General features: G+C 33.6%; 2 protein-coding genes across 2 annotated transcripts; both read right to left on the reverse strand.

The window, feature by feature from the left end:
- Positions 1–38,079: 38,079 nt before the first annotated feature.
- Positions 38,080–42,715, reverse strand: LOC133204894 (potassium voltage-gated channel protein Shaw-like). Its single transcript, XM_061340637.1, has 2 exons — positions 42,147–42,715; positions 38,080–39,855 (listed from the first exon to the last, which is right to left on the reverse strand). Exons 1-2 carry the CDS (start codon positions 42,711–42,713, stop codon positions 38,080–38,082), a joined length of 2,343 nt encoding a protein of 780 aa, XP_061196621.1. The 5' UTR covers positions 42,714–42,715.
- A 5,448-nt stretch (positions 42,716–48,163) lies between these two features.
- Positions 48,164–55,916, reverse strand: LOC133204895 (potassium voltage-gated channel protein Shaw-like). The gene is made up of 3 exons (XM_061340638.1): positions 55,350–55,916; positions 48,487–49,936; positions 48,164–48,399 (listed from the first exon to the last, which is right to left on the reverse strand). Exons 1-3 carry the CDS (start codon positions 55,914–55,916, stop codon positions 48,164–48,166), a joined length of 2,253 nt encoding a protein of 750 aa, XP_061196622.1.
- Between the last annotated feature and the right edge of the window lie 5,032 nt (positions 55,917–60,948).

Consider the following 60,948-nt stretch of genomic DNA (forward strand, 5'->3'; position numbering starts at 1 on the left):
CATTGCCAAAAAAAGAAGAAAATCCAGGTTGACTCAAATGTTTAAAGCAAGGGCCACAAAGATTCAATTTCAGAGACTAGAAATTTTTTGTTATTTGAAGGTGAAAATCAGACAAATCATAATAACTTAGCTTTATATCATAACAGAATTATGACTAATGCCTGTAGTCATTTAGTATTTTTTTAATATTGATATTTTGGTTAACATAAATGCAGGGAGTATTTTATTTAACAAAATACTCTCTTAGCTTTTTGTCGAGAAGCAAAATCTGCATTGATTTTAAAATGTGGGAGTAAATATGCTCTTTATGCTAAAAAATCTGGAGATCTAACAGTTCAAGTAGTAGTGAATGGTCTAGGACATAAAGTTATTTGTCAGGACATGTGACATTGTGCTCATATCAAGAGAGGTTCTTTTATGAATAGATTGAGTTAAAGAGTTTTCAGGCTGGAAGCCTGATGGAGAGGGAGCACTTTGACTTTCTCGGGCCGTTACCCTGCACTGAGGGCAGGAATGAGTACAATAATTTTACAGCAATGGCCGAGTAGAAAGGTACAACAGCACTTTAATTGATGCAGTCCATTGTTACATTGACTGCCAGCCCAAGACTTGAGACAAATACTTAGGTCCATTGGCTGGAGCATCCTGTTGGCAGTAAATCGTCATACAGGGTACATACCAGCTCATGCTGGGTAGAGAGATTCCATACCAGCAACCTCAATGTTTGCCCCACAGCCTTCAGAGTCTTTTTTAAATGGGAAGGAGGGTGAGGTGGACAGATACATGTGAGATCTAGAGCAGCAAGTTCAGAATGTGCATAACATATCTTGTCAGAAGTTAAGAACTGCTCATCAGATGAGGAAAAGAGCTCATGATCTTAAGATCTGCACCTGTAAGTTTGAGGTAAAGGATTTGGTTTATTGGTGCCATAGTGTGGGAAAGAAAGGGGAATGGTCTGGAAAGGTCCAGGTATTGTAATAGAGGCCAAATCTGATATAGTGTTTGCAGTTAAGTCTCAGAGAGAGGTCAAGGTGATGCACCATGACAAACTCAAAATCTCAAGTCCAGATAGCGTCCAAAATGGTTGGTGTGATATATGTGCAAGTTGTTTGGAGAAAATGCAGACCCAGATACAACATCAGTTCTCCTTTGCATGATGTAGCTATTTCCAGAACACCACTAGATGGCACAGGTTCCAGTTTAAGTTCTAGGGACCTGGGGATAAAATTGCAAACAAATGCAGACCAAAGCCAGCAAAGCAAGTAGGTTCCTACATGGGTACCCATAAATGGGTGAGGGAAAGGTTAAGTATGTCTGATTTACCAATTACACCTAAGAGATTTACTAGGAAACTAAGTCAAAACAATGCTTTGTTTGTTTGAAAACTAATTATATGCACAAGAGATTAATGGTGCATTGTGATAGTTGCCAGGACTGGTTTCTCCCATGGTGTGTATGTATGAGCAAGTCTTATGTAAAGTCCATACCCCAGTATACATGCCCCAAGTGTAGCCCAGTAAGTGTCAATGATCACTAGAGTAGGGGTTTAAGGTCCTGCAAGGATGCAGAGCCATGTGCAACTGTTGGCTAGATAGATTGTATGTACGTATTAGTTCTTGCTGCTTAGGAAGACAGCATGTCCTAACTTGTGATGTCCATGTTCTGAGGTACAAGTGTTGGATGTCGTCGTGGGACCACTTAGTGAGACAGAGACAACAGCGGACATTATAGTGCACCTGCTGTGATATGTACTGCTCCTTCCTCTCTTTTTCTGTAAGCTACCAAGTAGGACAGACGTTTCTTTAGGTTTCTTTAGATTTGCCTTGTGGCAGATGCAAATACCGTTGATGAGTGCACGACAGCTGGCATGACTATCATACCGAGCCAAACAATGTGATTCCTTTAACTCAGTTGTTTTAGGAAACTAAGGAAAGGCTTAAACAACAGTTCAACTTGTGGAGAATGGTAAAGGACATAAAGTTATATGTCAGGATATTTGCTCACTCTGATGAATCGATAGGAGTTGACGTGTGCTTGATGGAGAGGGTGCACTTGGACTTTCTAAGGACATACCCTGCACTGCAGGAATGAGAACATACTCATGATGGTCAATAACTTTACGGCAATGGTCAAGTAGAACTGTACAATCACACCTTAATAGATGCAGTCTGTTGTTACATTTACTGCCAGCCCAATACTTAGGACAAATACTTAGGTCTATTGGCTGGAGCATTGTGGTTGGTGATAAATCATCATACACGATTCATACAAAATTGGCTTATGCTGGTAAGAGATCAACATACCAGCAACTTTGATGTTTGCTCCTCCCCTTCAGAGTCTTTTTCAAAATGGTGAGGAGAGTATGATGGACAGATATGAGCAAGATCTTGAGCAGCAAGTTCAGAGCATGCATGACATTGCTTGTCAGAAGTTAAGGACTGCTCAGAAGGCGTGAAAGGGGCTCATGATTTTAAGATCTGCACCTTCAAGTTCAAGGTAGAAGATTTGGTTTATTGGTGCCATAGTACAGGAAAGAAAGTCTGGAAAGGTCCAAGTATTATAATGAAGGCCAAATCCCACACAGTGTTTGCTGTTAAGTCTAAGAGTGAGGTAACGGTGATACACCATGACAAACTCAAAAAGTGCAAGTCCAGAAAGCTCCTGAAATGGTTGGTGTCATATATGTGCAAGTTGTCTGGGTAAACACAGACCCAGACAGTTGTAGTTCTCCTTTGCATGATGTAGCTATTCCCAGAACACCACTGGAGGCATGGGTTCTGAATTAAGTTCTGGGGACAAGGGGAGGAAATTACAAAGTAGAGTAGACTGGAAGCTAGAAGAACAAGTAGGTCCTACAAGGGTACCTAAGATTCATTGGTACATAAGACTTATTGAAACTAATTTGGGGCCCTTCAGGGGTACCAAAAATGGGTGAGGGAAAGGTGAAGTCCAATGTACCCAGTATGCCCAACTGACCTAGAGCTACTAGGGAAACTAAATCAAAACAATGTTGTGTTTGTTTGAAAAGTAACCAAGAGATTTCTGGTGCAATGTGATAGTTGCCAGGTCTGGTTTCTCCCATGGTGTGTATGTATTAGCAAGTCTTATAAAAAGTCCATACCTACATGCACTGGGTGTAGCCCAGTCAGTGTCAGTGATCACTAGAGTAGGGGATTAGGGTCTGGAAAGAATGTGGAACCATGTGTAACTGTTGGCTAGATAAATTGTACATATTAGTTCCTACTGCTGGGGAAGCATGTCTTTTTACCTTTACAAGGGTTTTGCCCAGCTTATGAGATAACTGTGATATTGTGAATTTCCTGTTTGATTTACTTATTCATGATGTTTGCACTAAGATATTCTCAGGAAGAGAAAAAGCAGAGATACCCGTTCCAGGATGGAGCATTCATGACAGAGTGGTGGCCATGATGTCAAAGGTAGACATGTTTGTCCTGGGTTGTGATGTAAGATTATGTGTTTTAAGTGCATTCATATGTATGTACATTATAATTTGCCCTATATATGGTATAATGAGCTGGAACGTCCTTAAACAAAATGGGGAGGAGTTTACTGGTCCTTGATGTGCTATTCACAATTTACCTTAATTGCCACCTGTAGAAGCATACAGTATACTTATTACACACCTGCTGTGAAGTATACAGCTCCTCGCTCTCTTTTTTTGGTAGCTGCTGACTAGGAAAACATGTTTCAGTCAGCTCTGTAAATGTCTAGCACTATACGGTAAGGGCAAGCAGTGTAATAAATTCTGGATTATTTTACCGTAGTGTTTCTCTATTTCTGCCACCCCGCACATCCGTTTTAGTTAATAGAGAGAAATGCTTTGTTTCTCTTTATCATATTCTCCGTTTCTGTAAAATTTGTATTCATCACATGCTGTTGTATTGATTAATACGTGGATTTTATTCTGTCATTTTTGCATTTGCTTTGGAATTGTACTAATGTTGTGCCAGTTTCTATATTTGACAGGGATACAGTGGAGGGGCAGACAAACAGTGGCCAATAACTCAACCCAGGGGAAACCATTTCCAGGATACCATAATGCAGAAAACAGGGTACTACAATACCAATTTACAGGCATTAGCCTAATTAGTAAGATCGAGACTGAACTTTTGGATTTTTGTTTTAAATTTTTTGTTTAAACCAAGTAGAACACTTGTTTGAACTCTTTTTTTCCATGTTAATAGAAGAAAGGTTACAAAGACTTCAAACCCTTTGGAGAATGACTCAGTCACTCATCAAATAGAGTCCAAATACAGGGATAAACTGTGAACAACCATGGAATAAATGGTAAGATACAAAATTTCATGCACTTATCCTGATTTTTTTTATTTATCTTCACACTTGATGTAGATTGTGACCTATTTTGATCTTAATGCTCCAAGGGTCTGTCTTACAGGAGCATGGACAGCCATTCCCCATTACTAGGATTATGAAGAGTACAAGGTTTTGCAGGCATCAATCCCTCTGTAGATAACTGTGAGCTCCATCATTTGTCAGAAAGAGTGTAGAACATAGATCATCTGTCCACAACCATGTAAGGAAGAATAAGGTACAAACTTTCTTCCTTGACAGCATTACTATTGCAAGCAGTACTATAAAAAAAAAAATTGAAACAAGCATGCTCAATTAAAAAACCTGAGCAGAAAATGAGGGGACCAGTTTATACCCTCCATTTTCTAGATGCCTGTTTGGACCATAATTTGTGTATGTGTGAATTGTCCTGTGTTATACTTTCCTTGATTTCGAGACAGTAGCTGCTTTTTTATCCCCCTGGATCACAAGATCCCGGGGGTATATTGTTTTTGTCCTGTCTCTCTGTCTGTCTTTTGTCAACTTTAACCTAGCCCATAACTATTGGGTTGTCAAGGGTAAGGCTTTAATATTTGACATGTGTTCATTATGACAAGACCTTTCCATTGGTACAGAATTTTTTTTTTCATGTGATCTCAACTGTGACCTTTAATTGACCTACATTTGAAAAACTTTAACATTGACCATAAGGCCAAAGTTTTTATTTTTTTTGGTTTACGATTTTCTGTCTCCAAAAAATGCATTGGGTGGTCGAAAAATAAAAATAAAAATAATTTAGGATTCAACAATTTCATTTTAAAATACCAGCAATGTTTATTTTAATGAAAATAATACACGTCAATAGTACTTTTAAGTTTTATTGTCTAGATCACATAACTCTTTTTATTTAATTTTAATTCATTTCTAACTTTAGACTGAATGTCATTTTCATTTAGTTCTGATTTTTGTTTATCAATCAGTGCTTGGTTCATGATGCTCAACTTCTTTTTGTGCTCTTCAGTGATATGTGATGTGTTATAAACCTCAGTATCCCCACAAACTAAAAATAAGGATCCAAATTTAAGTTAAATTTAGATTGAAGAAAAATACAATTTAATTGTTTAACAATATTGAAAGTAATTAACGTTGAAATAAAAGTTATAATAATTTGATCATGCAGCTATCAAATTTAATGTTCCAATAATTTCTCAATCAAGTCCTTCTTTAAATTTTGTTATGTACCTGCACAGTAGGCAATGCTCATTATTTACTTTATAGTAATTCAGAGGGCTCTGATCTCAATTGAGTATCAAATTTGCAAAGATTTGTATATTAAAATTACTTCTATAAATTAACAAAATGTTTTATACACATTTGAATTTATCCAGTGAAATACCAGTCAGCTTTACTTCAACTAAAATGTATCTCTCAACACTAAATTGGCTTCACTATTATCCATGGATTTATCAGCCTATGATTTTGGGAAACACCATTTTTGGGGAATTGTGAAAAAATTATCGGCTATTTGATGAAATTGGAAAAAAATTTTAAAATGTTGCTTAAATCACGTATTCAGGGGTAATTCATTTAACATTTCAGCATGAACTCTAATTTGGGCAACCAAACGACAATTAAATATGATCCATCTTCATCATACAATGATACAAGATCAATTATGAATAATAGACTAATAAAGGTAAAATGGACTTCAATGAGTATAAAGTATTTTTACAACTTAGGGTAGTACATGTACATGTGTGTATGAGATTTCAATTTAGGTCATTATATAGTATCTGTTTCTGGAGATTATAAACCTCCTGAAAAATTATACTAAGTACACATTTTCTAAAAGTCCTATTCACTTGCAGATCAATAGAGTAGGTGGAAATAACTTAATAAATCTATATAATTACACAATATCATCATTTTTAGAAAAACGGAGGAAATTCGGATTAAAAGTTGGCGATGTTTTTTCAGTGTTTTTAAACATGTGTTATGACTGTAGCTTTGCTAAATGAGTTAAATAGATGAAAATTACAGACAATCTGACAATTTTACTTTTTTCCAAAGATAATTAAAAATAAAAGCATTGTTCACCAATTGGGAAAAAATACTGCCAAATTGGAAAAACTGAACTCATTTTCAATTGGGAATGAGGCCGAATTTCGGCCCATGAGAAGGCACTGATAAATCCCTGTTATCTATAGGTGTATCCGTGTCTGCTAGGTTGATCAGGGTTGGGCATACACTCTCCAATATTACGGTATGAATTTAGCCAATTGAGACATCGCAATTAGAGAAAGGGATCATGCATCCAAGATTTTATTCACTTTTCCATGCAGAAAAAGTTCTTTTAAGTGTGTGTCATTGCTTTCAGTGAGGAATTACCTTGTTACATGACAGAACCGCCATTTTTGGTTTGCACGTGTTTATTTACGGTCACCTAAATGTTTGTAAAGGGCTCATATATTTACATACATCTATTTGACTAAGATGTATTCTAAAATTTAAAACCCACCAGTTCAGCTGAGAAAAATCCGGAAAAATATTTCGGAAAAAGATATTATTTTTATTTTCATGACTGGTGAAAATTAGGGTCGGCGGAATCGTAAACCAATTGAAAAAAAAACTTTGGCCTAACTATTGCACTGTAGTCTATGTGCCACTCCAGAATTGTGTTACCATCAGGGGCATAGTGTTTCACATACAAATCTTGTTTTTATTTTACTATTTTCAGAGTTTTAAAGTTACATTAAAACTTCGTCACCAAAATGGGGGGTGTACATGTTAATTCACAAGACTTTTATACAGAATCTATGTGATCAACCATTTTAAAACATGCATTTCTGTTAATCTTTAAGATATTTGCATGTAAACAATTTAAATTTTCATAAATATTCCAAATTATGTGAAATTTTTGGAAGGATGTGAGCAAATTTAACATGAATATATTTATATGTTCCATTGAAAATCTTCAATCTCTTAATAGCAAGTTTATTTTCAGATAGCATAACTTGATAAACATGAGACCATATATGAGAGTTGTCCCAAAATTCTGTAGACGGAGTCTGTATCTTTTACAAAAATGAATGTATCTCTGTAAAAGGACTATATTCTGTAGTGGCCAGTATCTGCCCCCAAAATAAAACTTTGATGGAGAAATCTTTAATTATGTTCTAAACCAGGTGGATATTTGCAGACTTCATAGCATTAAATATTTTTATCAACTATGACATCATTAGTTAGATATGACGTCAATAAAATGACGTAAATTCCAACCTGCAATGATTTTGAGAGAAAATAGCGTATTTTACGTCGGTATTTTGATTGGAAATTATCGAGCGCAGGTCTGCTCAGACTAGATCTTTTGATATAATGTGTAGAATGATAATATCAATGAAATATGTGAATATGGTACCTGAGCAAGCTTGCGCTCTATAAATACTATAGTCAAAATTGAACAAACTCTGTGCATTTTGGCCTCTTTTTTAGAAATAACGGAAATCCAAATAGTTTGTGACGTCACAGAGACAAGAAATGCCAACTAAATATTCCAATTTCATAATATATTGTCTTAATTTGGATTATTTTATACAATATATGCACTTTTTCTCATTTCAAGATATTTTCAAAATTTGACTATTATGGGGGCAGGAATACGCCCTTACCGTATATAGCTCTTTTCTTGGTGGATGAAGTATGTTATTAGTTGGTAAATTATGGAGATTTAACATAATTGCTTGAAAACAATTTGAGTAATTACAACTTTAGTATTACCATTGCTTAACACCTGGAGCAATCTCCCACGTCAGAAAAGATACACTTAACATCAATTTTGATTGGGGTATAGATACACTTATTACAAGAATCAAAATTCTTTAATTCATTATAAAGATTATAGAAATAAATGAAAAATATCTTAATTGCTATGATACGATTTAACATTAGAAAATACGAACAAAGTGTGCACATGTATATGTATCCAGTAATAATGATTTTAATAGCACTATGTCTCTAAGGGTTTTTTCCTCTGTCTTTGCAAATGAAGTTGCAAAAATGTCTCTTTGACAATGAATTATTTCCCCTCTCTGTGGCTTGTCTCTTATTTAGTTTCATTTTTTCACATACTTAAAAATTTAGATATGATAAGGAATGGAATACATTTCCATGCCTACCAGACATTTATAACTTCTATATTTCTGTAGGAGTGAATCCAGTTTAGAACATTTGACCACAGTCAAGTGCGCAGCCTTTGTCAATGCAACCACCATTTTTAGACAAGTCAGATTTCAAACCGGTGCATATAAAACATTATAATAAAATTTCATATTAATCAAGACATATGCCACAAAATTTGAGGAATGGTAGTTAACAATTTTTATTTTATTTCTATTTTCAAAATACTGAGTGTTAAATACCTTTTCTTAAATTTTTAAATATCAAATTGATTTTAATTGCAAATTATGGGTACTGCACTGCCTTCTTACACCAGACACAGAACCAAGCTTTTCTGCGGAATTTTGGGACAACCCATATACTTTTCTACGTGTTAAAATTTGGCTGTTTAATTTCGAAGGGTATATTCTACTAAACACCTTGTATAAAATTAAAGGCCCTTTCACAATTGGCGCACGAGCAGTCGTGACAAAATATTCATGCAACCGAAAAAATTTGATTTGGATCATAAACTGTTGCCCAAATAATCGCATATGAAAAAGTGTTCATACTACATGTAAATTCACAAGATCTAAAGCGACCGTCATATGATGCAAAAGCATTAAATCTTGCGATATATCTTGCGTCTATATGGGACTGATATACAATGAAAGCAAGTGTTGTAAGATAATGTGATAGGATCGCGCAAGTGATCAGATGATAGAACATGCGCCAATGCAATTGGACGTGCAGCGCTTGTGCGATCATGCGTTCCAGGGTACGAATACTCGTTCAAGTACATTTAGGCAACACCCATCAGCCACGCAATTCTAAATTTAGAGAACCCGACACAGTGCTTATTTCTTCTAATATTGTTATCCTTTAGAATGTGTGTAATTAATTATTGACTGTATTGTTATGAAAGCAAAGTGTTTTGGCAGTTTGATATCGTATTGGTGTATATATTTTAATATATATGGTGTATATATATATATATATATATATATATATATATATATATATATATATATATATATATGTATATATATGTATATATATAAAATATATGCATGGCAAATTGAAGCTGATAAATCGTGCAATGATAGTAAAATGTTGCAAGATTACTTGAGACATGTTGGGCAACAGTCTCATGGTCGCAAAACACACGCATAGACAGTTGCAATTCATCTTACGACCTTTAAAAATCATGCATCACTCTTACGAGTACACAAAACGTAAGATGTTCGTACTAATGTTTGTGGTTTGCATTGCAATAATTTAGATTGCATTTGGTCGCCTCTGAATAGTGTGCATGTCCACTATTTTGAGGAGACTGGATGCGACCACTAAATCGCATGCAACGAATGCAAGACATCGTGCAACATATGCGAGAGCTCGTGCGAAGCTAAAATTTTCCATCACAAAATGTTGTAAAGTGCTCGTGCGCCAATTGTGAAAGGACCTTAAGCATGGTAAGGTATATCTTAAATGGACTAATTGTTAGCTTTTAAAGTTATTTTAGTTACTTAAATAGAAAATTATTTCATTAACAGGAAATTTTGAAAGCCTGGACCTACCTTAATCGAAAGAATGCAGAGAAAAGAAACAGAGTCTTCTGGATTAGTTTATATAAACCTCTGAAGATGAGGTAAGAGTCGATTCTTTTCACATGCTTCATTTTTAAATTTTTTTTATTTAAATCTAGACTAATCCCACCTTGACCTCTTACCTTTCAATCCACAGGCTGTAGAGCTGTAGGGGCTATCAGCAGCAGCAAAATATAAAGCTCTTGGAGAGTTTGTAACAGTTAAGTTTTTGTCTTAAAACGTTACATGAGGTAAGCTGTTTTGTTTATTATGCTGATATTTCTGTCCTCTATACTCTACCTTCAGTATCTTCATTACAAATCTCTTTGCACTTCCCCTTTATAATTTGATTCCTATTGTGTTATTGTCTCATACTTAATTTAATTGTTATTAGTTTTCTCCTTCTGTCATTTTCTTTTAATTGTTTTGAAACTATACTAATTTTGTGTCAGCTTCCATCTTTTCAGAGAAAGGATGAAAAGAAGATGGCCAACAAAACAAGGAAGAAGAGATTACCTGGATACAGTATCCATGGATACAGAATATCCACTTTGTCAATATACCACCATTGGCTAAATTGGTGAGAACCAAGCTACATTTGTTATGCAAGTTGATAATTGTAAATTTTTGACTGAATCAAGAATGGCAATTGTTTGACCTCTTGACCCTTTATATTGACAGAATAAAGACTAGGCAAGCCTCAATTCAGCTGTGGAAAAGAACTCAATCACTCATGAAGAGGAGTCCAGAGAGCAGGGATCAACTGTAGCCAGCCATGGAAGTCAGAGTAAGTATAAATTCTCTATTTTTACTGGCCCAAGTCATAGTGCTCTTCCACTCTTGATTTAGTTTGGGACCTCTTTTCATCTCTTATCTTTATCTTTCTGAATTAAAACAGGCATTTCTCTATACTTGGGATAAGTGCAGCACCTGCCAGCAAGAGTACCAAGACCAGGAACTGATTGTGGCCAAACTCTGTAAGTAAAAGTAAGATAATAGATCCACTCCTTGCACTCTATCAATTTATGCCACTTTTTCATTGATTGAAGTCTTTGTGCCTTTAAGAAATAACATCTTTACATTCTCTGTTAACAGGCAGAGGGTTCTGCAAACTGCCACCCTGTGTCCAAGAACAGATTCTCATGTTAGAAGAAGAGTTTAAAGGCTGCTGATCAACCCAGGCCCAAACTGAAAGGAAGGGTAAGATCCAAGGTCTACAATTTTCACTTTAAAAGATGACTATATTTGTTTTTGCTTGATGAAGTCTTTGTTATTGTTTTTTTTTTAATTAATATATTCAAATTCCTCATTACTGGCAGATGATTTTGTAAGCCTCCATCCAATGTTTAGGAGCAGATTGTCATGAAAGTGGAAGTTTTAGGACTACTGTTTGCCTGCAACTTAATCTAAACTGAGGGTAAGACACAAATTGTACTCTTTCACTCTAAGAATTTTCTTATCTCTTATTTCATTATCAGATGAGTCCTTTTTTAACATCTCAACATGCTTTGTTAAAAGGCAGAAAATCAAACTGGCCTTGTTAAAAAGGAGATGGTAATTCTTCAACCAGGGTTCCAATAGTAAGAACTGACTATGGACTAAGTTAGAAGTAAGGATGAGACACAAGCTCCCCAGTTTAAGAGGAACCTGTTAGACAGCTGGAATCTTTACTGCAGCCACCCCCTACACATGAAGGTAAGATGCAGTGGTTAATGCTTGCTCACACTCTCTCTCTCTCTCTCTCTCAATTTATATTAAACCCTTTCCATTGGATTTTTTTTTTACCTTTAGTTATTTCTGTCTTTACAAAAGGTGAAAGTGGAGCTGCGTACCTCAATCCAGCAATGAAGAGGAGTTTTCCTAATCATTTGAATTTAATCTCGCATGGTAATGGTAATATTAATTCAAGTCTGAGTATTAGATTAGCAGTTTTTCCCTTTGAACTGGCCACCAGCCAAATTGACTGCTTCAATTGATAAAAATGCTGCTTTTAAAAAAAGAACTAAAAAATTTAATTGTTGTAAGGTCCACAGAGATTTGTCATATTTAACTTCAACCCAAGCCTGTCGCAATTGATCTTTAATTTCCCTTTACTTTGAAATAAAGGGAAAACACTACACTAGATAAATAAAACATGAACTCAATAGTTTCTGTTGTTTTGGGGGGTTAAATAAAGTATTACTCAGTATTTTTAATTTTGCACTTTTCTTCCTGTACACAAAATTCTTACATTTATTTTTTTTTGTCCTGTAAAATAAAGTGGGTTCAATGTTAGCCTTCTTTTGCCTTTAATTGAAAGTGAAGGAGAGACATATTGTAGTTTCCTAAATATATATAAGTGAGGAATTTCATGTTATTTTGTGCGGTAAAAATGTATAAAAAGTCTATGCTATGACTCTATAAAATGTCATTTAATGTAATGAAAGCATAGTTTGATGTTCATTTCACATAGCATAAATAAATATTATGACCATATACAATTTTTGGTTTATTTAGTTTCAAAAATATTCTCAACATAAATGCAGAGTATCGTTTTCTTATTAAAATCATTTGTAAGATTAACGCTTGAAATAAATAAAAATCAATACATCCGGTAAGACAAATTTTGAAACCTGTCAGCCAACCCAGAAAATTCAGGACTCTTGAAAACTTGAACACTTGATCTCTCTGCGGACTTCGAGGTATCAAAAATTAATGTAGTAAAAATGCATCAATTAATTGAAAATCTCTGCTAATTAAGGGTTGAATTATACGCGGGTGGCCATTAAGGACTTTTAGCCTCTTGTTCTTGATAAGAACTATGATTATATGCATAACATTCCTTGTAAATAACTGGTAATAGTCATTAGCGCTTGCATGCAGTAAACATTTTATAAATTCTTTCAGATGTGGCACCAGTATGTGTTAGCAGATATAGTCAACACTTAAATTATGAACATGAAAGATTCACTCCAACTCAGGTAAAAGACTGCCATTGGCTAAAACATAAATTAATTATTACTGCAAATTAAATTTAAACCATGTTCACACAGAGAATTTAATGCAAATTAGCTTAATTAGAATTCATTTACTGTGCATCTAATTACTTTGCGTTAACTCTTTATGAAGGCTTAACAAAGTAAATTCAAATTGAGAGGGCTGGGTGGTCGTGGCCATTTTTAGACTATATTGATCTCCTTTAGAAGAAGAGCTCCATATAAAGATATACAAAAATGATCAAATTTTAAAACTAAAATGTATGAATTTTTTCTTTGCCAAATGATAGCTTACAGCTTAAGATATCATATCTAAAAGAATAAGTTATATCTAAGGGTTAATTTTTTGACCCCCCCCCCCCCCCCCCCCAGCCTCCTTAAATTTTGAGCCATGTGTAATAGTAAATTAAAACCACATGCCTTATGCTGGTGGTCAGATATAAGTACTAATGCTATTTTGGGGTGAAAATTAACAAAGGAAAATCACTGAAAATGTGTACATACAATTTGATATAATGTCAAATATATTATCTGCTTTGCAAAAGGTGACATGATTTGCAAATGACATCATAATAGCCTTACTGTAGAAATAAAATTTCAATGCATATTAGTTTACTTCAAATTAACTGCCAATGAATGCAGTTTAGTTTACATTTGTATAATCTGCATTATTTAATTTACTTCAAATTAATTTATGCAAAGTAAATATTTGATGTGCATTTCTCGGAACGGGGCAGAAATTTCTTAATTACCAAAAAACATTTTTGATCATTAAACAAAAGTTATGATTTTTATGACCCCTTAATATGAGATTCAGGGACATGTAAATATAGTTTTTGGTCTGTTTTTCTGTTTATCTTTGCAAAAAAAAAACTTAACTTGGTCATAATGGCTTTTTAGCTCATCTGAGCCGAAGGCTCAAGTGAGCTCTAATCTGATCAAAATGTGTCCGTAGTCTGTCGTTGTTGTCGTAAACTTTTCACATTTTCATCTTCTTCTCCATAACTACTGGACCAATTTCAACCAAACTTGATACAAAGTATCCTTGGGTAAAGGGAAATCAAGTTTCTTCAAATGAAGGGCCGGGCCTTCTTCCAAGGGGAGATAATTATGAATTCGTGAAGAATTAATGGCATCATTTAAAAATCTTCTTCTCAAGAACCACTGTGCTTGGAAATATGAAACTTATATGAAAGCATCCTCAGCTAGTGTAAAATCAAGTTTGTTCAAATCGTGACCCCCGGGGTTAGGGTGGGGCCACAATGGGCAATCAAAGTTTTACATACGAATATATAGGAAAAATCTTCTTCTCAAGAACAGCAAAGCCATGATTGGTCATTTTTATATGGAAGCATCCTCAGGTAGTGAAGATTCAAGTTTGTTCAAATCACGACCCCCAGGGGTAGGGGTGGGGCCACAATGGGTGATCAAAGTGTTACATAAGAATACATAGGACAAATCTTCAAAAATCTTCTCAAGAACAGCAAAGCCATGATTAGTCATTTTTCTATGGAAGCATCCTCAAGGTAGTGAAGATTTAAGTATGTTCAAATCATGACCCCCGGGGGTAGGGTGGGGCCACAATGGTCAATCAAAGTTTTACATAAGAATATATAGGAAAAAATCTTTAAAAATCTTCTTCTCAAGAACAGCAAAGCCATAATTAGTCAAATTTAAATTGAAGCATCCTTAGGTAATGTAGATTCTAATTTTGTTCAAATCATGACCCCCCAGGAGAATAGAGGGGCCATAATAGGGGATCATAGTTATACAAAGGAATACAAGTGATATATCAATAAAAATTGCCTTCTTAAGAACAGCAAAGCAAAATTTGTTTTATTAATTCAAAAGCATCCCTATGAAGTATTGATTCAAGTTAGTTTAAATCATTCCCCCCCCCCCCCCCCCCCCCCCCCCCCCCCGAACCACTTTTATATCAAAACTTTTCAAGATTGATTTCTGCTTTTTCCTAGCCAGAGTGCTCAGGTGAGCGATATGGCCCCTGGGCCTCTTGTGTTGGGGTTATTTTGACCTACTTTTTAGAAACTTCAACTTCGAACATGAGCTGTAATACAGAAGCATCTGTGTCTCCAAACACATTATTGTTTAAGGTGGCAGTTATTATGATTGCATGGATCTTTTGTAGTGGACTAGGGAGGAAAGGTGGATTGTCTGACTCAGACTACATGGATACCACAAGGAAGGAAATGATTAAGACTTACAAGAAAGGACATGACATTGTTAATCATCATTATTGAATGTTTATAGATATATTTTTTTTTCAAGGATCATTGTAAATTCTATTTTTGTCTTTTTTTTGAACCTGATAGTTGTCTGTAAGCCCTTTCTCAAATGTACTGTTCATATTCTATGTATTTTTTATCTTGTTTCATTGAAAAGTAACGTATATCTATACATTATCAAATTTTCAATGTGCACATTTGTTGTGCTGCAATTCAATGCAAATTCACTTGCTTTGGGGGGTTCTATTGAAGGGGGGGGGGTCTAGGAGTTTGATTAAGTTGAAGGAATTGCAATTATAATCTTTGCATGCACTTTTGGTGCTATTATGAATATTTCATATGTATGATGAATGTGCCCAGTCAAGATACTGGTCCCATTTGAACATCTAAAGTGTACATACTTGTTGTTGACAAGTACAGTGGGTGCTTACATGCATACTGTTTCAAATCCATGTCAGGACTGTGCCCTGATTGGGTGTTACTTCATTCTATTAGAACATCTCTCTGGGCTATGTGTCATATTCTGGTTTTGTAAAACAGAGCATTCACATCTCAATTCTTTCTTATTTCCAGTTTCCACCATGGAAATTATGAGTATGCAAAAGAATTTGAAACTTATGCCAGTGAGTGACATGTTTATGCACTGAAATTTTCTTGGTTGCTGAAAGGGTGTGTGCCTATGATTTTGTGGGTTTACTTTTGTTCTTAAAAAATGTAGCTGACATATGTTATCAACTTTGAATTGGGGGAGGGGATGTACCCATAGAGTAGGTTACAGTGACTCATCTAATTTCCAAGGGAGGGTGGGGGTATACAAGGGGAGGGTAATTAAGGGTTCAATAAGAGTATTTTTTTGGATTTATTGGGTATAGCTTTTCAAAATTCATGTAGTTCTAAAGCTGGTACAAATACCTTCCATTTTGTATCCCTGATGAGATTGTACCTGATCTAATTAAATTGATAGTGAGTTCTGATAAAGATTAGAATGTAGTTTGTTTGTCTCTGACTACAGGGTAGTAGATGATCAATAATGTATTCACTCCAGTCATTCTAAATATAAACTTATTCCCTTGTTTAATATTGCCAGAAAGGGAGGGGGGCATATATGCATGTTTCTTACACATTTCTTGTTTGCTCTGGCTTTGTGCTGTATTAGGGTTTTTGTTGACATAAACAGTTTCCACCATGGAAATTGTGTGTGCATGTTTAAGAGAACTTAAAACTTGTGACAGTGAGGTGATGTTTATGCGCTGAAATTTTCTTGGATGCTAAAGCGGTGTGTGCATATTTTTTTCTGGAAGCAAAAGTGTTCTTGAAAATTTTTAGCTAGCATATTAAATGTATTGCCTCTCTGACATGGGTTCAGTTATGCTTCCAGTTTATATCGATTGCTTGACACGTACACCCCAAAAGTAGTTCACGATGACTTGCTCATTTTGGAATTGGCTTACCTCCTGCATATATGATGTGATGCATTCTTGAGGGACCATGTGTGTTTCAGCCCAATAGGAGGTTGTGATGACCTCTAGATTTGTTTCTAAAGAATGAAAAGTATGTAGCATTTGCTGCAATTCAATGCAAATTCGCTTGTTCAAAAGGGGGGGGGGGTGTCTCTTGAGGTGGGTGGAGTAGAGGGGGGTGTAGAAGTTTGATTAAGTTGAAGGAATTGCAATTATAATCTTTGCATGCACTTTTGGTGCTGGTATGAATATTTCATATGTATGATGAATGTGCCCAGTCTAGATACTGGTCCCATTTGAACATCTAAAGTGTACATACTTGTTGTTGATGAGCACAATTGGTGCTTACATGCATACGTACTGTTTCAAATCCATGTCAGAACTGTGCCCTGATTGGGTGTTACTTCTTTCTATTAGAACATCTCTCTGGACTATGTGTCATATTCTGGTTTTGTAAAACAGAGCATTCACATCTCAATTCTTTCTTATTTCCTGTTTCCACCATGGAAATTATGAGTATGCAAAAGAATTTGCAACTTATGCCAGTGATCAGTGACATGTTTATGCATTGAAATTTTCTTGGATGCTGAAACGGTGTCAGTGCCTATAATATTGTGGATTTAATTGTGTTCTTGAAAAATTTTAGCTGACATATATTATGTACTTTGAATTGGGGGAGGGGATGTACCCATAGAGTAGGTCACAGTGACTCACCTAATTTCCAAGGGAGGGAGGGGGGTATACTAAGGGGAGGGTAAGGGTTCAATAAGAGTATTTTTGGATTTATTGGTTATAGCATTTCAAAATTCATGCAGTTCTAAAGCTGGTACAAATACCTTTCATTTTGTATCCCTGATGAGAATGTATCTAATATGAATACCAGTTCTATTGGAACATCTCAAGTGTTCATTTAAGCACATCTTGGCTTACAAACTGTTTGGAAATTGTGTTGAAAATATACCCTGATTGGGTTTTGCTTCTATTACTACATCAGTTGATTATTTTATTTGATGCCCCCTTTTGAAAATTTTGCTTTGCATATTGTCAGTCAATCCATCAGTAAATTGGTCAGCTGGTATGTCTATACACCAAGTGTTGTCTGCTCAATATCTCTGAACCCTTTGCTTGATAGTCATCAAACTGTACACTGGTGCCTCCTGAAGAGTAGATGAACCCTTAGCTGGTCACAAGGTCAAAGGTCAAGTGTCAAATAGGACGTGGGAGATATTGATCACTCAATATCTTGAGAAACATCTGCTTGACAGAAATCAAACTTTGTACACTGGTTTCCTGAAAGGAATACATTACCCCTCATTATTTCACAAGGTCAATGGTCAAGGGTCAAACTGGACAAAGAGATATTTTGATCATTCAGTATCTTGAGCATACTTATTTGACATCACTAAACTAAGTGCACTAGTGGTTCCCATTATCAAGAAGATGATCCCTATTGATTTGAGTTCACAATATTAAAGGTCAAGGGTTAAATTGGATGTAGAAATCTATCTACCATCAATATATTGAAAACCCTTTGCTTGACAGACATCAAACTTGGTACACTGTTAGTCCCTGTAAGAAGTAAATTACTCCAATTGATATTGAGGTCTGATAAAGATAATAAAAAACATTGTTTGTTTGTCCCTGACTAGTCAGATGATCATTACTGTATTTCATTCCAGTCATTCTAAATATAAACTTGTTCTCCTTTTTAATGTTGCCAGAAAGGGGAGGGGGGGCATATATGTTCATTTCTTGTTTGCTCTGGCTTTGTGCTATATTAGGGTGTTTGTTGACATGAAAAGTTTCCACCATGGAAATTGTGTGTGCATATTTAAAAGAACTAAAACTTGTGACAGTGAGGTGACATTTATGCGCTGAAATTTTCTTGGATGCTAAAGCGATGTGTGCATATATTTTTTCTGGAATCAAAAGTGTTCTTGAAAATTTTTAGCTAGCATAAATGTATTGCCTTTCTGACATGGGTTCGGTTATGCTTCCAGTTTATATCGATTGCTTGACACCTGGGCCCAATAGAAGGTCACCATAACTTGCCTCATTTTGGAATTGGCTTACCTCCTGTATATATTGTATGTGACTCGATGCATCTTGAGGGACCAATTGTGTTTCAGCCCAACAGTAGGTTGTGATGACCTCTAGATTTGTTTCTGAAATATGCAGCAATTGATTACTGATTCTGGTAAAACATCTAAATTTATCTTAAAGTTGCAGACATTATTATAACATTTTTGGGGTTGCTCAGGACTGGTAATTATCAGGAGATTACTTTTGAAGGAGGTTGTATAAATTTTCTCTTGCAGATATTCAAAGGTACATTTGTCCATATATAGTCGGCACTTTAATTGTCATTTGGAAAGGGGAGGGAATCCATAGAAGGCTTATGGTTTACTTAAAGTGTTTGTGTCTTTATTCAGATAACAGCATTTTAAACTTCATGTACTTCTTGTGCTGGTACAATATTCGTTTCATATCCCCAATTACAGTGTGCCTGGTGAAAAAAATCTTGTGTTCATGCATATTTGCTGTCATCATGGACATCCTGTGCTTTCATGCACACTTAATTTATCTCATGTGTATATTTAATGTCACCATAAACATCTGGTGCTTTTTTGCACATTATTTTCATATCTGTGAGAAATTTATGCCCTGACTTGGTGTATTTCCATTGAGACATAAGTTAGAGTTTTCATTTGCTCTGGCTTTGTGCTGTATTTTGGTCTTTGTTAAACAGAGCTACATGTAGCATTTCCATCATATTTCTTATTTCCATTTTCCACCATGGAAATTGTGAGTGTACAAAAGAATTTGAAACTTATGCCAGTGAGGTGAAATTTTTATGCGCTGAAATTTTCTTGGATGCTAAAACGGTGTGTGCATATTATTTTGAGGATTTAATAGTGTTCTTGAAAATTTTTATTTAGCATAAATGAATTGCCTCTCTGATATAGGTTAATTCTGATCCCTGTTTAAACTTTAAATTTTGGGCTTGTAGTACCCATTGATTAAGTCACAATGACTTACCTCATTTCCAGGGGGAGGGGTGGGGGTATACTTCTATGGGAGGGAAAGGGTTTCTGTGATTTAGTGGATATAGCATTTCAAACTTCATGCAGTCCTGGTGCTAAGTGGTGCAGAAAAAAAAAAAACAGCCATTTTGTATCTCAGATGAGAATATACCAGAGTCTCAATAATCTATACCAGTTCCATCGCAACATCCCAAGTGCTCTTATAAGCACATCTTGTCCATGCATACTGTTTTGAAACTGTGTTGAAAGTATGCCCTGAATGGGTTTTGCTTTAATCTATTACATCAATTGATCATTTTATGTCTCCCTTGAAAGAGGAGGAATATTGCTTTGCACATGTCAGTCAGTATGTCGGTCTGCTGGTATGTTTGTAGACCAATTAAGTGTTGTCGGCTCAATATCTAAGAACCCTTTGCCTTTGTCATCAAACTTGGTACACTGGCCCCCTGAGGAGAAGATGATCCTTATTGATTTAAGATCACAAGCTAAAGGTCAAGAGTCAAACTAGTACAGATATTTGAAGATATTGTTCATTCACTACTTTGAGAACCATTAATTTGCTTGACAGTCATCAAACTTAATACACTGGTACCTCGTGTCAGGAATACATGACTTCTATTGATATTTAGGTCAAAGGTTGTGTCAAATTGGACACGGGGCAATATTTAACTCTCAATATCTTGAGAAACCTCTGCTTAACATGCATCAAACTTGGTACACTGGTTCCCTGAAAGGAATAGATTATCCCTATTGCTTATCAAGTCACAAGCTCAAAGGACAGGGGTGAAACTGGACAAAGGGAGATATTGTCCACTCGGTACCATAATCTTGAGAACCCTTCTGTTGACAGCCACCAAATTCAGTACACTAGTTTCCTTTATCAAATATGTGATCCCCATTGAGTTTGAGGTCCAAAATCTAAGGTTAAGGGTCAAATTAAAAATAAGAATGTATTGATCACTCAATATCTTGAGAACCCCTTTACTTGACAGTCATCAAACTTGTTACACTGGTTCCCTTAAAGGAGTAGATGACTACTTTTACATATTAAGCCACAGGGTCAAATATCAAACTGAATAGAGGAATTAAGATATTGATTACTCAATTTCTTGAGAACCCTTTTCTTGACAAACATCATATTTGATGCTCTGTTAGTCCCCTTAAGAAGTAAATAACTCATATTGAGGTCTGTTAAATATAAAACAAACTACAGTGATTTCCCTTGACTAATAAATGATCATTTGTATTCATTGCAGCTATCCTAAATATAATTTTGTCCCCTCCTTAATATTGCCATGAAGAAGAAGGGGGATTGTATATTCTTGTTTGCTCTGGCTTTGTGCTGTTTTAAGGTGGTAACATGAACAGTTTCCACAATGGAAATTGTGTGTGCATATTTAAGAGTATACTTAAAACTTGTGTCAGTGAGGTGACGAGTTTATGTGCTGAAATTTTCTTGGATGCTAAAACGGTGTGTGCATATTATTTTCTGGAATCAACAGTGTTCTTGAAAATTTTTAGCTAGCGTAAATGTATTGCCTTTCTGACGTAGGTTCAGTTATGCCTCCCATTTCTTGATGCATCCCAAAAGTAGATCATGATGACTTGCCTTATTTTGGAATTGGCTTACCTCCTTTCTATATCATTTACATTGCAGGGCTTATATATTGAATTTATGTATCGGGGGGACCATGTGTGTTGCAGCCAAAGGATAGGTCATGATGACCTCCATATATGTTTCTTGAAAGTATTCACCATTTAAATATTAAAACATTTAATTTAATTTTGAAGTTACAGACAGGATTTCTTGTTTCCTTTTTGGGGTTGCTTAGCGCTGGTAAGGAAATTCATTTTGAAATGGGTTATGTAAATTTTCTCTTGCTGATACTTTAATTTACACTTGTTTGTTTATAGTTGGCAATTCAGTTGTCACTGGGAAAGGGGAGAGAATCTTCATGGGGGGGGGGGGACCTTACAGTTTAGAATAAGCTTATTCTGTATTTGTTCTGATAATGGCATTTTAAATATTACATGCACTTCTTGTGCTGAAAGGATACTCATTTCATATCAAAGATGAGAGCATAAGTCGTACCTTGTAAAGAAACTGGTCCAATTTGAACATCTAGATTTTCCACCATGGAAATTATGAGTGTGCAAAAGAATTTAAAACTTATGCCAGTGAGGTGAAATGTTTATATGCACTGAAATTTTCAGTGATCTCCAGATATGTATATTGGAATGTATGCCCCCTTTGGATATTCATTCTTGAAGAATATCTCTTTAATTTGAAAGACATGATTTGATTTCTCCTAGCATTTTTTTTTTGGGGGGGGGGGGGGGGTACTAAGCTTAAAAGCTAATGAGATTAATTTTGAACTGGAAGGGGGAGGGATATTAAATTTCCCTTTATGATATAATTTACACTTCAGGGTGTTGACATTCTTGTTCTGAGCATGTTGTACATGTTTGTCAGTTATTGTGATTGTTGTGGGTGTGTGAATGAATTGTATATTAGCTCACAATGACCTTAATTTAACCTTTATTTTAGAGTATATACTGGTAACCTTAATGCTTTCCCTGTTCAGTTCTTTTTTTGTACCTTATAGAGAAAGGGTAATTTCTAGAAAATATGACCTTGCCAAATGAAGCCTATAATCGTGGGGTTATGATGATATCCCAAAAAATTAGTATCTCAAGTAATAGAAAATGAATATATATTATGGTATTACATAAAGGACAAATTTACTATATTTGGTCTTCTATCATCTTGTTTGCAGTGTCTTTATTACTTATGTTTGAGAGTACAGAGTGTAATCAGGGTTATCACAATTGCTTTCTCAGTATTGTTAATGTAAGTTAGATCTTGGAATTTAAAATTTATTTACTTATACATGCAATGGGAGATTTGAGTTTGTGTGTGTGTGTGTGTAAACTGCATCAGTTTGAAATTTTTGATTTTATTTCAAATATATAATTATTTTCTTTAACACTGTTATTTTATTTTCCAAGGCATGACATAATAATTAGAATATGAAAGGGCTAGCATAATATTATCTTCTTGTATATTTTTCTAAATATTTCAGGTACTTTGTTTGTTTGTTTTATGCAAAGTTTATAGAAAATTTTGAGATTAATTGTAACTGAGACTTATTATAAAAATTCTTTGTTTTTGAATTTCAGATCTGTATTTTTAGGGATGGCAATTGCCAACTGATTAACTGCAACCCATTTATGAGGACCACATTAGAAACCAGTTAATCATATCAAAATATACATTTCTTAGAGCATTCATTAAATAGGTTTATTTCATTTATATTTACTATTTATTATTATTTTTTATTATTATTTTTATTTCATAAAATATTATGCTCTATACATGTTTTTTTTTAATTCTAGATATTCAGGTTATGTTTAATCAGAACAATGTATGATTTTGATTTCTGAATCAGCAAGAAAATAAAGAAAATCATCAAAAATACGTGGAAAATCAGAAAAATAATAAGTGGTCAGACCAGATGTTATAAATTTCAACTGTCACCATCAAAACTACATCTACATGAAAAAAAGTAAAAAATTTTGTTTCAAAAATATAATTTCAGAGGACAGACCGGTAAGATACATGTTGAAGGTAGTTAATGTAAAAATTGTATATCACACATTCAGCTTCATTTAATTTAAAGATTTTCAAGTTTGATTTATTTGCTCAAACCCAAATAATTTGGTAGAGGTGCAGTAAAATGTGCTAGTGTATACATTTTTTTTCAAACTTGTCCGAGGTACATATAAATATACACTATAACAGAAATTTACAGTTAATGAATAGAAAGAAAAAGATCAAGTCAAACAGCATCATATTAAATTTTCAGAATAAACAAGAGTTATTTTCATCATCTATTGTTTTTGCTGGACATTCATGAATTTGAAATAAATCTGTAAAGAAAATTACATTCAGAAGACAGTTATAAAATATTTTCAAAACAATAACTGTAAACGTACTGTAGATTCCTAAATATTCGCGAGGAATAAATTATCGCGTAATTACGCGAGGAGCACCGCTCGCAAAATAAAATTACTCGCTTTTATTCTTATGGTGCTTTAATGTATGTAAAATCTCTAGATAAATCACTCATTCGCAAATTATTTTTCTCACGATTTGACGTCATTGGGCCATTTCGCAATATTAAGTACTCGCGTAAAATAAGGAATCTACAGTATTGCATTTAGCTGTGCATTCTAATACTGTCTTTGGTGGAAAGTGATCTGCTAAATACAGAGTGCTAAATATTGTGTATATATATATATTCATATACATCAATTTCAGAAGTTGCTAAATCAAATCTACGTCAATTGATGAAAATTTTTATTTCCACCTTATATCATACACACCAAATAAAATACATTTTACAATAATTAATGACAGATTTTCCCAGAATTACCAAAGTTCTGCCCAAGTTCCCATTATCCAGTTACTGATTGCCACCCCTATAATTGATTATGTGTATACTGTATGTAATTTTTTTTCTTTTAGAATTGTGTTTTTATGCATAATTGTAAACTTTTTAATGTAGGAATATGTGATTTTTCTCATGTGTATTATCTTTATACATGTATTTATACATAGGCTACATTGGGGAGGGGGGATAATTCAATCTGTCCTATAAATAGCTTAATTTCCCCAGCTCTTTTAGAAAATTAAAGATTTCTTAACCAAACTTGAACTAAATATGTATCTTATTGTAGCTTATTTCTTTTCGTAATTGTAATTAAGGACAGGGGTTTTTTCCACATCATTAAATGTGCATTATACTGAACTTAAGGTGAATATATTGACGCATACGTACTTCATACTTTGTTTGCTGCAGACTTTATACACTAGAGTTTAGTCAATCAGTAGATCAGTTCAACTCTGTCATAATAAATAAAAATTTGCTTAAAATACACAAAGAGAATGATTTTGACACATATTGAGCCACTTTTAAACAGTGTGCCGCATAGATAGGATGAATCAACACTAATCCCTATATATTACAGAAGCCAAAATCTGCACTCAAGGTTTGGGTCTGTATGAAAAAAGGCATCAGTATTATTCCTTTTTTATATCTACTACTAGATTTGAAGGAAAAAAACAAACAAGGTGAATTTCTTTTCTTGTTGCAATACAAATGAACATTGAATTGGTCATTCATGGTACAAGACAATGGGGGTAGGGTATTGAGCACTGACAAGTTCAGCTGATAATTTGGGGGTTGAATATTTACTCTCTGAGGGGATTGCCAAAAAGTAAATTTATTTTCAACATAGGCTTGTAAGAAGGAGGGTCCATTGTTTGTGTTGTTTCCCCTGCATTTACTAAGGACAGATTTTGCACCCAAGATGGGATTTCTGTAGGTTTTCCTGGGTGGGGCAAGGGAAGCTTAGGGATAATTTTGTGAATTTGTATGAAACTTTTATTGCATTGTTTGTTCTTTTTGCATATTATTTATGTACATGTTTGATTGTTGAATTAATTTGTTTACAAGAATATTAAAAGCTTAATGTGTTGATGTTGCAATTCGTACATAATAATTGTGTTAGATGTGTAAATGATTGAGTGCTGTTTATATCATTATGCATGATACATTGTATCTTTAAAACTGAACTTGCACATATTTTACATAAATTTAGGAATGCATGCAGTCTGATACATGCAATGATCTGACTTGGAGCACACATTATATGCTGTAGTGACTCCATATCTTCCTGATGTATGCATGAGAAACAAGACCAAATGCAGGTTTCCAATAATGGAAGTCAGTTGAACCATTATCACATCAAGAAGACAAGCTTAACTTGTGCTTATAAGTATTGAATGCTCCATACCTGTTCGTTTTAATGACTATATGTAAATCAAGGATACAAATAGTATCAAAACCAATCTTGCATTAATGCACCAGTGGGTTCTTGGTCAAATACATGATTTGGATGCTGTATGTATACATCTAGGGATGCCAAGTCTGTCTGGATTCATCTTTTCTGAATTTTATGATTTATTAATGGAAGGTTAAAAAAAAGTTTTTAATTGTTCATAGCTAGATTATACACCAACCAGACTTGCACATCAGGAGCATTTTAGGAGGATTTGTTTAATGCAGTAGTTTAGATGTGAACTATATGGGAGACTGTGAGAACAGCAGAAAACTTCATAAATTTAATTCATATTTGTTGATTTAATCGATTGCTGTACAAATTCTATGTTGTTAATATATATATTCAGATTTTCAATTTAATAAATCTTGTATACAATTTGAATCAGTGTTGTGTTAATTTGTGACATAATTTCACATATTGTCACATAATGTGTGAAGTATAAGTGAATAGGGTTCATTGCAATATATTTACATTTCCAAATATTTTTACTTAAGATTCTTCGCAAATTAGAAAAAGTTCATATTCTCATGAACTACTGTGGGATGAGAAAGAATAATTCCATTGTGATGTGATTGAAGTAAAAAAATAGTGCAAAATTTTTTTTCAAAAATGATTGTTAAATGACAAAAATATGTGGTAAGTCATCAGAAAAATAATGTAAATATAAGACATGAATTTAATTTTTGAGAATCATGAGGTACATGAACTACAACGCTTCGCGCCTGCATATTTATGAAGTGCTTACACACTTCATGAAATATGCCTGCATGAAGCATCGTAGTTCATGTCCTCATGTATTCTCAAAAATTAAATTCATCTATTAAATTGACCTCTGAAATTTGCACTGCCTAAATGATCAATCCTCTGGTAAGGGAGATAAATCTTACTGGGAGAAATAACATTTATTTCTTAATAATTAATAAAAAGTTTATTTTTGTCAAATTTTGCCCCATAACATATGCTGAAATGTGTGAATTTTATTTATGCAGCTGTGGAGACAGTGATTTAAATTTGCTATGTAATTGAACAAAAAGATATTAGAGAGGGCCCATTCCTATTAGTTAATGAATATGCCAAACTTGCACTGCTGATGCATTTAGGGATGCACACTAATAAGTAATAAATATACTTCGAATGCTGGATCTGACTAACACTTTTCAGGTGATTTAACAGTTAATTTTGGTAGCAGGTTCATTAAATCCTTAGTAAACTATAAATCCTGTCAAGACAAAACTTGCATAATAGATGTTTTGCAATGAGATGCAAACTACTTGAACATTTGTGTAGTGAGAGCCTTTGTCTTAATTGTAGATAACATTTGTCAATGTGAGCTTTGTAATCTATGTTTCTGTTTTAATTGTCTTTCTTTGGAAAGAGGTATTTTTGGTAAAAAAAAAAATATTTAAATTTTTTTTCCCTCAACAACAGCATGGTGGCTACAATTTCTCAGATTTGAAAATAATTTTGATACAAGGTGAATTCATTTAAATTATGGCCTATAAAGCAGGAACAAGGTCTTAAATGGACTAATAGGATCAATTCTTTGAAAAAGTATAGGACAACTGTTAGTAACATTAATATAAGCATATCCATGTACAGTGAAGGATTTTTTAGGTCACCTGAGTCACTCAGGTGATTTTTGTCTGTCATTGTTTTTCATTGGCCCTACCGCCCTCCACTTTGGGCAATGAGGGGTGGGGCTAAAACCTTCAAAATTTATATAAAATTTTTAAAAACTTCATATCTACTCCCTGAACATCAAGCAGTCTTACTGTTGGTATGACTGTAAAAAGCTTTGAGCCCTCAACCAAAATTGTGAAATTCATTGCCCCAGGGTCAGGATTCTGGTGTTATGATGGAGCTCTATTGATTATATAGTGAAAATGCATAAATTCATATCCACCTGTAAATTTTGCAAACAAAGTGATTGCATATATATGAGTTACGAGGGTGCCTCTCCCAAAATTGTGAAAGTAATAGCCCCTTTGTCAGGGATCCTAGAGTTAGGGTGGGGCTCTATTGGTCCTATAGTGAAAATACATAATTAATATAATTCTTTGAAAAACTTCTGTGCTCCTGGATATTAAGCAATCTGATCAAAGTAGATATTTTCATTGATGATAATTAAATTGAACAAAATATTTAAGGACATACGCAACGTACCTTATCTACTGATAATTTTTCAAGATATTTTTAATATAAGATTATAGTGCCATCAGATGTTCATAGACAAAAAATCATCATGCATTACCAGGGGTTTTGAAAAGATATCAATTGATGAAAATTCTTGCATAATTCAAAGAAAAATATACAAAAATTACTAAACATATATTCTAGATGTTTTGTTTATCAAAACTTTTTTTTAGAAGAATTGTACAACAGCATATATAGACATTAAAATGTAGCACACAGTTCCTTAAAGTATTGGAACTCTTCAACTGCAGGGAAAAATGCAATAAAGTTCAAACTACATTGCGTATGTCCTTAATATGCAATATAAAAAGTACTCTCTTAGTTTTTAAGTACAGCTGCACCAAAGAATCATGTAGAGGCTGACATACAAAGGGTTAAGGTTTTCTTTTTTTCAAACTTTGCAAGTTGATAAATTATGCACCCCATTCTTTTCAATTCAAATGTACCTCATCCAGATGTTCTCCTAGTGAATGTTTATTAAGCATCATTCTAAAAATTAAAATTTATGTCTTTCATAATTTCTGCTTAAAATATTTATTTATATTTATAAATGACTTTCAAGTAAACATCGCACTATGTAAACAGACCCCCGCGTGGGGATGGAGAACATTACCTACAGGTTAATGGCACTGCTATGGGTATGAAAATGGCACCATCTTATGCAAATATTTTCATGGGCAGACTTGAACGCAACTTGTTACTTCAAGCAGCATTTAGGCCCCTTAGCTGGTTGCGTTTCATTGACGATATAGAGATGAAGTGGGTGGAATGTCGCGAGAGCCTCGAGGCATTCATTTCGTTTGCCAACACCTTTCACCTGTCTATCAAATTTACAGTAGACGTATCTAATTCGAAAAACATATTCCTAGATACTACATCTACCCTGATTGATGATGAAATCGAGTTCAGTCTCCACACGAAACCCACAGATTCCCATCTGTATCTTATGCCAACTAGCTGTCATCCCCCACACACATTTAAGGGAGTGCCTAAGGGTCTAGCCACCAGAATTCGGCGCATCTATTCATCCCCTGCCTAATATCAGGAACAAAGCGGTCTCCTCAAGTCCCATTTATGCAAGAGAGGCTACAATGCCCGCACCGTACAAACTGCTATTGATGAGAAGGCGGGACATGACAGGCAAAACCTATTACGCTACAAGGAGAAAGACAATAGCGGCAGGGTCCCTCTGGTAACCACATATGTACCATCCCGTCCTTAAGAACCTCAGTGGTGTCCTTCAAAAGAACCTGCCAATTCTCCACTCAAATAAACGAATGGCAGAGGTCTTTAAGGAGCCTCCATTGGCTGCATACAGACGCCCGAGGAATCTAAAGGACATGGTAGTAAGAACCAGATTGGACAATCCATTACCTAACGGGGGTCGCAGGGGCTTTAAAACTTTCTCTGACAGAAGATGTGTTCTCTGTAAGCACAGCTCTGACACAGACAGCTTTAACAGTCCCGTTACAGGCCGCAGCTTCAAAATACTAGGGAATTTGTCCTGTAAAACAGACAACTGCATTTATCTCATCAGTTGCAAAGTTTGCTCCAAACAGTATATTGGTGAAACATGAGATCTTCGCAGGAGAGTCAATAATCACCGTTATACCATTAGGACCAAAAAACTCAATGAACCCGTTGGGGAACATTTCAACCTTGAAGGTCACAAATGGGAGGACATGACAGTAGTGGTTATTGACCATAATCCAAGATGGACAGACGCTCAGAGGAAAGGCAAGGAAAAAGTTCTGGATGCACAGGCTGAAGTCATTCCGCCCTAATGGTATTAACAAACTAAATGACTTCACCAGGATGAACGTGAACTAAATCCAAACCCGGATTGTAACAAACAAGTTCAATCTCTCTATATAGTACAAACTTTACCGTTAATTCGCAATTCTGGAACAACCTACGCAAATATTTATAGCTTACATTTTTGTTTATCTCTTTTATCCGATTTCCAAATTTATAATATATCCAAATTTATATTTTAAAATTGCCCTTCCATATTATCTTTCTTTAGTTTCTTTTTATCATGTATAGTTACGCTATATTGAGAGAATAAGACAGTGTACGATTCACTATACTTGGTCGTAATTAATTAGCGATAATTAATTCGTTCAATTATGTAAATCGCACTTCACCAGAGTACACCCAATGGACCGGTGTCGCGGACGCAATTCATAGCGCTCCGGAATTAAAAATGTAACACTGGAAAATGAACGAATGAGTTTTTCCAAGAGAGTTGCAGTTATCTCCCTTTTATACAAGAAAGGCGATGAATAAAATTTAAAAAATATCGTCCAATCAGCTTGACTAACACTGATTACAAAATAATTGCCTTTATATTTGCAAAAAGAATGCAAAAAGTTATTGGAAATATAATCAATGAAAATCAATCAGCATAGATATATTGGTGAAAATGCCAGAATTATTTTAGATATTTTAGAATACTGTCAAGAAACTAATAATGATGGAATATTGCTATTTTTAGACTTTGAAAAGGCTTTTGACTCGATAGAATGGAATTTTTTATTCAAAACTTTAGAGAAATACAACCTAAAAACAAATTTTTTAAACTTGATGAAAATTCTTTATAAAAATCCAGTTTTTCGATTAAAAAACAATGGGTGGGTATCTAAAACATGCATTATGTCTAGGGGAATTCGTCAGGGGTGTCCGATCTCGGCGATATTATTATTTCTATTTGTCGCTGATATTCTAGCTCTTAAAATCAAGAATAACGACCAAATTTCTAGGATTAAACTTTCTGATAGCAGTAAAGAACATAAACATGTCCATCATGCTGATGATCTTACATTGTTTCTTAAAAATGTGGAATCAATGAAAGAATGTCTTGAGACAATACACGAGTTTTCAAATTATGCTGGATCGAAGCTAAATATAGATAAAACTGAATGCATATTGACAGGGGCATTGAGGCATATCAGAGACAAAATAGAAAGTATAAAAGTTAATACTTCGTCACTTAAATGTTTGGGCATATACATAGGTATAAATAAAGAGGAATGCTATAGAAAAAAATTGGATTGATAAATGCAAAAATATGCAAAAACTCTTTGAATCATGGAAAAAAAGAAAACTTACAATTTTTGGTAAGACTGAAATCATAAACAGTGTAGGTATGAGCAAATTTATCTATGTTGCGTCTATCTTACCTATTCCGCGAGAAAACGAACTAAAAAAATAAGTAAATTCACTTTCAACTTCCTTTGGGATTCCAGAGACAGAATTTAGCGAAATACATTAATTGGCAAAATAGAAGAAGGGGGGATTGGAGTAGTAGATATACTTACCAAGTTCCAAGCATTAAAAGCTGCTTGGATACCAAGACTCATGAATAATGCTAATCACAACTCTATGCTTTCCCACCTTGACAATTTATAAGGGGTGTATAATGTAAATGTTGAATATATATTAAAAACCAACAGTACTGGTTTGAACGACTTTGACTCCTTTAAAAGACTGCTTTTGTTCTATAAAGAAATCTTTATTTATTTTATTTTAATCAATGTAAAATACTTCCCGATATAAAGAAAATGAATATTAACGAAATTTTACAAGAACCGATCTGGAATAATAGACTCTTTTTGTATAAGGGAAAAACGGTATTCTTTAAAAATTGGGTTAAAAATATAAAATATGTAAAAGATCTCTTTTCAGATGGTGGATTTAAAACCATCGAAAATATGGGAGAAGAAATTCAAAAAAAGTCAAATTTATTGTGTGAATATAAAATGATCAATTAAGACAATTTTTAAATATATTAGAGAAAAAAGTGAAGATCAACAATATAAATTTATTAACATAAAGAACAAAAGGTATTTTAATTTTCATGGAAATTATTGTAGGGCTGAAAGCAAGAAATGTAAATTTTTCTATGATATCCTTCTAAGTAAAAAAGTTATTCCGCCAAAACATCAGCGAATACTTGGAGAAATGTTCAATGTTAGTCAAAAAATGTGGAAATCTATTAATCAGCAAAAGATTAAACTGGCTATAGATAAAAACATCGCGGAATTCAATTACAAATTATTGCACAATTTACTTTGTTGTAAAAAAATATATAATAAAGTGGAAAAAGGATACAACAGACAAGTGTTCTCTTTGTTCTGTTGTAGAAGACATGCACCATCTTATTTTTGAATGTAGAAATGTTAAAATATATGGAATATAGCTTCAACTGTGTTTAAAGTTAACATTCAATGGAAAGACAAATGTTATCGGTTTTTATTTTGAACGTAACCAGAAAACATACTTTCTGAACAATTTTATTTCCATTATTGCATTAAAAATATATAAATAAAAATGTTTTGTAGAATAGAAAATCTTGACGAAACTGAATATAATGTTGTACATCATATAAAAAAAATCTACAGTATTTTGGTGTAAAGTAATTAAGTTTTGTAATTATGTTCAAAATGTAGATATTATTGGAAATTTTATAAAATTACTGTAATATTTTACAGTATATAGATATAAGTTTATAAAACTAAAAAAAAATCTTTTCATGTAATCTCTATGTATCATATTAATTTGTTTTTATAAGAAAAATTAAATCATTCCCGCTGCTAGACGGTTTCTGTCCCTCTAGTAGTGCTGCTGAAGGGGAACCCAAGGACTGAGTGAATGTATGTGATTTCCCCTTTCGACAGCAATGGGAATGTATTAATATTCATACAATATTAAATAAACTTGTACTTTTCTTTTCTTCTGGTTGTAAAATTAATGTATATGTATATATGTATGAATTTGTGTGTGTGTATACAACACTATAATTATCATTATTTATTTTTCATCTACAAGTATTATTATTATTATTATGTCATCATCCTGCGAGATGATGTACATATAGGACTAATTTATGCGATAATTGTATTTCGATGGAGCTTAGTCAGGGCCCCATCCCTGGCAGCTGCCATAAAGATTCGTGTAGGGAATTTAAATATTATAGCATAGGTCTGGGAAATAAAATAGAAAAAAAAAGAATGTAACACTGTAAATATTTAGTGTTTGGTAGTTTAGTAGTAGTGCTAGTTGTTTTTGTTTCTCTGTTTCCTTTGTTTTTATGACTTCTTAACTTTTTTCTTCGTCCTGAGGAAGGGACAGGTCGTCCCGAAAATTTGTCAATTTTTATTGTTCGTGTCGTTGGTCATTTTTAGTGCTTTATATAAATTTCCATCAGTGACCTTCTATCTACGTAGTAGATCCGACACTTAGAAAATACAGTGTTGTTAGTTTTTAGTGCTTTATATATATATATATATATATATATATATATATATATATATATATATATATATATATATATATATATATATATATATATATATATTAAAGATCATTTTTGCTGTTCAGTATGTTAACTCCCGGTATTCACCTGTTGATTTGTTCAGTTGTTAATCATTGTACTAACATACCCCTTTAGTGAGTCTCAAGTCTCATCACAAGTAAAATTCACATATAAAAGAACTTTCAACTGTATATAAAAAAGGGTAATAATACGTAAAACTGATTTATCTCGTTTTCGTGCATATCGAGGTCAACAAAAATACGACTTACCCAATCGATTTCATACACATTTAATATCTGTATTTATTGTTCAAAGAAACTGCTTCACACTTAAACTGAAGGATTGTATTATGTTATGGCGTTTCCGTTCTTCTGCCCATCTTTCTGTCTGTAAACTTTTTTTATGTTCGGGTCATATCTTTCACACTGTGAGGCTTACGACCAGTAGTCTGGAATATTTGTGATGTTGGGAGACTATACAAAATTAATTTAAAAAGCTCTAAACACTGTGCAGAATGATACTAGTAATTCTAATTCTATGTAATGGTTATGTAGTTAGATTGGTCTGTCCTTTGATGTTAGATGTTCAAAATAAACAGAAATCTATATACTGTATTTAATGAAACAATTTGAAATAGATTGAAGAACAAGTATCCTTAGCATTAAATTAGACCAATTAAGTCGAAGTAATTAATGAATGCATTATTTGCAAGTATTTTTCCAATCTAAGTAAGCGATTTCTATTCAATAGTTTGAATTTTTTTCTGTTGAAATAAAGCGGGTATCGAATGTTGAAAATGATCTACATAAATGCAATATGTACACCTTTATATGATGTAATTTCCTCAAAATCCAAAAAAGCACTGTTCATTAAAAACTTTAGAGCTTCCTTAGAAGTCTCTTGCAAATCTATTTACATCTTTTCTTAGTTTAACATTTGTTAATTCATGCGCGGATCTAAAAGGGGGGAGGGGGTTCCGGGCCCCCTCGAATTTGCAGAGTTATAATAAAATGTATGTACTAAAGCACGGAAAAGTCATACATATGAAACTTAAAATGTGGAGTGGAGCGGCTAACCCACCCCACCAACCCCCACCCCGAAATAGGTTGTTCATATTTAGACGGTGGCTATTTATAGCCACAGTCTATTGCTGCTGCTTTTGGGCTATAAATAACAACAGTGTAAAATCACGGGGACTCTAGCGGCGATTTTTGCAGAGTCAAAATAATGAAAATAGGGTTGATTCGATGTTTGAAAATAAAATGCACATAGTAAACGAATACTCTCAAGTTATTTCAAAGACATTGTGTTGATGGGCACAAAGCTTAATTCCTTCATGAATATTCAATAAATTACGCCGACCTACAACTAATTCGTACACAGACCGACTCGTATATTCGTATGCAAACTACAGAAGTCACACGGCTTTTTTTTAACGTTGTGTTTATGTAAAATTTAAATAATATTTATTAATAGTCAGAATACTTAAGGGAAAAATTTTGGAGAATAATGGTTTCACATGTTAACTTTGAAATCAAATAATTATAATTGCTAAACACACGCACGGTGATTTCTTAGTTATATGTATGTGACAAACGGTAATTACGAAACGTTCCCAATTTGATACTCCCGAATTATGAGATACTCCATGCTAGGAAAGCGTCGATCTCCAAATTTCTTGTTCCGGAATTGCATGTTTTATAAATGTTTTATTTGAGACGTTTTGTGGAATTTTTATACAATAAAACTTTTAAAGTTAACTGTAATTTTACGATGTCTTTTGATTGTTTGAATTTCTAATATCTGTTGACGATAATATATTAGAAATATATATATATTTTCGGAAAGAAAAAAAAAGATCACGACATCTTACCGACAATCAGTTAATAAAAGAGTTGTTGGAGGCAGATACAATGCCATAAAATTTGCAAAATTTATTACGATTCTATATCTAAAAATAATAATAATAGTAAGCCATTGCCTAATTATCTCGGGCACAAAAACTACTGAACGAATGCTAATTTATCAAAGTTATAATTAAAAAGACTGTGACGGACAAATGTTAACAATATATATCATTCGTATTTGAAAATTCTATCATGCCTCGAATAAAATTTACCCTCTAAAAAGTGTAAGAAAAAAAGGTACTAAAATACACGTGCATGAAATATTGGATTTTCTTGCGAATTCAGTGGGCTTAATTTAGGTCAATCCTCTCCTGCGTGTGTTCACAAGTTAAATTTCGTATTGCGCAATGACTAGCAGCAATAAGCAGGGTTACGTATGAGAAATAGCATCGTCACAAACCACGGCCAAAATTTACGATCTTCTCCCACTCTGAAGAGAGCTATATGCGGACTCCGAACCGCTGCTTGAGAGGATGGAGAAATAGAGGCTGACAAATATTTTGTTTTTCTGTTCTTCTTTTTTTCTTTTCGAACAGTATATATCAAACAAAGAAGTAAGACTTCTGTACAATTCCTGAAGTCTTTCAAGCTTTTAGAAATAAGTTAATTACAGCCAGGGAATTTGGCAAAGATGGGAATCCAAGGATGAAGTCTATTTCATTATCTTTCAGCATATGATTTATGTCCACAATCTACAGTACATGGCCAAAAGTGATTCATCGTTTCACTTTTTACCATATACTTTATGAAAAGTAAGTTTTTGTTAAAAAAAATATTGTGGGTTCAATTCTACTCAAAATTTCAAAAACTTTTCCAATAAGTTACGAAAAATTGTTCATCTTTTCTTTTTTTTTTGGGGGGGGGGATGCAAAATTTGATTATTGATCACTGAGTAAAGATTTGAAATTATAAAGTCAAAATTTCTAACTTCAAAACACCACGATTTCATTACTCATTTTTGTAAAACATGCATCTTAGAATAAAAATGTTCGGTCACTACATGAGTATATTAGGAACCTTGATTCCTCTATGATTTAACATTTAGGGTAAACTGGTTTTGACACGTTTTAAGCATTTATTTATGGGGAAAAATACTAAAACATCCCAAAATCCATTATTTGAATATATAATATCAATCTGTCCATCATCCTTAAATATGTTTTCATTTTTAAATTTGCAATTATGACTGTACACCACAATAGTACATATAGAAAAAAAAAAACTGAAATGATCGAAGTTTCTGGCATTTCAGGATAGTTTTTTAAATTCAATCCTTCTTTTAAAATTAACCAAATGTAGAAAATTTCATGCAATAAATTAACAACCCCAATTAATCCTCATTATACTACCCAAATATGAATTTACTTATTTAATTTACTTATTAAAAAACATGTATCGTGAAAAATTGCAATAAACTTTCATAATGTCCATCATATCAATTTACAGATTCTTAATATATTTAATTTTATCTCATTCAATGCCAGTCGCCGTGTGGCGCAGTGGTTAGCGATTGCTCTTGTTATGAACACGAAGGAGTCGATCCTTACGTAGAGGGTTCGAATCCCACTGCGGGACATGGAGACAGTTAAACCGAGGTCCCGTGTCGCAGTAAGTGCTGGTCAGAAAAAGATCCCTCACTACTCAATGGCCTGGAGTGCTGAATATAGATCTAAATTTGTAGCCCACCAACGGCAATAGTGATGTCTCAATATGAGTGAAAAATTCTCGAGAGGGACGTTAAACAAACAAAATCATTCATGCCACCGTCTATCAGCACTTACAGTACTTTGATTAGTTAAGGAGTTTCTTTTTTTTTTGGGGGGGGGGGGGGGGGGAGGGGCTTGTCAAGAAATGTCTGCGTTGGATTTTACTTTGACTTGGTTGGAACCCCCCCCCCCCCCCCCGGGAAAAAAAATCTGGATCCGCGCCTGAAATTAAAACTTAATTAAAATAAAATTCCCATTGTTTTAGAATAAACGATTTCTACTATCGGCAATATATTTCTTTGCAAACGCATCTAGCCGCTAATGTGGCATAATCTTTATTCTGAATAAGGATGTTTACATTTTTCTGAATAAGGACGTTTACAAGGTAAAAAAGAAAAGCTTATATTTTGTATCTTTCATGCTAATTAAAAAATTTTCTAGGTGAAAGTGTGTTGACGTAAAAAAAAAAAGTACACACATAAATTCAAAATTTATAACCTAAAAGAACAGCTTTTTTTCTCCCAAATTTTAAGTAGACGACTTCTTGCTCAATATACAAAGAGACGGTATAAATTTAGCACACAGTTTTAATATGACTTGTCCAGTGATAATGGCTGCATATGTAATTCATATTCATTATGCATGTACATTTGAAAGTTTCCAGGAAGAAACCGAAAATACTTAAAGAGTACGAGGCACAATGGATGACAACAGAGCGACACTGATTTAAACAGGCCACATGCAGGAGATAATTAGATGGCTACAAAATAGATGTTCTTAAAAGAGAGAAAAAACGTATTAGCTGCATTTTGGAGAAAAATAATTTCTCGAGATCTGCATGAACAACAAATCATTGAAAGAAGAGCGATATCAATATACATGTAAATGTAAAATTTGAGGATAACGAACAGTGATCAACCTCATAAATCTAGTAAACAAAACAAATCATGAACAGGGCAAAAACACGGACCCCTGGAAACACCAGAGGTGGGATCAGGTATCTAGGAGGAGTAAGCATCCCCATGTCTTATAATATCTAAGTACTTCTTGGAATCAGTATACCGCTATTGAAGTTTATATCCCTTATATATAGTATACTTGTTATTGTTTTTTTAACCTTAAAAATTAAAAAAACGATACAAGGTAGTACAGAATAACAAATCGCAAATTGAATGAATGGTACGTTTCAAAACAATTTGTTTGTTGCGGTAAGATTATTTTGGATATTCACAATAAGTTAAATAATCAATGTTACATAATGAAATATCTCAAGACTTAGGTAATGGAATTTGAACGTTTCTTTGCCATGTTATGAATTTCAGTACACGAGTCTACACTTAAGGATTGTACGCTGTTTCTCTGAGCATATTTCATTTCCTCATAAGCATCGTCTAATATTTCATCGTCTATCTCCGATGCATTTTCGTATTCTGAATCAGAGTTTCTGTGTTTCCTTTTCTCCTTTTCCGAAGAGCTGTCTGAGTTAGGGTACTTTCCTTTTTCATCTTTGTCCGTGAGTGAAGAACTATCAGATTCTGAACCAGAATTTTTACATTTTCTTTTCTTTCTTTTAACCGGTTCAGATTTAGAACATGAACCATTCCGACCATCAACTTCATTCTCCGAATTTGAAATATCTGCTTCATTACCTTCTTGCACTGTGGGAAGAGGAGAAGGAATGCTTGAGGGTGGAACTTCATTTGTTGCTGAATCGATTTCATCTGTCCAACTATTACTTTGAACCTTCTCAGATGGTTTTATTTGCTCTCCTGGAAGTCTCCACCTGACACTTTTAGGTGAAGTAAGACCACCTTCACTGGTGGGGCTAGAAGTACTACTTTTGTGTCTTCCTTTGATATCAAGTTTCTCATTCTTCGAGTCTTGTTGTTCCTCGGTTACACTCGCTACTTTGTTACTTTTGATCTTAAGCTCTGGCAACTCAAACCGGGTCTTTTTTACTTCAGTTTCGGGTTCTTTCTTTACCGAGTCGTTCCCGTTGAGTAAATTATCATTAGCCCTTTGCAATACTTTAGAAAAATCTTTCTTAGAAAGAGACTCGGCAACACTATGTGCTCTTTTATCCCTAGATGAATGTATATGGCCATTTGAAGTTGAAGGAATGAAAGCTGATTTTCGTCTAAGTTTGCTGTTTTGTGCAAGCTTTACGATATTTAGTAAAGATGGTTTTTCGGAAGTTCCCATTTTATCTTTTAACAATTCCGTAATTTTTGTCCATTTGGCTAGTCTATACTTCCGCTTCCGCTGTTTTAATTTAGAACGAGACTGTGCATGTGTATAGTACAACGTAAAGTTCTGAACAATTGCAGGAACTGATAGAGCAATTACCAATACTCCGCTGATGGCACACATAGATCCAACAGTATACCCTAATCCCGTACTTGGAGTCATGTCACCATATCCGACTGTTGTCATGGTGATGAGAGCCCACCAAAATGCGAGCGGAATGTGTTTAAAATCGGATACTTCATCAGAGAAAATTTCCATGTAATATACCAAACAAGCAAAGATTACAACTCCAATAATAACGACAAGCAGCAGGAGAAATAATTCGTTGGTACTGGCTTTCATTGTGTACATCAGCACCTTTAGTGCCATAAAGTGCTTCATCAGAATGAAAATTCGAAATATTCGCAAAACACGTAAAGCTATCAGCAGACGAACTATGTCGAAAATTTCGATCGGATTGGGGTGTGCAAAAACTAGGGTCACAGCAACGTAGTATGGTATCAAACAAACAAATTCAATCAAAGTAAATGGTGTGATTAAAAAGCGTCTTTTGTATGGAGCGGCTATGAACTTGATGACCAACTCAGATAGGAAGAAAATGTTGCAAATGTTGTCAACAATAAGTAAAACGGACAATGGTGTTGTATTTTTGAAAATGTTGATTTCGTCTTTCAGTTCTTCACTTGTAAAATTCCTTCTGTCGGCTTTGGAATGTGCGTAAATTGAGCCGAAATACGGAAGCGTCTCCACCATAAGGACAGTGATAGAAAGTATGACGATCAGAAGCGAGACAACAGCATATACCTGAAAAAAAAAATTTTTTCTTATTCATGGAATGTTCATTAGAAATTTATTTGTTTTAGATCTTCAGAAATTTTCGGAAATGATAGGAAAAAAGTATTCAAATCCTTTTTCTTTTAGCCAAATTAACTCATGAGCCAGCATGAGAATAAGAAAGAATTAGGGTGAATTCACTCAAGCGATGTTCATTTATTGGAACAATGAATGACTGAAATTTCACTGGCTGTACTTTATGTATGTAGATGACTGTACATGGAATATGTAACGTACATTTTTAAATCACAGAGAGTATCGAGGAAATTGGCAAATCACGTGTACCTTGAGGAAGAAGGCCTATTAAACTCTTCTTTCTAGTAATATTAAAATATTTTTAAAGCATTTGAAATCCTTATAGGAAACCTCTTAATAATAAACAAAACCAGCAAAGAAAATATGAAGTCTTCATTTAGAGCATTTTCTTTACATGTACTCGTCTAAATAAGAACCTTGAAATTTTACAATTTTAGAAATTGTTAAAATTATCTCTCCTGTTCGACCATTCATGTAATTTTGCAGTGAGTTCTTATTTTCTTTTTGAATAATTCGCTGCTCTGCATTTTTTAAATAGATATTTAGAGGGCTGGGTGGTTGTGGCCATTTTTAGACTATATTGACATCCTTTAGAAGGAGAGCTCCATATGAAGATATACAAAAATGATTAAATTTTAAAAACTAAAATGTACGAGATTTTTCTTTGCCAAATGATAGTTGACAGCTTATATAAGATATCATATCTATAAAATTGAATTATATATGACGGTTAATTTGTTGACCCCCCCAGCCTCCTTAAGGCTCAAAATCAAACTTTCGTCATTTCTATTTATAAATATATAGATAAATCTTGTACCAGGTCAAATTCTAAAGAAATTCTGGCAATCGGAAGTCAGTTTCAAGTATTCAAAAAGTACCACTTAGCCTGAGAAAGAAAGAAAAGCTTTGATAATTAGTCATCTTTTTCTGAGTAGAGGAACTCATAGAAATTAAAAAAAAAGTTATCGCTTTGAAACGTGAGGTAGATTCTGGTATGTAGGTATAGGATAAAATGAAACAAATTATTTTTTAGATGTATGATATTCGAAAAATTATCACAAATTGAATCAAGTAGACTGGGAACTCGATTTAACAGGAAAGAGACATTGAAGTGTAAAATAATGGAGAAAAGCTGTAGTTAAGTAACAAATTATCAAAGCATTTATTTATTCATTTTTTTTATTTATTACCAAAGCACACGCTATGGTGCGTCATGTACGTGTAAATAACACAAATGTGGGTACTGAAAGAAATCTCCAAAGGAATATTCATTGTATAACAGTCAAATATGGAGAATAAGGTCAGATTTGATGTTTGTGATAGATGAAGGGAACACAATACTAGTTCTTACAAGATTTCGCTTTGATCTGGCCAGAAATATATGCACAAATATCAAATAATCCATATATTAATCTTCATTCACATATACACATAAAACGTTAACATTTATTAAAGGAAAAAAGACTTATGTACATTGTATATATATATATATATTAAAGCTAAACAAAACTAATTAATAAGCCCATGTTGTTAACCTTTCTTGAACAAAAGAAAACAGATTAGATATATCTTAATCTGAATCACAAGGTCAATGATTTTGAAATAACACTTTAAATCGTTGTTCGTGAACTCTATTATCCGATTAAAAGGCTCTTTTACAAATTTTTTTTTTATACGTGAAATGAAGTAGTTTTTGCAAGATAATTTGTACGTATTGTGTCGATAACTAGATGTTTAAAAATTGGTAAATACACACAGCAGGCTGCCCTTCAAAGATCACGATATATATTATTAGCCTGTAAAGTTTGTCTTTATGATACAAATTTTATATACAGTATACAATGAAGTGCAGTTTCTTACCAAAGAAGCTTAATTCCATATTCTTTTATTCTGTTCCATTTCTTCAATTTTGATACACGGGTCATAAACTTTAATATTTTAATGAATAAATCGTGCGAGAGTGAATTATTCATATCACAATAAAAAAAAATATTTTGTTATACCCGTATGGAACCTGACAAACATACTGAAGATTTTTTTTTTTCAAACAAGTGTGTTAAAAAGACAAGATTCTGTAAATCTCTTTAAATTTTGTTTATCTTTTTTCCTGCGATTTCTATTTACATGCTTATCAGACTGACTTTTGGGACAGATTTAGGGTACCTTTTAACTTGATTTTGTTTGAACTGTACACAAATGTTGTATATCATTTTATGCATACTTACCGTGGCCCCTCTCGATGAATAAGGATCCTGGAGAAATCTCCAAAGTTTCGGACGAATTCTTTCGAACCGAGAGGCATCTGCCTTAATTCGCTTTGTGGCCAGCCGATTGTGTTTCTCGTCAAGATCGAACATTTCTAACATTGCGTGCGTTTCCTCATACTTTATATAATGTACCCAACAACACTGTTCTATGTCTTTGTCATCTATCATCCAATACTTAAGTTCGTCCTTCAGAATCATACCACATATATTAAGTGGTAAGTGAAGTTTTCCCACACGGTAAAAATTCAGAATGAAAGGGAAAAAATCCGGTTGACGGTCAAAGTAAAATTCCCTTTTACCTGTTTTCTCGGCGATGTCTGCAACTTCTGAGAGTCTTGTTGTCTTTCGTGTATACTTCCTTAAAGTTTGAATTCTCGTCTCGTGTCGTACACCACCAACGTTTAACGTGATGATGTCGTCTGCATTATCGTAAACATCGCCCTCTTCATCTGTTTCATCGTGAGAGTCATCATCCTCGTCATCCGTGACTTCCTTTGTTGATGGAGTTTCCGATGATTTTGACATCTTATACAGAAAGTTCGTCCCTACGTTAAAGTCCCAACAAAATATGCTATATAAAGATCAGGACGGTAGCGAGAATTTAAAAGGAAATCCAAATAGGATTTAAAGTCAGTTGAAGAAAGTTTTCTGTTGTTTTTTTTTTCAATTGTCACAAAAATCACACATTCAAATGTAATGAAAAATATACCCAATTTTGATCCACAGAACAGCTTTTATATAATTTCGCATTTAAAACAGACATCGGCTATCTTTATCGAAGAACATCTATGTCAGTCATTGTTTATTTCAGATAATCCATGGCAAAACATTAAAAAGATATTTGCCCCCTCATTAAGAATTGTGCCAAGTTCTGCAACGGGCTGTCGGTATTGTTGTATGTACCCGTGATGGACATACAAAGGTATATGACACTGTTTTCGGACGATTTTTATAGATAAATATTCTTTGACTGATACATTTTGGTGATTAATTAAAAAGAAACCATGTACTTTGGATTCCAAAGTTGATCACGAAGTGTTTAAATCCCGGCGTGTCTCCTCTTACCCTAATTGCCGAATATTCTACAAAGACCTTTGATAATCTATATTCTGTCGGTTCATAAATCTATCGACGACTCTTTTAGAATGCAAATGCATATAAAGAATAACAGGTTTATACGTACAGGAGCATAATGGAAACTCTGTGATGTTTGAATTTTAATTGGTATATGAATCCTTTGATAACGCCTATAAAAATAGACGACCAATCTGAATATGCATTGGGAAAACACAATATATTATGGGAAAATAAATATTTTTGTTTTAAAGGCATTAAAAAAGCAACTAAGGAAAGGAAAGCATTAGATTCATTCTTCAATGCATTCTGACTTTTAATTGGAATACAGCCCTTGTTTAAACTGCACATTCCGAAAAAAAAGTTTATCTTCACTTTCAGTCACCCAAAAATATTTTTAAAGTAATATTTGAAGTCGTACATATTCAGGGTAACCAAACATTCTTTTTTGCATATGATATCCATGGCATGTACGTGAGCAATAAGAATTCGGAATTTTGATACCGGCCCCAGCTAGGGACCCACAAAGCCCCCAAAAGACGTAATTCTTAATTTAAGCTATTCGTTACAACTCTTTATACATTTTAGAGTATTAAAATGGATCAGTTCTCTTCTGAAATCGTCGTACTGAGGCTGTATATGCGCAAAATTATTTGAGTTTCTGAAAGGGATCTAATTTCCGGATTTTCAGATGAGTTATCAGATTAAGCTCAACAAGTTGCTATATTTCTTATGTTTATCACACCTGCATACAGATGATGACTATTGGGATGCTTACAATTAACCCTGGTTCCATGCTGCATTTAATTGACTTGATAATTGATTAAGTAGATGTTTTGGGGCAAATCTTTTGCCAATGGAATTCAAGTCATACCTTGACCATACTTACATTCATGGCGTATCTTGGAATGCATACCACCAGAATTGCTTTAGACGCTGCATGTGATAACCAATAGATTCTTGGATGAGTGGTTGAGTAGATGTTTTGGGATTATATAAGTACATTCCCAAATACGTCTTCTTCATCATTTTCAGCTTTCTAATTTTAAAAGTTATGTGAAAATTCTGCAAAATGTTGACTTTTGGATTAAAATTAAAACCATGGTTATTGTATTTCGTTATGAAATTTAGATGCTTTGTATCGTGAACATTAATTATGGAAAACAAACATTTCATGAAATCTATAATTGAAAAAAAAATTGATTAGCACAATTCTAATGTACAAAGAATTCTGCTCATGTTTTGACCCTATACATAATGAAAAAGGTGATCAAATCCAAAAAAAAAACTATAAACAACAAATCTGTGAGCCGGGTCCAAAATATAGACCTCTGGAAATTCCAGAGGTGGGATCAGGTGCCTTGGAGGAGTAAGCATCCCCTGTCGACCGGTCACATCCGCCCTGAACCCTATGTATTGATCTGGTAGACGGAATATCCCGTAGTCAAATTTAGTATAAAAACAAAGGCCTAACAATTTGGATGAAATATGTCAGTAAAATACTACCCACAATTTTAAGCTATATTTGCTAACAAGATCATTATACTGACCATAGAATTTACGAAATGCTTACTTTAAACGAGATTATAGAAATCCCTGTAACATCATTTTATCTCTCAGTAGCCTGCTTCGGTTTAAAAATTGATCATACTCAGAGCATGCTTCAGAGTATCAAATGAATTGGAGGCATAAACACCATATGCAGCTGATAAAGGAATATTACTACATAAAGTTGACGATGGAAAAGCTGAAGTCATATCGTTTGACATACAATTTAGTTGTTAGTTGGCCCTTATCCTTAATAGCAAGTATAATATCCAAATATAAAAGAGAGATAGCAGACTTTGTGGTGTCTTTTATTTCGAGTTTACTGAGATAAATTGAGTTGACATGTGAATGGAAGTAACTATTGTTAATTGATAAACGTCCTCGGTATCTCTAATTTCGAATTGAAGGCCACAGCTTCTTGTATAGAAATTTTTGAATAAATTCTGCTTCCTAGGAATATAAAAACAGGTCGACTTTTATAGGAGAACAATTTCTTCCCATCGGAATTCCAACAGTTTGTAGGAGGATCTGGTCTCGAAAGACTACAGAGACGTTGTCAATGAGGAACCCCAGAGTACTTTTGTATAGAATCAGAATGATTTTTTTAAACAAAGTAATTTTATTGATGACCAGTTATAAGATAGGAAAATTTCCGAGTTCCATTTTTATTGGAAAAGAGGTTGTCTATTATATCATGAAGCCCAGTTTTTAATTTATCGTGAGGAATGGTTGTATAAAGTGTACAAAAGTCCTACGTTTCGATGTTACTAAATTTTGGGAAAAAAGATGTGATTTTAAATATTCTTTTGTTTTGTAGTTTATGCGAATCTACATCTGACTTACATCACTTCTAGAATATGCTGTAGCACAGTACCAGAACGTCTGGAGTTTCTCCTTTACAGCAATTAGTATTTATATGAGGAGTAAAGATAGGGGTCTGGTAGAGCAGTTGCTGCACTCGGTAATACATGTACGTCTTTGTCTGTAAGAATTTTTTTTATGAAGTTTAGGAATCCAATATAAGTAGGTCAGATCGAACTCACCATCGTTGACTGGAATATGAAAGGTTTTAAAGATGAAATTTGATTTTGAAGAATGTCATACAGAGAAAGAGAACTGTGAGTGTTGTAAGTTGGATTTCCAGATGTAGAATTCAAAACCAAGTTCTTTTTAAACTTAGCCACTTTCGTATTTCATTAAGTAAAACAATAACTTACGAACTTATAATGATTTCACTACTTCTGAAATTTTTTTCATACAAAAAGTACTGTAGAATCATATACTTTTTACGGGGTCAAATTTTCGCGGTTATAGGAAAAGATACTGGTTCGAGGAGATCTAGTTCCATGATTGAGGAAGTGCTGACTTGTTCTGTATTGAATTTCGAAATTTTACATTTCGTAGAGGACATGAATTCGTGGGTTTATTTTGTTCAAACAACAAAAATGTAATCCCCTCAAAAATAAGTGATTTTACAGTACCTGCCTTATCTTGTCATGGAAGAAACAGTGAAGACATTTTGTGCTTTTAAAAAGAACTACAATGTAGCATTCAAACAGTTATCTTTCTTTGAATGATCCATGAAAGAATTATGGTATAATTGTAATAAATAGATTCTGACTGAATTTTTCTTAAAAGCTGACGAGTGACATACCTTAATATCATTTTCGGAGTACTTGTGTATACAAACAGAATGTTTTAGCAAAATCATTTTGCAAATGACCAATGACAAGATAAGTAAATTTACGAGTTTTTAATTTTTTCTTTGAAAAAGCAGCTGTCTATGATGTCAAAAAGTCTGCGGACTTTAATTTGACGTGCATGGGATATGGTTGTATAAAGTCGTACGTTTTGATGTGATTGACTTTTTCGGTATATAAAAATGCGAGTACTGCCCATAAGGCGATAATTTGAAATACGTCCAATATATGTGAAACAAGTACAAAAGTGGTTGCATATTAAGTGGTTTTTTGCACAGTTTATAATTAAATGATGTGTATTTTTGCGGTCTTTACAAAATTCGAGGTCTTCCTTGTCTAGAGTGCTACACGTTTTGTGCAGACTGTCCTTTTAGAATTAAACATATTTTAGTTTACATATTTATGTTGCTCTAAAGATTAATAATAAATTCAGTGTACAGCTTCGTAGGAAGAAGATTCAGTTTTCTGTGGGGGTTGGGGGCGAACAGATATTCATTGATAAGCAAAAGGACAAAACAAGGAAAGGTCACCAGTTCTTTATAATGGTACACAACCGTAAATTATCTCTGTTTCCTATTGTATAGTATATGATGGCATATATTAAGGGAAACAGCCACCCAGTGCCCCCCCACCCCCCCCCCCTCTCATAATTCCTACGAACTTGGTAACATATCAATTCAAATGAATATACGTGTAATTTCTAAATTAACAAATCATCATTGTGAACGTCAATTCATTTTTATATTTGTTTTTATGCTATTGAACTTTAACTTTAACCAGGTCTATTGATCAAAATTCAACGATGTAGCTCAGTTTTCAACGGGATAGGTCTGAATTCAACACCATTGTTCTCAATATTCAACGTTGAAATATGACGCCCAGGTCAAAATTTTCTTCGTTGAACTTTACAGCGTGATACAAAAAAAAATCTCCATAATTCTTTCAGATGACTTTATAAATACACAGTTGTCCATAAATATAAATTGTACATGTAATTCGTCAACAGTAAGCATAGATACAGTCAACTTGCATACTGGCAAATTTCAGTGACAGAGCCAAAAATAATCGAAGTATATTGCTGTATGCATTTTGGAGGGAAAAAATTCCCGAAATACAAACAACAAACCAACAAGTCTTATATCAATGAAATAGGAAGATAACGAACAGTAATCAAGTTGATAAGTCCACTGAAATAATACAAATTTTGAAGAGAACAAACACGGACCTCTAAAAACACCAAAGATGGTAACAGGTGCCGTGGAGGAACAAGCATCTTCTGTCGATTGCGTCACATCCGCTGTGTGCTCCTTGTCATGATTGGGTCAACAGAAAATCCGTAGACAATTCAGTGTGCTAATAAAGGTCTAACAATTTGTATGAAAAAACGTCAGTAAACATTCCAACCAAGTCTTTCCAGTTTTCTTAAGTTTAAATGCTAGTATTGAAGCTTGTATCCATAATAAATATTACACTTGTTGATGTTCATGTTTTCAAGAAACAAAACAAAACAAAATACATGTAGTATAAAAAATCAGCTCGTAAATTAAATAAAATACATTTCAAACAAAGTCCTTGTTGCAATAGAATCCGTTTAGATATACAAATGAATTTCATAATCAAGGCTATAATCATATGAATCCAACGTCTAAAGAATTAGTTAATAGATTTAGATCGTTTCTTTGACATTTTCTGAATGTCTACATTTAAGTCTACCTTTTGATATTGTAAGCTGTATCTCTGGGCATATTTCACTTCCTCATAAGCATCGTCTAAAATTTCATCGTCTATTTCTGATGAATTTTCGTATTCTGAATCGGAGTTGTTTTTTATTTTATTTTCCTTTTCCGAAGAGCTCTCCGATTTATGGTATTCTCGTTTTTTATCTGTGTCTGTCAGTGAAAATCTATCAAATTCTGAATCAGAATTTTTGCATTTTCTTTTCTTTCTTTTAACATGTTCAAATTTAGAAAATAAACCATTTCGACCTTGAAGTTTATTTTCCGAATTTGAAATATCTGCTTCATTGCATTCTTGCTCTGTTGAAAGAGGAGATGGAATACTTAAGGATGGGGCATCATTTGCTGCCGAATCAATTTCATCTCTCCTACTACTACTTTGGAACTTCTCAAATGGTTTCTCTTGCTCCGCTGGAAGTGCCCATCTGATACTTTTAGGAGAAGTAGGACCACCTTCACTGGTGGGGTTAGAACTACTATTTTTGTGTCTTCCTTTGATATCAACTTTCTCATTCGAGCCCTCCTGCTCCCCTGTAACATTTGCTACTTGGTTTCTTCTGATCTTGTGCTCTGGTAGTTCAAGCCGGGTCTTTTTTACTTCAGTTTCGGGTTCGTTCTTTACAGAGTTGTTCTCGTTGAGTAAATTAGCATTAGCCTTTTGCAATACTCTAGAAAAATCTTTCTTTGAAAGAGATCCACCAACACTATGTGCTCTTTTATCCCTGAATGAATGGATGTGTCCATTTGAAGTTGAAGGAATGAAAGCTGAGTTTCGTCTAACTCTACTGTTTTGTGCAAGTCTTACGATATTAAATAAAGATGGTTTTTCGGAAGTTCCCGTTGTATCTTTTAACAACTCCGTAATTTTTGTCCATTTGGCTAGTCTATACTTCCGCTTCCGCTGTTTTAATTTAGAACGAGACTGTGCATGTGTATAGTACAACGTAAAGTTCTGAACTATTGCAGGAACTGATAAAGCAATTACCAATACTCCACTGATGGCACACATAGATCCAACAGTGTATCCCAATCCCGTTTTGGGAGTCATGTCACCATATCCAACTGTTGTCATTGTGATGAGAGCCCACCAAAAAGCGAGCGGAATGTGTTTAAAATCGGATACTTCATCAGAGAAAATTTCCATATAATATACCAAACAAGCAAAGATTACAACTCCAATAATAACGACAAGCAGCAGGAGAAATAATTCGTTGGTACTGGCTTTTAATGTGTACATCAGTACCTTTAGTGCCATAAAGTGCTTCATCAGAATGAAAATTCGAAATATTCGCAAAACACGTAAAGCTATCAGCAGACGAATTAGGTCGAAAATTTCGATGGGGTTTGGATGTGCAAACACTAGAGTCACAGCAAGATAGTAGGGTATCAAACAAACAAACTCAATCAAAGTAAATGGTGTGATTAAGAAACGTGTTTTGTATGGCGCGGCAATGAATTTTATCACCAACTCGAGAAAGAAGAATAGGTTGCATATGTTGTCAACAATAAGTAGAACAGACAATGGCGTTGTGTTTTTGAAAATGTTGATTTCATCTTTCAGCTCTTCACTTGTAAAATTCTTTCTGTCGGCTTTGGAATGTGTGTAAATTGAGCCAAAATATGGAAGTGTCTCCACCATAAGGACAGTGATAGAAAGTATGACGATCAGAAGCGAGACTACAGCGTATACCTAAAAAAGACAAATGTATGGATTATAGTGAGAAATTAAGCTGAGTTATTTTCGAATCGGATGTTTTCCACATTACCAAAACAAGATAAAAATAATTTTCTCTGTCTTAAATAAATTCAGTATTAGTTTGTAAATACCGGTATATGTTAAAAAAAAATTGAGATGAATTCAATCAATCATGTCACAAGAACTGTAAAGCGCTACGAGCTGTACAAAATAGCATAAACCTTACTGTTTATAGAATTTTTGCATTTTTTGAAATCACAGAATGATTTGAGGAAGTTTGCAAGTCATTTGTACCCCGAGGAAAAAGGCATAACACTAGTGGTGTTTAAAATTGATCTAAAAGACTTCTTTAGAAGAAAACTAGCTAAGTTAGTCAATGGTGTTGTAGATATGCATTCTTTATAAATCAAAACTCTAAACTATAGTTTATCTGCATAATGCCCAGGAGCAGAGATTTTCAAAGATGCATTTTCACTTAATGTTCAATAAAGACCCACCCTTACTCTAGAACCCCTGGCCCATGGGCCATGAATTTCACAATTTTTGAAGAGACATTCTTGTTTTTTTTAAATCATACACTTAGAGTGTCTGCTAAATTCTCAGGAACTGAGAAGAAGATTTTTGAAAAATTAATGCATTTTCACTACATTACCAATAGAGCCCTACCCTAACTCCAGAACCCCTGAACTAGGGCTACAAATTTCACAATTTTGAAAGAAGCAGTCTTGCTCATCATAACCATGCACTTAGTTTGTATTCTAAATATACAGGGGCAGAGAAGAAGATGTTCAAAGAATTAATGCATTTTCGCTACATGACCAATAATAATACCACGAATTTACAATTTTGGAAGAATCACTCTTGCTCTTCATATTTATGCACTTAGTTTACCTGCTTAATCTACAGGAGAGAGAAGAGATTTTCAAAGAAGCAAAGTATTTTTAAAATATATTTCACAATTTATGTAGAGGGCTCAATGATTATTACAATGATGCCAACAGTTTTGAATGTTTGATGTCCTTTTTTTTATAAGTACAGTTGTACCTTTTTGTCTTTGAAGATTTTTCCTGGGTTAAAAAAGCCCGCACCCTATTTTAAAATGTACGAGATAATTTTACTCCTTCACACTATATATTTGTTTTCAAGTCCCCAAAAAATTACCAGTGACTAGAGAATCCTTCTTCAAGTTAAGCTTTTTATTTAAAATAAAAACGTCAAAGTTTGCATACTTGATCATGTGAATAACTTAATGGATTTCAGAAGTTGTAAATATTATTAGAAGAGGACGGGTTTCTGTAAATATGAGGGACAATAAGGACAGAAAATGTACTGTTCTATTACATCTTATATATATATATATATATATATATATATATATATATATATATATATATATATATATATATATATATATATATATATATATATATATATATATATATATATATAATTTCCTTAAAATATAACTAGGAATTTTGATATCGTCTCTAATGACATTAAAATATTTAAATGTACATTTTTCGCAGAGATGATAGTTAGGTACGTTTGAGAACACATCGTAGACAATCAGAATTTCTATGTTTATATATACATGTATGCAACAAAATTAACGAACAAACTTTTTGAGTCCAATAACAGAAAACAAAATTGTTTTTCCACAAAAAAATCGTTTTCCATTCGCATTACATGCTTTTTTAAAAGAACAATTTTACGGCCTTGAGTAAGATATCCAGGTATGCAGGGGCGTAGCTTGACTTTAAATTCCAGCGAGGCAAAACCATACATGTAGCAGCAAGAGGTCTGGGGCCGCCTTAAGCCCCCAGCAGGTTCCGGGTGGTGTCATGGGAGGGGGCACTCCGACAGAAAATAGAGTTGGGGGGGTTAAAATGCAATCAAATTTCATTTGCTGTACTGGTTTCTTTATTTAAGATTTCAGCATGATACTACATATTGTAAAAGAATGTAAAAGAGTTATAATAAATATGTTTACTAAAACTTTTGAAACATTTAAAGTTGAAAGCGCATCTTATTAAACTTTTCTTTTATTTTTTTAAAACTTCAATTCAACATTATAGAACTGCTTAAAATGTTAAAAGAAATGCCATTAATTTTACGTTTCATCTGCAAAGTATTGTTGATTAGGCCAAACAAAAAAATATGTGTGGTTCCGGTTACACTTCCAAAAAAATTAGGGTAGGTAGGTAGGGAATTTTTTTTTTTTTAAACAAAATGATTTTCTTAATTTTTTCTAAATAATACCTATCACTGCTTTGCAAATTGCATTTAGATGTGGTGTGATAATATACTAGTCAATATTGGTAGGGGACACCTACATGCCAGCTTGCTTTGGATTTAACACTATTAAACACTTGCACTACGTTTTGCAAGGAGGCCATCATTGCTGAAGCTAAAACTTAAACTGGAGCCATTGATGGAAATCGGGGAAAATTGCAGAAAAAATATGAAAATTGCCAAAAAAAGTTTAGGGTCGGGGGTATAGAATAGGGAAGGTCGGGTAACCGGAACCACACATATTTTTTATTTGGCCTTATGGGAAGGGGTGGTGGTGGTGAAAAATCTAGTGAGGCAGTTGCCACAATGGAAGCTACGCCCCTGGTATGAGACCTAGAAATCCAATGGGAATTATATATCTATTACAATTATTTCAATGACCATCTTATTCTTATCATTTCTATATAAGATTAAAGGATTTTTTGGCAAAGATATCCATCATTTTGGCACAAACACGGTTCCGATATTGTGCATGTTCTGTTAACATTTTTATTGCTCATTGGTTCAAATAAAAGGTTCATTGTTCTGGACTTTAACTTCTTAATCATTTTCCTAGAACTTCGGTATTAGACTGCGAGATAAAGATAACAATGACATTATAAGTGAAAAGTCTATGTCTTTCACAGATTGCGTGTTATAATTTATAACACGCAATCTGTGAAAGACATAGACTTTTCACGGTTCGATCAAAATTGTTCTGATGAATTCTTCGACCTATATCTTAACGAACTCATGATATTGGCCTTTCAATTCAAAAATTTATCTAAAATTTTACAACAATTTATACAGGAACTCAAATTGAGGTTTTATGTTTGTTTTTTAACAATACCAGAATAATTTACTAGAAAAATATTGGTAATGAATAAATTGAATAATACTGTGTCTTTATTAATTAAGTTATTTCTCCCTCTGTTTAGGCCACATAAATTTAATTTTTAGATTCTCGTTTACATTAAAATTGTCTTATCTGGACACTAATTGGCTCGGACTGGACAACATTTTAAGCAATTGAATTTAATGAAAAGGGGTTAAAAGTTTTCATCGTAAAAAGCAAGATTTCAGAAAACAGAATATCCATATTATACAAGTTTTACTGTAACATGTTTAAAAAAAAAGAGAAAAAAACAGTATATACAATGTATATGGATTTTACCTTTTATTCTTTAAAATATCTTAATTTAAGTATTCGATTTAAAAATTGCACAATTTTAATCGTTCATGATTCCTGTTATCCGATTAAAATGTTCTTTTGTGAATATTTTTAAAACTTAAAATGAAATATCACACAAAAGAAAATTTGCACATATTGAATAGACACCTTTTTTAATAGTTGTTACTTAAACACAACAGGTTGTCCTACAGAGATCTCGATCTAGTTCTTTTGGTTAGCGATGTTTCTCGTTGTAATTAAAATTTTATATACAATAAATTATAGTTTCTTACTGAAGGAGGCCTATTTAATTAAATATTCTTCTATTCTGCTCCCTTTGTTCAAATTTGATATTTATTTAATGTTTTAATGAATAAAACGTAGCAAAATACGAGGGTTGTTCGGAAAGTTCGTGGACTACTGTCAAAACTTTTTAACTTAATGGCATATTATATCCAAATTTGGAAGAAATATTTCAACAGTAAATTCAAGTGATGTGTATTAACATTTTTTAAAATATTGTGGTTTATTTAAAACTTATTTAGACTTAAAAAATGCGAAAATCGGATCACGGAGCAGGTCAAAATTTTTTAATTTACAATCAAGACACTAAATAATATTTGAAGTCCTATCTTCTGTAAAATGACACAAATACGGAAAAATTCTACACGTTCAAATTAAGAATTTTTACATCGTTTCTGATTCCAAATTATGGCTTGATATTTTGCTTCGTTGAAAAGAAGTCAGTTTCAGAAGATAGGTGGTCCTCATTGAAAAAGGCAATAAAGATGACGTCGTAGAACGTCACGGAGCAGCAGTTAACCATACAATTTTGTGTTGTACTCTTGAAAACTCTAGAAAAAAAATGAAAATGCCGGAGGAAGTAGGAAATATGTGAGCCATGCATGTGTGTGTACATGGTACAAGCAGTATTTAAATGACAGACTACTCTGCTTAGACAATGGTTTTCTGTAAGAAAACGGATTACCTGTAAAAAAAAAAATTATCAAAAAACATTGAAAAGTTAGTAACGCCATGCTAAGAGTTTGGCGCTTTTCAAATGCTGATCTTGCGAAATCAAACTTATGCAGTGAACAATATATAACATTGACAAACAAAATGATGTTACTGGAACAATTGTTAGCAAAATAGATTTCAAGTGATAAAGAAACGTTTTTAATGAGTGCACTGGTATTGGGCAATACTGTGTGAAATGTATAGGGATAGTATTTTTGAGAACCTCGTGTCGGTGTGTTTTTGACGTTACAGTGTTGTTGAGTTTGCTCCGTGGTTACAAAACGTGTTGTTTTTAAATTTAAATAACATGAATTCTGTTAAATCACATGAAATGAAACTTCACACTTAAACAAAATAAATATTTTTACATATGATAATGTGCTCATTTTGAATTTCTTGAAGTTAGTATAACGAAGATTGGCATAGTTCACGAACTTTCCGAACAACTCTCGAAAATTATTCATTTCATATTTATTTCAAAACATACCTACATGAGTCCTGAGCAAATAGTAAAGAAATATAATGTGTTAAAAATTAAAAAGTTCAGTTAATCTGTATTTCTGCTTTTCTTCTTCGGAGCTCTAAACACTAGTGATTTTTTGGTTTTAATTTACGCCATTTATAGTATTAGAGAACAGAAATAATTCAATGGCCGTTATATAGGCAAAATTGCCGAGGTACAAATGTCGGCGGTAAAACGAGAGAAAACTGTTTTGCAAACTGTGTCACCAACAGTAGGTTATGTTTATTACGTCTCACATCTAACATTCTAACTGCATAGAATTACCTTTTAAAACTAAAATCAAAACTAGTGCGCAGTGTTTAGAGCTTCCTTAACCCCACCTGCTTTTTTTAGGTACCTGTACATGCTTTTGAGACAGATTTAAGGTATCCTATAACAAATTCTTGTTTGAACTGTACAAAGATGTGAAACATTTTGATACTTACCGTAGCCCCCCTCGATGAATAGGGATCCTGTAGAAATCTCCAAAGTTTCGGCCGAATTCTATCAAACCGAGATGCATCTTTTTTTATTCTTTTGGTGGCCAGCCGGTTATGTTTTTCGTCCCGATCGAACATTTGCAACATGGCATGCGTTTCCTCGTACGTTATATAATGTACCCAACAACACTGTTCTATGTCTTTGTCATCTATCATCCAATACTTAAGTTCGTCCTTCAGAATCATACCACATATATTAAGTGGTAAGTGAAGTTTCCCCACACGGTAAAAATTTAGAATGAAAGGGAAAAATTCCGGTTGACGGTCAAAGTAAAATTCCCTTTTCCCTGTTTTCTCGGCGATGTCTGCAACTTCTGAGAGTCTTGTTGTCTTTCGTGTATACTTCCTTAAAGTTTGAATTCTCGTCTCGTGTCGCACACCACCAACATTTAATGTGATGATGTCGTCTGCATTATCATAAACGTCGCCCTCTTCATCTGTTTCATCGTGAGAGTCATCATCCTCGTCATCTGTGATTTCTTTTGTTGGCGGAGTCACTGATGATTTTGACATCTTTTACAGAAAGTTTGCCACAGCGTTAATGTCAAAAAAATTATGATGTTTACAGAACAGGATTATATGGAGAAATTAAAAGGAAACTCAAATAGGATTAAATGTCGAGTTTGCTGTTGTTTTATTTTTAATAGTCACATTATCCACAGATTTATGAATAATGAAAAAAAATTTCAATTAGGAGCTGTTATATAATTTACATTTAAACAGACATTCGGTCATCTTTATGGAACATCTATATGTGTCAGTCATTGTATATTTCAGATCAATAATCTATAGCAAAACTTTTAATAGACATTTGCCCCTCGTTTAGAATTGTTTCAATTTTTTCAAGGGGTTATCGATCGGTATTGTGGTGTGTCCCTTTGATGGACTAACATATATATCTGATACCGTTTCAGATTTATAAATAAATTTTTTGATACATTTTGGTGATTATTTAGGAAGAAACCATGTTCTTGGAATTAATTCCAAAGATTGTCACGAAAAATTTAAATGCCTTTTACTCTAATTTCGGTGATTAATAAGAAAGACACTATGTTCTTGGAATTAATTTTAAAGATTATCACGAAAAATTTAAAAGTCGTTTACTCTGATTTTGTCGAATATTCAACAAATTCTGTCAGTTCGTAAATCTCTTTAGAATGCAGCCGCATATAGAATAACAAGCTTATACAAGAGCATAATGGTAATCCTGTGAAGTTTGAATTCTAATTGGTAATCCAGTCTTTTACATTGTGTAAAAAAAAAAAAATTAACCACCAGTCTGAACAGGCATTGGGGAAAAAACATATTAAATTTAAACAAAATTAATAACTTCAGATTGGGGGATTAAAATGCATTTGGTTTCTGGAAAATACTTTTATTTCGATACCCAGCACATTTCAAACCTGGTATTCTAAAATCTAGTTTTACCTACACTTTTTGAAGAAAGTTTGGAGATCACGGTATATCCGGCACGCTTTCTTGTAACCTCTTTTTTTTTTTTTTAAATCTATGAGTCATCCATTTTTTCATATGATTGTCATATCATGTAGTAGTAAAATAAGTTTTTGTAATTTTTATTCGACTTCAGGGGTCTAAGAAGTTTATTTTCAGACAGGAAAAAAAACCCATTAAAATGGAAACATCAAGTAATTCCCCAGTGTAACTATTGAGGTAAGTGTCCTGATCAGTTTGCGTCATAATTATTTTACAGTATCTTAGGATCGCTTTGGTCAGCTTATGAAAACATTATTTTAAATCATGGCTTTCAAACATTATATTAGGAGTTCTTTCTTGATTAATAAATTTCCATTCGTTTTTCCTTTTTTTTTTTTATTAATAAAGGGGATCTTGATTAACAATAACTTGTCATTGGAATCCCAAATTGATAACCATTAATTCCTTTTTGTCTATTTGCCACTACTGCAATAAGAACTTTTTACCGTTCACGGTAGCTCAGTCGGTAGAGTGCTCGCTCCGTGATCGGGAGGTCGTGAGTTCGAATCTCGGCCGCGACTGACCCAAGCCGATAAAAAAAATGGGTAGCAACTGTTCCTTCGCTATGCGCTCGGCACTTTGAAGTGAAAGTTGCGGGTCCTTCGGATGAGACCTTAAAAACAGAGGCCCCGTGTCACGGCAGGCGTTGGCACGATAAAGATCCCTCACTGCTAAATGGCCCTGAGTGCCGAGTAAAGGTCAAAATTTGAAGCCCTTCACCGGTATATGGTGACGTCTCTATATGAGTGAAAAATTCTCGAATTGGACGTAAAACAACATACAATCAATCAATCAATCAATCACAAGAGCTTTTTCTACAGGATAGGGTCTTTCAAATGAAATTTTATCACGGGGTAGTTATTTTAAATTCAATACAATGCTGAGAATGAATCAGGTTAAGTCTATCCTCAAGTAGGTATAATTCGTATGTTAATCAAACAAGCATGGATAAAATAAAACAATTAAGATGCATATTATCAACCAAACATCCATGCTTCATTTAATTATTATATACACAAGGTATTTCACATTCCATTTAATTAATTTTAGTCACAAATGAACTATTACATCTTATCTTTAACATATCGAATGGTTTATTCATTTTAAATACTGGAAATTTATTGAAACTGAATATATGTTTACACTTTACAGATAATATATTGATGTGTAATTCTTTCCACAAATAACATACTCTTTCTTAAAGAAGTAACCAACAGCATCTTCTTTGTCACTAAATTTATTTAACCAATTGACACTGATTTTCTTCTCTTTTCTATTTTATTTTTTCATGAATTACACGTTAATGTCTAGATACATTATGGTTGCGATTGACTTGTATTACAAATTGATAACATATTCGATATAGTTCTGTAAATGCATAGAGAAAATATTCAACTTTACAAATCATATAACTAATACTTTTTCAGAGAAACCTATGGCTAAAGTTTATCCATAATAATGATTAACGAATCTCTTGGAAGCCTCTTCATCTGTACATGTATTAAATGGAGGTCTCTTGGCTCGAGAGTTTATGATGTCTAAATCAAATTTGGTCATCTCCTTGCTATGCATATTGTCTTGGACTTTTGTCTGCTTCTTCATCCTAGCACTTTTCTTTTTGCAATTTTGGCTACTATTACCTGGCACTGTTGTCTGTTTTGAACCAATGGGAGGTAGGGCTGTTCCATAACTTGAAGATGGTCCCTTTGGAGGGGTTGTTTCAAGAAAGATTGCTCTTGGTACTGTAGCGAAAATTTCGACACCTTTCTTTGTTTCCTTTTGAACAGAGACTTGTTTTCCAGTTAAGTATCCAGAATGGTTAGTGTAGCCTGAAGCACGGGTAGATCCCAAAGGATTATTTGATGTGTGAACAACTCGACTTCTTTTAATTTTCACTGGACCATAACCAGGTACATGGCCGATTGAAGTTTTCTCAGTTGAAAAGCTTTCAAAAGAATATTCCTTCTCTGATGAATGCACTGGAGCAGATCTTCGGCATTTTTGAATCGTATCGTTTTTCTCATTTATAGGTGGGAATTTGAGCTTCTTAAAGTCCGTGTTTGAAACATTAAGTTCTGTTCCCAAAGGCTTATCAATACGCTGTTTTAATTTTTCGAGGAAGAGAGTATTTGGTATTTCTTGATTGTCCTGATTTGTCCAGGGATGTTTGGCTCTAAGACGTTCTAGCTGATTTGGCATTCCCATCTCAGACGTCAAACCGCCTTCGTTCACAAGTTCTGGAACAGCAAAAAGTCCACCAAGGATTACGAATCAACTGTTACCGGGTAAAAGCTAGGATCAACCATTGTATAAATACAGTACCTGTACATGAAAAGCAAACGAAGTCGGTATATTCTTGCAATTTTAGAATGCTGTAAACTGCCGAAGTCAACGATGGTATCAGCTTGACAGATAAAAGATTTATTTGTTCCTGCATGGTCTGTCCAGTTTTTGAAATACTGTTTCAATTTTTTTTATTTAAAAGAACCAATGTAAAAGCCAAGAATTTGAATATACAAAAGCGCCATAGCGCATTTGATAGGCATTTTCGCCTACTCTAGTGGCGATTTCTTAAACAAAATTTTTAACCAAAACTTTATCAAACAATCTTCGTTTATACATTATATATGTGAGCTCAAATTACAGAATAAGGATATGTAAATGTTAATAGTTCCTTTATATGATAAAAATGAAAATCATCGAGGTTTTATGGAGTATTTAGTAAATATTCAGGTATATTGAGGTATTTACTTAAACGATGACAAACATTTACAACTTTTTTCCCCACTTTTTTCTGCTTAACTTCCAATCAATTTTGTCATATGAATCTGTAACTATATGATGTAGTATTATGTATAATTTATGAGGGCTTATATATAGACTTTGCCTGCTGCCCAATCCATTTATGTTTCAGTACAGAATAAAATAAGTTCAAATCAATTCAACGATGACAAACTATTGACAAAGACTACCCTTAAGCAGAAAAACAACATATAAATAATTTTATTTGGATACGACTGCACTTCACTGCATCTAGATAATTTTGGTTAAAGGTTTTTTCATATTGAAAATGGTGAAATGTGTATTCAATCATATTATATATTGGAAGAGTTAGCAATCAGTCTTAAATCTATCCATTCGACACCACCGATCTTGTGGTATAGTGGTGTGATTTTCGGATTGTAAATATGAAGTTTCCGAGTTCGAACCCAACATATTCCATTTATGCCTTTTTTTTTCTTTGTGTATCTTTTCTACGTTTTCATTGTTATTAGCTATAATAAATATAATTTCAAAAAGTTCTAATACACACGTTACACTTCGAAAATATCTCGGGAAAAGACAGTTCTAATTTTGCAAATTCATACATGTAATTACTTGTTTTATTTTTATTGACTCTCTATGGCCTTTGCTTCGAAATTAGAATAATGGACATAGTAAATGATTGTTAAATATGACATAGTTGCACCTATGAAAATATAACACTCGTCCACAAATGATATTACGTAAGTTGGTCTTGAATTGAGGAGGCGTGTCTGTAAATAGAAACAGATGATTTCCTTTTTTAAAGGTAGTCTGATTTTCGGGTTCTGAAATTTAGCTTTTATGTCATTGAAATTGCTCACAGAAATGCCTTTGATTTCACGTAGTTACGTGTATTTACCCATGTTGTTATTAAAGTTCATCATTATAGTTAATCATATTATATAGGGAAAATGATAATTCTCAAATAACGTGAATAAAAGCACCAGCTATGCATTTTCTAATTGAACAAGATGTGTTTGTGAAACACTGATGTCCCCGTATGGCAGCTTATGGCGCAGTTTCTCAGATGCAAGTCGAACTCCAAAGTCAAGAGATAAAAAATGTTGTTACCCAAAGAGAGGACTTGTCAATAGATAAACCTCGTAAATATAAAAGCCCAATCACCAACCATTCAAAAGTTATGGTCAAGGTTAATGTTTTCTTAAAGTGGTTCAAACTCCAAGGTCAAGATCAAAAGGTCAAAATCAATGGTACGCATGCAGGGGAAAACCTTGTCATAAGAAAT

Source organism: Saccostrea echinata, unplaced genomic scaffold (genome assembly GCF_033153115.1).
Source record: "Saccostrea echinata isolate AGI-Se365-2 ecotype Australia unplaced genomic scaffold, CSIRO_AGI_Sech_v1 ptg000054l, whole genome shotgun sequence".
Taxonomy (NCBI): Eukaryota; Metazoa; Mollusca; class Bivalvia; order Ostreida; family Ostreidae; genus Saccostrea; species Saccostrea echinata.

Bases quoted from the DNA above. Each gene is read 5' to 3' on its own strand.
- LOC133204894 (XM_061340637.1), bottom strand. From the start codon at position 42,713: ATGTCAAAATCATCGGAAACTCCATCAACAAAGGAAGTCACGGATGAC. The intron at 39,856-42,146 runs GTAAGTATGCAT...TTTTTTTTTCAG, and splicing joins ATTCATCGAGAGGGGCCACG to GTATATGCTGTTGTCTCGCT.
- LOC133204895 (XM_061340638.1), bottom strand. From the start codon at position 55,916: ATGTCAAAATCATCAGTGACTCCGCCAACAAAAGAAATCACAGATGAC. The intron at 49,937-55,349 runs GTAAGTATCAAA...TGTCTTTTTTAG, and splicing joins ATTCATCGAGGGGGGCTACG to GTATACGCTGTAGTCTCGCT. The intron at 48,400-48,486 runs GTTTATTTTCTA...TTTCACTGACAG, and splicing joins TAAACTTCAAGGTCGAAATG to ACACAGATAAAAAACGAGAA.